The following is a 72,089-nucleotide window of genomic DNA, read 5'->3' as shown; positions in this document are numbered from 1 at the left end:
TCTGCATGGTGCAACTTTGATTGAATTATTAATAAATTATGTGCAAGAAGTCTTTATTTCATGTTGTGCAACACTGTAGTCCTCTGTTCTCTGAGTGCAATCAGCAGATACGTTTGAGTCGCTTTATATTCTTAAAACTGAGTAAAACAAGATCACGACTGCAATTTTGTCCCAATTTTTTGCGAGACAGATGCATCGGAGTGATGGCGCGTCACAATCGTCATGAACGCTGCGATCGTTCGTTGTATTTGCGGCGTGCAGATTTCCCACAGCTGTCCTCCACACGCTCACTCGGTCGCCGCTGAACTCACTTCACGCTTTGAGTTTCCAAGTTAAACAGTAAATCACAGCATTGTTTTGCAGATCGCACTAATAAAAAACTGTGATTAGCTTACTCGGGAGGAGAGACACACCAGTGGACTGAATACAGGGTGCAGCGACAGGTTTTGCCTCGTGCTGCAGGAATATGCAGCCAGAGCAGATAATATGCCAGACCAGAGAGAGGAAGGTGCGACACTGAGCTGTTGTATAACATCAGAAAAAAAAAAAAAAAAAAGAATCTGCAGCCTCTTGAGTTTGGAGAGTTAATCTCTGAATATCAGTGATGACTATACCGTGTCCATGTTCATTATAAGCTGTGCTTTGCTCTGCGCCGTGTCTATCAATAACTCTGCTCTCGCCTCCCGTCCCCCGTCACCTCAGCTCATAACACAAAGTCAACACAGCCGGCCCGGCACATGACTCAGTCCTCCTCTGGACTCCCGCCGGCGGCCGCTGACCGGCCCACTTTCCACCAGAGCCGCTCTGAAACCGTCGGCTCGGCTTTCGCTGTCTCCGGCATCGCTGTATTGAATATTCCAGGATCTAATTCTAATCTAATCTCAGCGACATGGTTCAGATTACCTGCTGATCAGAGTTTTCCACTGTGTGAACTCTGGAAACACTTCCCCTTTAATTTTTTACCTTATTTAAGTAAATTGCAAGAGGCTCAACAGCATCTGTGGATAGCAGTCACCGGTCAGTGTTTTAAAGGTGTATTACGCAAAATCCGGGGCCAAATGGAGTGTGAATGGTTGAGCCAATGATGGATTCAATTTAAAAAAAATCTTACATACATCCTGGAGGTGCTGAGTTGAGCAAGAAATTGCAAAATTACCACTCACGTTTGCTCTGGTGGAGGTTTGTTTGTCTGGTGTGAACTGAGCCATACAAACAGGTGATATGTGAGTATTTTATCCTCCCTGACTTGAAATTTTGGTTTGGTTTTTAAGTTTAAAACTCCACTGGGAATCATATTGTTGAAGTGCAACTTTCGCTTCAAACACACTCCTTACACTGCGTCTTCATTGAAGTAAGACAGTATTGTAGATGCTGCGTATGCACAGTAATATGCATGCACTATTTTCTACACATAAACTGGTATTTATTAAAAAAAAAAAAAAAAAAAAAAAACAAGGTGCGGTGAGAATGTGCACACCTTCCTGCAGACGTCACACCGTGCACACACACATTGTTTTGGCTGCAGGCTGGTGGAGAAGTGGCAGAAAATAACATGAAATCTATTTTTTTTTCTTCTTTTTTCAATTATTGCTGAATTTATGAGGGAGAATATGTCTGTTGCACTGTGTCACACATGATACAGACAGGCGCATGTCTGATCAATTAGTAGCCATTATGATGAGCTATGAACAGGCTGAGCCGAGTGCAATGACAGCGATGGTGGCTTTAGTGCTATTAAAGGACCTCGCTGTTAGTTTCTAAAAAAAAAAAAATGAAGAGCAGCGGCAGTTATTTCTATGGAAATGAGATCATTAGGCGCGTGTTAACTTCCATTTACGGCTGGCCATATGAATGCATGTGCATAATCCTGGCTTTGTGCGCACACACAGTTTTAGTTTTATGCATCTGGCTCCTGGTCGGGTGTGTCACATCGTTTTGAGGCACCATACGTTGAAGTGAGGACTGTCGTGTGAACATGATGAACACTTTTTTGTGTTGCTTGGAAACACCGTCTGGAGTTTGTTGATATTTTAAATCACTGGATGTTGGAGAAATGAACAGTGATATAATAAATAAACACAGACCGGGCCACACGGCACCGTCCCAGCAACAAGGGGTGTCCATCTTCATGCACGGGACGGGACGGGTGGGAGGGGAGGAGGGGGAGCGAGAGGGACGGGTGTGGCTGTAAATTTCAAATATCAACAATTTTTCCCCAGAATCTTTAAATTGATCTCGGGAAATTTTGCATAGAGCAGCTTTAATGTCATTTTTCATTCAAACCCATCATGTTACTACACATATGTTCTGTATTTATAGCACATTTCATCTCATATTTGAGTTACATTTATGTGAGCGTGCATATGTATATACTGTATATGTATATATGTTGCCTTATTGTGAGCCAGGCACCCATCTATGTCTGCTATTGCCAGCTTTTAATGTACAATAAAGTTTTGAAGCCAGGACACGATTTATCCAACTGGCCAAATAATCCGGTCGTGCCAAATAATAAAAAAACAGAATATGCCTTATTGTCCTGTTTTCTGTGTGTTGAAACTGTCCTGTAACATGTTGATATGTTCCTGTTGTGCTTGAGTTTAAAAAAGTTAGAATTTAATTTATAAAACTGTTGGTTTAGGAAACGGAGCACCTAACTCCGCTCTTATACAACATCAAGTTATAATGCTGTGGTTTGGGCATGGATTCATTTTTTTTTACTTTTGTTTTCTTGGTGAAACTCATAATGTTTTTTATTTGTAAAATGGAAAAAAAAAAAAAAAGCGTGAAACAGCTTCTGGTCTTAACTGAGATCAAATATTAGATCAGGATTACTGCGTTTGTGCATCAGCTCGCTCGTTCTGGAAATTATTAATTGCATAAAAAAGGAGAAAAGTTTTCTCATGCCATTCCATTTTTTTTTTTAATCTTTCCTCTGGCTGATTTTTGGCAGTGAAAATATTTTGTTTTCGTGGAGCTGCACTGGATTAAAGCAGCGGTGGATCTTTCAGAGACGCAGGGAATCTATTCGGGTTAACAGGATGATAAAGGTTTTTTTTTGTTTGTTTGTTTGTTAATCATATCCTTGTTGTATTACACCCAGTTTTGGCAGTGAATTTCATTATCAAAGGGGTGTTTTTTCACACGGATATGAAACCCATTTAAAGGTGTGTTTGTGTTTTCAGCCTCATCTTCACTGCATTAAAAATGACTGAAATCATCAAATATTACAAGCAGCGGCTTGCTCTATCATCAAATAGTCATAAACCACGACTGACATTCCCACTGTGCTGCTCTGATCTTAGACATACAAACATATATAGATATTCTATTCTATTCTATTCTATTCTACTCCATGCTTGCTATTCTATTTTGAGCTCATATTTACGACTGAATTCAAGAATTTTGATTTGTTTTCTCTTCTGGCAGATAAGACCCAAGAATTTTAACAGCGTGTCAGATATTCAGACAAGACGTCAGCCAAATAAAGCATACTTTCCATGCAAGCAGATGTGAGTGTGTGTGTGTGTGTGTGTGTGTGTGTGTGTGTGAGCGTGTTTGTGTGTGTGTTGCTTGAGTGACAAGGGGTGAAAAGAAGGGGGAGGGCCTCGGGGAGCGGGTGACTGTCAGACGATACAAGACTCTGCTAAGAATCAGACTACCATGGATGTGTGTGTGTGTGTTTAAACGTGTGTGTGTGTGTGTGACCTCAGAGGAGAGGGTGAGGTGCCACGCAGGTCGGAGGTCGGCTGAAAATAAAAAAACAAAACTGCTGGTCTGTCCTTTTTCCTGTCTGTGTGTCAGTGACTCGCTGTCTGTCCGTCTATCTGCTGCCGGTCCATCTGGACACACCGAGACACAGAGAGGGCACTGGGAAAAGTGTGTGTGACAGCAGGATGTGTGTGTGTGTGTGTGTGTGTGTGTGTGTGTGTGTGTGCTCTTGGCAGCTGTAAATACGTGTGTGTACATTTCCATCGAGCTGAGAATATAATGCTGCATCAGACCCAACTGTCAGCTTTTTATTGACATTGAGAGGAGAGGAGAAAAGAGGACAGGAGGAAAGTAGACAAGGAGAGGAGGAGACAAGGGGAGAGGAGAGGAACTGAGGCCGTGGTGGGACAGCCTCTTTACCTCTGCCGGTCCCACTGGTGGATTTGTGTCCTGCACGGCTGAGCTTTGTTCAAACCCAGAATCCAAATCTCTCCAAAGATCCCAAATATTTCCCACTGAATTCCATCATAATAACACACAAGACGTCCAGATATTTTCAATTTGATGAAACGCTGCAGCCACAAAACAACGCCATCTTGACAGCAGATACAGGATGTGTGTGTGTGTGTGATGTCGGAAAATGTTTCTTCTAACTTTAAAGCACTCATTACTATTTAGCTCCTGTTTTTTAGCACTAGTTATATAGACCATATCATACCAGTTATATAGACTATATTTATGTATAATATTTATATTTATATATACCTAAACGGTCCCACAATTCCATCTCTGCTGTAATCCGGAAGCCAAGCAACGACATTTCGTTGCCAAAATCTCACTGCTGTGTTTTTTTGTGCAATGACAATAAAAGAAGTCTAAGTCTAAGTCTAAGTCTACTTGAGGGAAACTTTGAGGGAAATGAGTTCACGGGAGGTTCTCCCCAGAACATTTGAACCTTGCAGATGTTTCCTCACATTCTGCATTTCCCACCGATAGAAGATACAAAACTCTGAGTGTAAACCATTTCGCCCACTTCAGATGTGATGTGACCAAAGCAGCTCACAGTCAGTCAACCAGCCTGAAGGTTTTACAGTCCACTCTGCAGCCTGAGTCCAGTCCCAGGGGCAGTGAACTCCTTTAGGTGGATTTTTACCTTTTGTTAGAAATAACTTGCTTTGAAATCTAGACAGGTGCACTACGCAAAAAAAAAAAAAAAAAAAAATTGGAATAAGCTCATCATTTTTTTTTTTTTTTTTTGAGTCTTTTGTTAAGTCTACATGGCTCTCATTGTTGAGGACCTTTTAGACACAACTGATAAAGAAAAAAAAACATAAAATAAGCGCACAGTTTGGTGGCTGGTTCTTGGTTCTCATTATTGGTCCAACACACTGAAATTCTGTGTTTATTCAAACAGAGCTCACTTCAATGAACCCATGACGATTTTACAGAGTGCATCTTTAAGCTTGAGCTACATAACTGAAACGTGAACGACCTCAGAAACGTCGCGGTGTGTTTAACTTTCTTTTTTTTTAAAAAAATAATAATGTCTGATGTCTTGTGATGAAGGCCTTTGTCTTTTAAACGGCTGAGTTAGGAAACATTTTGGTCCAAAATTGTCTCCTTCATGTATGAGAGGGATGGATTTCCTTGTGATTATAACAGTGCGTGATATGTATGCAGCATTTTGACTCATTGAATTGATCATTATGTCCACAGTTTGAACAGCTGACATTCGTTTTCGTACATGAGCTTTACACTGTGGGCTGAGAGCCTCCTCTGTCACTCATTGCTCTGTTGTGATTGGTCCATTGTTAGTTCATTCACAATGTAATAAATTTCTGTCACTCATAAAGAGCTATTAATTAATTAAGCTATTAATTGAGCTATGATTTAAGGTTCCTAAAGATCCGCTCAGTCGTACAGGTGTTTGCTGACTCATGCTGAGGATTTTCTTCGATAAACACTTGAAGAAAGTCGGTCGAACAAACAGAATTTGTTTTTGAAACGTGGAGAAACGAGGAGAGAGGAGAGGAAACATGGAGAGGAGAGGAGAGGAGAGGAGAGGAGAGAGGAGAAGCTGAGGCATCAAGGATACACTGTCATCCCCTCCCCATGCACACACACACACACACACACACACACACACACTGTTCCTCTGTTTGCTATGCGGTGACCTGCTGCAGACAATTATGTCTTCCTCGCTTTGCCACAATCAAATTACTGCTAGAGGACAAGGCCTTTGGACCAACCCCCTGCAACACACACACACACACACACACACCCACCCACAAACACACACACACACACACACATCCCCTCTGCCTTACACACACAGTCATAAACACGCATCTTACGCACATACACCCACATTGTTGATCTCACCATTCCTATGCACTTACAGCACAAACAGAAATGCGCGCACACACACACACACACACACACACACACACACAGAGAAAGAAAGAAAGAAAGAAAGAAAGAAAGAGAGAGAGAGAGAGAGAGGGCCAGTCTAGTCTAGTGAATGCTTTATCAGGTCGGGCTGCAAAGGTTAAGAGTATAAATATTCAAAGAAACAAGGCAGAATTATAATTAAAATGCTAACAGCTACTGTTAGTGAGAGAAAAACCCTTGACTTTAAACCGTGGCGGCTGAGAGGGAGGGGAGGGGGGCGATGATGAGAGGATGAGGAGAGTTAAGAGAAGAGGAGAGAGGAAACGAAAAAGGAGAGGGGCGAAGAGAGAGGAAGAAGATGAGGAGAAAGAGAGCGAAACAGGAAAGAGAGAACAGAGGGAGATGATGAGAGACGAGAGGAAGAGACTGAGAGGAGAATAAGGCAGGGAGGGAGGGAGGGAGGGTGGGGGGATAAAGAGAAGAAATGAAATGGGATGAAGAGGAGGAGGAAGGAGGGATAAGAGGGAAGAGGGGAGATGATGTTGATGTTTGCTTGTTATTCCAGCACTAATTTTCCCCCTGGAGCTCATTAGAGTCTGGAGAGAAACAAACCACAGAACCTTAAAAACCAACAGAGTGGAGAGAGAGAGAGAGAGAGGGAAGTGGGTAAAGGACGAGAGAGAAAGGAGAGAACATAGAAAGAGAGAGAGGGTGAGCAACCATACAACATTAAAAATAAACAAATGGAGAAAGAGGAGAGGGGGGTGAAACAAACCGGAAAACCCTTAAAAATCGATTGTTGGGGGGCGGAGACGTGAAGCGGACGGATGAGCGGATGGGAGAGAGAGAGAGAGAGAAAGAGAGAGAGAGAGAGGGATGGAGAACGAAAAACAAGGAGGCGATAGAGCCGTAGGTTTAATTTGAATCGGTGCCACTTCTCCTCCAACCGCTTTCATCGACACACTCTGACAAATTTAATAAACGGTTGATCCGTTATGTCAGATTTGAGGAAAAAAGCGAAAACATGCTGATGCTGATTGGCTGATAAAGTGACCTTTCACAAATCCTGAACGTAAACCGAGGAACCGAGGAACCGCAGCCCAGCAGCCGGTGCCCAACAACAACATCTTTGTCTGTTCACTTCAGTGACGCTCCTGGAGACGTCGCCAAGGTCTTAGCCGCGCTCCGAGGCCGAGCACTGAGGAGAGGCGAGCACCGGGAGGAAACAGCATCATGGCTGTGATCTGGTGTTGCTCACTGGAACGCACTCACAGGCCTCCGGTTACGATTTGGTGGCAGCGGCATTGATTTTATCTCGAGTAAAACGCTGAAATAAAGTTGGGATTTCCATTTTTTATGCTCTGCCGAAAAGCAAAGTCCCAAGACTAAAACGTCAGGAGTAAAACATTACATCTGTTATGTGACATGTGTTCTGTTAGTGTTATATCTGTTACAGTGTTACATCTTTTATATCTGTTACTTTGTAGCCAGCAGTTAAAGCAGCCAATGAAAGCATGTAGATCCTCATTTCTTCTCCAGTTTCTTCAACTTCCTGTGCCAGTTTTCCGTGACCGGCACATGACGAGGAGTTTAATCAGTAATGTTATGACCTGCTACTTTTGCATTGTTCTTCATTTTCAGAGTCATAACCTGAACCAAAACTTATTTCTGGAAACACACAGCATCAGGCTCCTGACCAATCAGATTGCTTGGACAGAAACTTCTGTTGTGTAATTACAATTAACAGGCAATTAAGGCCGAGTCATTGTTTTGGATTTCTAACGCGCCGCGTGGGCGACCAGGTGAGAATGGGTGAAATTTCGGGGGAGTTAGGGGTTGGAGTGGGGAGTGGGCGTGGCCACATGCCTGTGGTGGGCGTGGCCTCCAGCACATTACATTCAGTGTCAACAAACAGTAACAGTAAAGCATGTGAAGGTCAAAACTCAACACTAAAATGTACTGTTATTATTGTTCATAGACATGGAGTCAACTGTCATCAGGAAAAAGAAACACAAACGGCCGTGTTGTATCAGTGTGTAAATCATTATCCATCACATAAAAATAATTTCACTTCATTCGTTTTATCAGTGGTGCCTGTCACATCTGTCAGATAGATGTTCTCTGTACTCGGCTTAAAAAAAAACTACAACACCCATAATTCATGTAGGCCGTCATCATACCTGTGGGCATCACCAAAATAAATTTAACAACGATCAGTTTTAATGTTTTATTAGGCCGTAACTGATCAAAACTTGGCTTTAGTCTAATTTTCAGGGCAGACTGGACAGAGTTTGGGATTGTCCAGATGTTTTTTTTGAACATCTGGTCACCCTACATGTCATTTTTTAATTTTTTTAATCAAACCAAGAGTTAACAGTACAGCTGGGAGGCCTTGTTCTCCGATAACACAGAGGTGAGTCAGCGTTTTTTGTGTGCTGGTGGGTAACATGACATCAGCAAAACCCAACCGACTACCGTGGCTTGTTTTAGCCGTCGCTTTAAAAAAACGGTTTGTGCAGTTTATCATGTTCAACAAAACAGGCAAACATGATCGTTTTCAAAATCGCTATAAAAAGAAATCCATTGTAAGTGTGCCGAGGGAACCCACTGGTGGCCTACAGAGCACATCAAAGCCACAGCTCCATCTCTTATTCATGCTTTAGGTGGGATTTTTCACCCACTTTCACTGCAAATTTCCATTCCATGACATACCGAAGGCCTTTTCTGGTGACTTCCCGGAGAAATGAGGTCAGTTTGTTTGCAGAAATTATCAATACGCTTTGTGTTATATCACTGGAGCCATATATCTCTGTCATGGAGAACATAAAGCTCATCCAGCCTCGCAGCGGTGACTAATGGGGGGGCGGGACTTCGCTGTCAGTCAAATGGAAAATTCACCAAATTTCAGCCCAACGCCGGTGTTGTTGTTTTGACAGGCCGCTGCGACTGAATTTTAACATCAGTTTGCTGATAAGTCATTATTTTTGCCCTTTTAGGCTGTAAGCATTGTTGGGTAGACAGAGATCACCACTGCAGCTCACATTAATATTCATGAAAGGCAAGAAAGAGAGCAAGAGAGGAGAGAGAGAGAGAGCGAGAGAGGAGAGACAGACGAAAGATAAAAAATAGAAATTACAGAGAAGTGAGCAGATGAAAACAAGAGCGAGAAACGGACCTCAAGAGTGAAAAGCACAACCTGTGTCAGAGGTAGGAGTAAAACACTCAGACACACATATCAAAACACACTCGCATGTGTTCACCCACATTTAGACACACACACATACACACACACACACACCGCCCACCATCACACACACACATCCACAGCCTCGCTGCGATGCCTCGCTCTCCCGTTGCTGTCAGAAGTTGTGCCAGCTCCGTCAAAATAAAGCGCCAGGCCAGGCTCAAAGTAGGTTTAAGAAAAATAAAAGTACCATTTAAATTTTATTGATTTCATTAGAGCAAATAAAAAAAGAAAACAGTAGATAAATTGGTTTGATTGATTAGTCAATCAAAAAAGAGTGTTGTTGTAGTCTAAATATTCACATGTATTTTACAGTCAAGTTAATAGTAATAATCATAATAATAAAATAAATAAATAAAAGTCATTTTTAGCTGTTTGTTTTTTTCTTTTTTTCTTCTGGTAAGGTATATCAGTAGTAGTTTCAGCTTTTTAGCCACAACTTGGTTTGACCCAAAACAAAAACAAGAAGCATGGTTTTAATCAGAAGAGCAGAACGGCAGCCTCAGATTTCCACACACAATCACTAGTAGGTTTCTCTTAGAATATTTTTTTCTTTTATATAACATTGAGAAATACGGAAATACAGATATTATAGTCATCAACCAGATTCAGTTTTCAGTATTAGTGTTATCATTATTATCATCATAATACCAGGAGAATAGAAATGGTGGTTCAGATTCTGATATATTTATATTTATATATCCATTTATATATATTTATATATATATATTTGTATATCTAGTTATACAACAAGAGAGTCTGCGGTTGTAAGTTGGTTTCAGCGTCAAAAAGTCCGACATTGAAGAAAAGCAAGGAAGGAAGGATCCGTGCTGGGAGGCAAACGAGTACAGCAGCAGATAAAATACGGACATGAGGGGGGAGAGGGAGGAGAGAGGGATGACCGAGGCGTAGGAAAAAAAAAACAGAAAAGAGAGAAATCTGCACTTGTGGGTAAACAGCATAGTCAGAGAGAGACAGAGGACAGAGGGAGGGAGTGATGGAGAGGAGGACCAGAGAAAGAGAAGGGGCATTTAAATAAATAAATAAATAAATATATAAAAATTTAAAAAAAAAAGAACCAGGTAAAAATAAATGTGTGCTTGTGGGTGAAACGGAGCGGCGAACTGTAAGAGAGACAGATGACAGACGGAGAGGCAAAGCGGTGGAGTGACGGAGGGAGGGATACATGGAGGAACGATGCCAACCTGGTGGGACAGCAGGTGTGGGGGGGAATATATGAAGACGGAGGTAAAAAAAAAAAAAAAAAAAAAGGGGGTGGATGAGGGAGAGATGAAGAAGGAATGACAGGAAAGTGTGCACATTTTCCCATTCAAAGAAACCCATCCAGCCATTTTTACTTATTTTATTTTTTTATGCTCGGCAGAAAGCCAAGTAGCTCCATAAGTGCAGACTGGAGGGTTTTCATTAGGCCCTCTGCGTTCCACTTTCCTCTGCATCCTGTTTCATGTTGCTGTGTTTTTGTCCACATTCCCTGGTTTCCTAATAAGGTCAGAAGGTCATTTTTACTTTGGGCTGAAGGTTTCATTCAGGTTTGCATATTATTTGGTGGACATTTCTGGCTTTCTTGACGGGCTAACGTTACAAAAACTGACTTTGATAAATGTGTGTTAGCGCTAATAATTGCGGGGGCTTAACATTGTTTATTTTTTATCGTTAGGTTGTCAGGTTGCTTTTCAAAACTTGTGCATTTTGTGCTTTTCTCCGAGTGTCCTGCATGGTCACATCAGTTGTTTTTGACACAGTTTTAGCCTACTTTTTCAACTGGTGCAAAAAAAAAAAAAAATCTAAATATCTTACTTATTGTTGTGTTAACATACATCTACACCGGTCACTAGGCGCGAAACACTATAAAACAGAAAGTCTAGTGGTTATGAGTGCCTAGTGTCTGTGCAACAGGAATCAGCAGAGAAGAACATGGTGGAAAAAAAGAGAAAGAGGGAAATAAATAAACAGGGATGTAAAGCGGAGAGAGGGAAATTCACCAAGTAGGGATTACAGAGATAAAAGGTTTAGATGGGTTGATCGCTTGTAAAGGTGAAGGCGGTGGGAGGATATAGTGAGGAGTGTGGGGGTGGGGGGGGGGGGGGGGGGGGGGGGGGGTGGGGGGGCGGTGAAGGAACAGGAGAAAGCAGGGATGACAAACGGAGAGAGGAACTGGACGGAACGAAAACATCTGAGATTTAGTGAAGCCGATCATTACTAATCAAGGTGAATTTGCCACTAGCACCTGGTTTGTGATCCGTTCAGAGAGTTTCCCTTGTAAAAAAAAAAAAATAGAATAAAATCAACAGAATAAAATCAAATAAAATTAAAAAAATCTGGTTTGGCTTTGGGGTAGAAGCTGAGCAGAAATCGGTGCACGTTCTGGGAAAAAAAAAAATAAATAAATAAAACGTAGCACAGAAACGACACACATGGCGGCGAGGAGGGCGTGTCCCGACGGTGGACGAACACGGGAGACGTGGGAAGCAGCTCTTTGATAGTTTGTCGTATAGATATAGGTAAGAGAGAGAAACATTCGTCAAAGCTTATGCCAAGAGAGAGAGGTTGGATGAAATGATGGATGGATGGTTGGGTGAATGGATGGATGGATGGATGGATGGGTGTGGGAATGGGGAAGGGGGGAGGGGGGACACTTGGCCTTTAGAACACTCCAGAACAAATAAATGATCAATCGCGTTTTTTTTTTTTTTTTTTTTTTCAGCAGAGAATAAAAAAAGTTTTGGCTGTCCAAAAGCTGCAGTCAAGCCACAGAGCGGTGGAGGAAGGGAAGGAGGGAAGGAATGATGGATGAGCGGATGGATGGAAAGAAGGAAGGGAGGGAGAGAGGAAGGGAGGGAGGGAGGGAGGTGAAGAGGCCGGCTGCTCTCGTTGACACTTCGGCTCTCGGACTAACTCTCTCTCTCGTCTTCTCCTCTCTTTCTCCTTCAGTCTCGGTCGCTCCTTTCTTCCTGACTCCCCTCGTCCCCCTCCCGTCTCTGCAGTGTCCCAAGCAGAAGTCGACATCGCCGCACGCCGCCCTCCTTTTTCTTCCTCCTCCTCCTCCTCCTCCTGCTGCTGCTCCTCCCACCGTCTTTCCCACCTCCTCTCCCTCGTCTTCCCCCATTCCCTTCCTCCGTCTCCCTTTTCTTGTATTCCTTCCGCGTCCTTTCCTCCTCCTTCTCCTTCTACATCCCCTCCTCCTCCTCCTCCTCTTCTTCCTTCGCCTCCTCTTCCTCTCCCTCCTCCTCTACATCGGGAACACCAAGAACCCGGAGAAGGTGGAGTACTTCCAGCCACCCATTAGGTTTCCTCGCTCCAGTTTGAGGTAGGCCCGGTCTCCCTTCTCCATCTGGATCAGAACGCCGTTGCTGGCCGCCTCGCGCGTCACATCCTGGTCGCCGGCGAACGCCGAGATCACCGGCCAGCCGTTGTGCATCAGGCTCACCTGGAAGAGGGAGGAAAAGGAGAGAGACAGAGTGTGTGAGAGAGAGAGAGACAGAGAGAGAGAGAGAGACAACAACGCTGGCCCACACAGAGAGGCAACATGAACCAGGTTTATGATTTGTTCACACACAAATGTGCAAATCATGTCAAAAAACACTTTTAATCCCAAGCTTGATGATGCTACACTGCAAAAACGCAAAATCTTACCAAGATTATTTGTCTTATTTCAAGTCAAAAATGTCTTATTTCTAGTTAAAATATCTCATTACACTTAAAATAAGACATGATCACCTCAGAAGTAAATTGTTTTTAGACAATTTTCACTTGTTTCAAGTGAAAATTCACTTGAAACAAGTGAAAATTTGCTTGTTTCATTGGCAAAATTTGCCAGTGGAAAAAGTGAAAATTCACTTGAAATAAAACTGAAATGAAACAAGCAAATTTTCACTTGTTTCAAGCAAATTTTCACTTGAAACAAGAGACAATTGTGTAAAAACAAGTGACTTCTGAGGTGATCATGTCTTATTTTAAGTGTAATGAGATATTTTGACTAGGAATAAGACATTTTTGACTTGAAATAAGACAAATAATCTTGGTAAGATTTTGAGTTTTTTGCAGTGTAGTTTCTTATCTGACTTGTAAGATCCTTCACTCGCTCAGTAAGAGAGAGAAAAAAAAACAAAACAAAGATATTTCACCTGCAATAATATCTGAAGGCGAGCCCGGGGTGTGACTGAGCCCTGACACTGAGCTGAACAGAGACAAGTGAATGCAAGTCGATGGGAAAATGAGAAAATCAGCTCTAAAGGGTTGAAGAATGGGAGAAAAAAAAAGGTGAAGTGAATAATACTTGATACCCACTTCCTCGTGCTCAGATGAAATGAAATCAGGAAACCATTTTAGGATCCCCGCCTCCCATCTCGTTATGCAAATTAGGTCATGATTATTCATGACCGTGTCTGAGGTTTGAAGACGGCCAGTGGACGTGGAGCAGTGATGACGGTAAGCAGCTGTGCACACTCGCATACTTCACTGTATATACTTTAAGCTCATTTTAAATGCCTTCCAACCACAGCTATAACAAAATGAATATGCAAAAACAATAAGTGTGACACAGTTCGGCTATTTGAGTAAGTTTTGAAAAACATTACACTGTTTCCATGTCCTGCTGAAGGTCATGCAGAACTGAAACCCTCACAATTTGTTTTTATTGTGATAAAGTGTGAGGCGGACGTCTTCATTTGTTAGTATTGACATTTAACATATTCTTCTTCTATATATTCTTGCATGATAGACACCTAGTCTGGTGTTACTTTTACAAGTCCAATTTGGGTTTGTTTTTCATTGCTTTATTCTGTATTATTATTTCATTTATGACTTGTTTATTTGACAGGGAGTAGTATAATAAAGTGAACACAGCTATCCAATGCCAGTATCACAGTGTTTGTAGAGGATGTTCATTTGCAACACAGATCCCTTGGAGGGCTTTTGTAAAAAATAAAGAGTTTTTTTTTTTTTTTTTTTTTTTTTTAAAAGACGAGAATGTAAACTGATTCCGGCAAGATAAAAATAAAATAAAACAAACATTAGCAGTAACATAACTGGAGGAAATCAGAAAAGGACATAGCTGTAAACAAAGGGAGAAAAAAAAAAAACAGACAAGCGTACAGGTGTGCTGCTGAATTAAACAGGATTTGGTGGCTCTCATGAAGGCAGCGTTTGAACTTCTGAAAGCAAAATCTTAATCACCGTCGATGTTGATGTCCTGCATAAATCGATGGTGCAAAACTTTAGCTGTCTGGCTATTATTATTATTATTTTTTTATTATTTTTTTTTATCTTTCCCATGTCAACAAAACAAGTTAGTCTCTACTTTAAATCTCCTGGGATAAAAGATCTGCCACTGAAGGCGCCTTCTTTTTGTCAGATTTTCTATCTAGTCCGCTGGCTTCCTAAACGAGTCTGACAGGTTGGTGTCATGAAGACGAGCAAACCGTCCCGCCTCAGAGCCGCTGCAGGTTCTCATCTGAGCGCTTTCAGGCTGGGGGGCGGATTTACACACGGCACGCTGCGGCGTTGGCGTGCACGCTGACCAGAGGGCTGGTTTTAGTGGCACATACTCATCACCAGTGTTGTGACCAATTACTCACAAAACTAATAAGTTACAATTACTAATTACTTCTGTAAAAAAGTAATTCTGATTACTACTCAATTACTGCTGCAGAAGAGTAATTCAATTACTGGGGAAAGTAATTTTTACTATTACTTTTTTTCTTTTCTTAAATCCTCTTATTAATGCACATATTTTTGCGTTGCTGTTGCAGTGTGGACATTGCTGTCAAATTTCATCTATCATTGTCAGTGTTGGGCACCTTACTTTGAAAAAGTAATTCATTACAGTTTAAAGTAGTGATGCCAGCTTGTTCAGGTGGGGAATTGAACCCCCGCTCTTCTGTATGGCAGGTGGAGATACTATCCGCTCTGCCGTCAGGGAACACATGTGCTTCTTGTAATTTGTGCTCAGTCATTCTCCATGCATGTTGATAAGTTACGAAAAACTGCAAAGTCCAACCGGTTTGAAAATTGACACACCGCTTTTACTCCACAAGACGCACATTTTTCAAACAGGATAGTAAAATAATAATAAGTATTAGTAGTAAGTAACAACAAGTAACGGCGCATTTTATTGTCAGTAACGGTAACGGCGTTGTAACAGGGGAAACAGTAATTTCTTTGATTACTCGTTACTGATAAAAGTAACGCCGTTAGTAACGCCGTTACTTTGTACACCGCAAAAACTCAAAATCTTACCAAGATTATTTGTCTTATTTCAAGTCAAAAATGTCTCATTACACTTAAAATAAGACATGATCACCTCAGAAGTAACTTGTTTTTACACAATTGTCTCTTGTTTCAAGTGAAAATTTGCTTGTTTCATTGGCAAAATTTGTTTCTTGTTTCTAGCAAATTTTCACTTATTTCAAGTGAATTTTCACTTTTTCCACTGGCAAATTTTGCCAATGAAACAAGCAAATTTTCACTTGAAACAAGTGAAAATTGTCTAAAAACAATTTACTTCTGAGGTGATCATGGGCCCTATCTTGCGCCAGACTCCCTAAACCCGCTATTTGCGGATTTAGGATTTAGGAAGAGGCATTCCCCCGTAAAAGTTGCTATCTTGTGCACCTCCCGCTATCCGCAAAACACCTGCGCTACCCGCTATATTATGCATAGGTGTGTTTTGGGCATTACGCCAGTTAAACCAATCAGTGTGCCAGGTGCCATTGCCTTTAAGGGCAGGATGCGCTATCCTAAATCCTAAATCCTAAACCCGCGATGGAGAGAGGGAGGTAGATTTTCTCAGGGCTTCTACTGAGGCTAAAGCAAGTTGGCTTTATATATATATACATATTATATATTATATTATAGGCAAGTTAATTCGGGAGGTGGAGCCACATGTGTCCAAGTGGACGTGTCACAAGGTTGCACTGATTGAGTAAAATCCCCGGGTCACACCACACACACACAAGAGGCAGAGGTGGAACTATGTGTAAACTAATTTACTGACAAGGTAGATTGGGCAAATAAAATATTAAAATAATAATAAAAGTATAGCACAGCTGCTGGCTTATGATAAAACAATAAAACGTGCTGGCGTAAGTGTCCAATTAAAACAGTCTTTCCTCTAAACAGTCTATATGAGGAATATACTCAGTCCATTCCGGCGGCGTCCCGATATCAGTCCGACCGTGTGCGTGGCGAGGCTCCGTCGGGGCGCGCATTGAAGCCGCCTGGGCGCGCTCTCCTAACAGGCCAAACTTGGTCCTGGCCACCCGCTATCCGCTATCCCTAAAGTGTGTGCGCAAGATAGCAACTTTAGGGATAGCGCATGAAACACGCCCACGGACACACCTCCAGGCGCAAATGACGGAGTCGGCATAACGGATAGCGGGTAGCGGGTGGCGCAAGATACCGTTTAGGGATAGCGGAAGCTCCTAAATCCGCAATTTGCGGGTAGCGGGTAGTGGCAGCGGATAGCGGGTGGCACAAGATAGGGCCCCATGTCTTATTTTAAGTGTAATGAGATATTTTGACTAGGAATAAGACATTTTTGACTTGAAATAAGGCAAATAATCTTGGTAAGATTTTGCGTTTTTGCAGTGTAACGCTGTTACTCCCATCACTGCTCATCACACACTGAGAGGCAGCTGAGCGACGTGCTCCTTGACGTCCCAAGGAGGAAATGTAGTCCAGAAACGGAAAAAAAACAAATCACAATTCATACTAATTTCTGTTTCAGAAGGGCAGTGGCATGAGTCGCTATTTTTTCACTAGGAAGGTAGAAATCCTCCTGCTTTCCAGTTTGCATCCAATTGCAGTGACAAAACCGCCTCACCGTCTCAGTTTTAAGTGTTTATTAGTAAATCCCAGTGTTTGCGCCCTTCCTGTTTGACGGTGGAGACAAGCCGGCAGCGTTTTCTCGAATCCTCCCCGACAGATTATACTCTCATCCAGGCACTTAAGCCCTGCTCGGCAATCATGTTGCTAAGCTATCACTCAAACACTACACCGCCGGGTCAGAAATAACATTTACACTTCCTGCGCAAAAGTAAAACGCGTCTCTAACATTTATGTCGTTTCTGCTGATTATAATCATGTGTTAGCAGCGCTTTTATGAAAGGCGATGGGCCGCTCAAGGTGGTGATTTACTGCGATTTTCAAAACAGCTAAGAGGGTTTTCAGCGAGTTGCTTTCGCTTCCCACACACAACCACCGGCGTGTGTGTGTGTGTGTGTGTGTGCTGCAGATGGATTTATTTATTTATCCAACACCTCTACAGAGCATGCTGGGTTTTGTTTCGAGGCGCTCTGGTTCCTCGGAGCAGTTGGGCGGACATCTTGACAGACGGAGAATCACAGACTCGCCGTCTCCGACACATTATGAAACTGTTGCTCACTGATGAACACAGTCATGAACACCCCGTAATCCACAATTATACCCTCATCCTCTGCGTTCTACCTCATGGTCAGGAGTGTGTGTGTGTGTGTGTGTGTGTGTGTGTGTGTGTGTGTGTGTGATGCCAGGTTCAGGAGATTGAGAGCCTGTCAGAGCCTGTCAAGAGCTCTCTTAGCCTGCTACTGCTCTTAATAGCACTACCTCAGACAGCCTGTGTGTGTGTGTGTGTGTGTGTGTGTGTGTGTGTGTGTCTTTTGTATTTGAATGTCCATCTGTGTTTGTGTGTGTGTGTGTGTGTGTGTGTTTGTGTATGTGTGTGTGAGTGAGAGCCCATTCCTCTCAACAGTCAGCCAGTAAATGTGATGAAAACACTCAGACTACACTTAATGTTTTTTTTTTTTTTTCTTCTGTTAAAGTATCAGGATGAAAACAGAAGGCAGGATGGAGGAAAGAAAGTTTGCATTTCAAAACGCTCCAAAAATGTTTCTTTCAAATTCGTGAGGAGTTTCACTCCCAGTCTGGCTCCAGTTCAAAACAATATGCAGCATGAATACGCACATTACTGGCAATTCACTTAAAGCACTACTGATTTAGACAGTGGGATTATGGGCTTGGTTCATGTGTGTGTGTGTGTGTGTGTGTGTGTGTGTTTTGAGTCATGGACTTCGTTACAGTTCAAGATACAATTTGTTTCCCTCATTTTGATCAGACATTTTCCATGTTTTGGGCGTCTGCCTCAACTTACAAGAAGCTAGAAACACATATCATGTTTTTTATTATTCCTCATCATCGCCTACACGGTATCTTATTGAATAAAAATGGTGAATCCACATTAAATCATTTGTTACAGAGGGAAAAAAAAACACCTGGAAATGATTGTAATGGACATTTCCTGATGCAAACATGCAGAAAATTTATAGACGAAATAGTTTTCTAAAATGGATTTCGATGTCGGCATTCATGAAAATATCGTACTGGCAAAAAACGCTCTGGGAAAAAAAAAAAAAAACATGTTTTCCTTGAACCGACAACCTGTTGCCTGTTGCTGCTGGCTGCTCCTCCCTGACGCCGAGTGGCTGCCCCTGACGTGCCAGGCCTCTGGGGTGCTGGGAGGAACACTGGCACTGCCCGTTCCCTAATCCTAATCCCAAACTTAACCTGGTTTCCTGACTCAAACCTCTGACAGCGAGCACTTGACCTCACTTTTTCATATCGTTTTTTCTTACGACTGTTCATCTACAAAAGGCCGGTGAGCTCTGGCATCTTCATCAGAGCAGCCTCCTCTGATAATAATCAAAACCACTATCATCGTTTTAGATGAACATCTCGAAGTATTTTTTTTTTCTTTTCGGGATATCAACTTGGATTTTTGTCCCTTATTCATGGGTTTGGCACATCAGTCTGCAGCTGGTTCGTTCTGCTGACGTGACAAACTCAACGTGGGAATGATTTAATTAAAATGGCAGAATGAGCTGTGTCTCGTGCAGAGAAATTAGCAAACGATGTCCTCAGCAGCTCCACAGTCTGTTAGGAAGTGAGGGTCCGCAGCTTCCTCTCAGTGTTTTCCCCTGTTTGGATTTTTAATGATGACATCACTGCACCATCACCAGACACACAGCCACGGGGCTCTCCTGGATAAATAACCTCCACTACAGGTTTGCATTAGGGCCATCACTCAAAAACTGTTCCACTTTCTGTGTCTGAGAATTCACATTTCGCTGTCAGGCTTTTCTGGCACTAAAGACTACATTTCCCATGAGCCTCGCTGGCTGTTACTGTGGCGGATCCACGGCAGCGAAAGACACAAAACCTGTTCAGGTGTATATTACATCCCAGATACTGCAGCCAGGAGCGAAAGCAATGCAGCAACGTCACCAGGAGCAAAGAGAATTAGAAGCTCTGTGATTGGCTGTTTCCTGAGGCAAAGCATGATGGGACTGTACGTCGTCTTGCACCTTTGACTTTTTTTTTTTTTTATTCTGACGATTCAACCGGGAGATTTTTCATACCCATCCAAGAGTTTGAAACGCCTCAGAGATCATCATGTAACACTGGAAAACGAATGCACTGCAAAAACTCAAAATCTTACCAAGATTATTTGTCTTATTTCAAGTCAAAAATGTCTTATTCCTAGTCAAAATATCTCATTACACTTAAAATAAGACATGATCACCTCAGAAGTAACTTGTTTTAACACATTTTCACTTGTTTCAAGTGAATTTTCACTTGAAACAAGTGAAAATGTGTTTGTTTCATTGGCAAAATTTGCCAGTGGAAAAAGTGAAAATTCACTTGAAATAAGTGAAAATTAGCTAGAAACAAGAAACAAATTTTGCCAATGAAACAAGCAAATTTTCACTTGTTTCAAGCAAATTTTCACTTGAAACGAGACAATTGTCTAAAAACAAGTTACTTCTGAGGTGATCATGTCTTATTTTAAGTGTAATGAGATATTTTGACTAGTAATAAGACATTTTTGACTTGAAATAAGACAAATAATCTTGGTAAGATTTGGAGTTTTTGCAGTGGTCCAAGAAAACCCCGCCCACTTTGCACACACTTTTCTGCACGCACACACACACACACACACACATACACAAATGAGCGCTCACACACAAGTGCACGTGTGCATTTTGACATTTACAAATGCAGACCTCCACCATGTCAGCGTATTATTCTTATTTTTTTTTTTCTTTTCCTCATCACCTAAAGGAGTGCGGTCTAAAAATATCCGCTTCCTCCTCCTCCTCCGCCCAAAATGTCAAAAACGAGCCGAGCGGCCGTGAAAAAAAAAAAAAGCGTGGATGACGGACAATCGGGCTAAAAAGAAAAACGCATGCACGGAGGAGGAGGCCGAGGCGTGCGGTTAGCCTCATTAACCTTGAGAGCGTCACGGAAAACAGACAAGGAGGGGAGAGAGAGAGAGGGAAAACAAAACGTGGAAAACATGAAAAAATCATTCCATCTGCGTGAAAAAGTGAAGAGATGGAGAGAGAGGAGGAGGAAAAAAAGGAGAGGAAGAAGAAGAAGAGATGTGTCTGCTCGGCAAAGGAGCAAAAGAGAGGGAGAGAGATCAGACTGGAATGCAAGTGAATGATGGCAGATAAGAAGGAGAGTCGGAGAACGGAGAGGAGAGAGGAGGGAGTGGGCGAGAGAGGCAGGCAGACACAGAGAGAGAGAGAGAGAGAGAGAGAGAGAGAGAGAGAGATGGTCTCTGTCCAGTGTGCATGTAATGCCTGCAAACAGAGACAGAGCTGGTAGACAAAGAAGAACCAGCCGCACTACATCACTGTGTTACCCTCGGGACACACACACACACACACACACACACACACACACACACACACACACACACACACACACACACACACCATGCAGACAAAATCCACCCACTCACTGACCAAACCATTCAGCAGAGCCACTCAGATGGAACTCACACCCAAAAACAGCATTCACCACACACACACACACACACACACACGCACACACACACACACACACACACACACACACACACACACGCACACACACACACTCTGTTCTCAGTCGGTCATTTATTCAAATACATTCCGTCAGGCTCTTGCTGACTTTTTGTCTCCCTCTCTCTTTCTCTCTCTCTTTCTCTCTCTCACACACACACACACACACACACACACACACATGCACACAAAGTCTCACTCAAACACACGTACACCATACACACACACACACACGCTTTGTCAGACAGCCACACAGGGTCAGTGTGTGCTGTGTGTGCCAGTGATGTATGGCTCTAATAAAGTCGTGACAGTGGCTTTGGAGGGATGAGGCTGGTCAACACACACACACACTGACACACACACACACACACACACACACAATCCTACATTTACCAGCCATAAATATGAGACGGTAACAGGGCTGCACATCGTGTCGGCCCTCGATCGATCGCCATTAATTAATGCATAAGCACCAATTAACTGCCTGAGTAAGAGAGCGAGAGATCGACACTGAGTGAAAGAAAGAGAGAGAGAGGGAGAGAGAGAGAGAGAGGAAGAGAGAGAGGGAGTGGAGAGGGGCGGAGGGAGGATGAATGAAACAGAGGAGAGAAAACGAGAAAGATGAATAAAATGCGGCTGAAATGGCAGAAAAGAAGTTGAGGGGATAAAAGAGAGAGAGAGAGAGAGAGAGAGAGAGAATTGGTTTCCGATATTTAAATAGTGGCCGTGCGACGTCTCGGTGCAGCACTTAATGCCGCCGCCGCCGCCGCGATGACATCCTGTTATTCTATCATCATTTCCTGTCCAGCCGAGCGTCCTGACATGACAATGATACTCTTTCTGACCGTCTCGCTCTCCTCTCCCTCGTCTTCCTCTCTCCTCTTTCTGTCTCTCCATCTCTGCTCTTCTGGCTCTTTCGCCTCACTTCTGTAAGGGTTTTTTTTTTTTCCTTTTCTTTCTTTTTTTCTCCCTTGCCCCCCCGCGCTTTCCACTTCCATTTTCTCTCTCTCTCTCTCTCTCTCTCTCTCTCCCTCTCTCTCTCCCCCTCTCTCAGCCTGATGCAGATGGACGTGGTGATGGATGCATAATGGTGCGTCTGTCTGCGAGCTGTGACATCCGCTGTCTTTAAAATGGCCAAGTTTCCCCCGATAGTCAAAGTTTCCTGAAGTTTTAAGTGAAGTTAAGCCAAGGTCATTCAGTCACACACACACACACACACACACACACACACACACACACACAGAGAGAGAGAGAGAACAAGTGTGAACGTGTAAAAGAAAGAGAAGTCGGTGTTTAACTAGACTAAGACAAGACGCTCGACACCATCCTCACCTCTGCACGTCCACCGGTTCGGTTTGTGCGGGTAGCATTTCGGGTTAGCTTAGCGTAAAGACTTGAAATCTATGGGAGTCGCTAGCCTGGCTCCGTCAAAGTGGGAAAAAAAAAAATAAATAAATAAATAAACCTCGCAGCGACTCCACAGCTGTCTCATCTACACAGTGCATCATGTTTATTTGAAACACGTCTTGGAATAAAAAAAATAAATAAATAAAAAATAAAAAAAAATAAAATTCAGTATCTCTGCGATAGACGGAAGGATAAATGTGCTCCGAGGTTACAGTTTCCACCGTCTGACTTCTCCCGAAACGACTCTCATTTTTCAAAACTCCATGACTTTGCAGAAAACTCCCGTGACCCGCGGTAACCCCCGGGAGGAGAGGCAGATTAGATTTATGTACTTGTGGAGTTTTTATACGTCTGCGGCGACGACGACGACTGACAGGGCAAACTTTCTCCGCTTTCCACAGATCGTATCCTCAAAATGATGGAGTCGCGGCGGCGGGGATTTATTTATTTTCCTCCGACGGTGTATCTTACGTTTTGGGAGAAGGAGCTCTCCTCTCAGCGGCGGCTACCTCATTATGGAAATGTGGAACATCTGCGCGGGCCGGGGGACTCTATGTGGGTCTCCTGGCCGGGGCTTCAGAGGGAGCTTGGCTGCGGGACAGGCAGCACGTCTGCGCTTTCATTTGTTTGTCAGAACGAGCTCTTCCTCCTCTCCTCGGCTTCCCCCCCCCCTCGCCCGCCGCTGATCCGCCTCTTGGACGGATTCGGTGGGAACGCGCCGTGGATTTCCTCCAGAAACCCAATTACCTGCTCGCAACTCTCGAGCGTGCCACCGACTGTGTTTTGTAAGCATTTTGATTATTCAGCCTCTCTTTTTTTTTTTCTGTTGGGATAAAATGTGTAAATGGAGGATGGAGTTGAACGTGTTGCAAAAAACAAAACAATGCCTGAATATCTCAGACTTTAATGGGATGTTTGTGCCTTCTCTGCAGCGGCATAAAGCGCCGAAATTATCACCCTATTAAATTATCACCCTATTAATCGCTGCCCTCGCCGAAATCATTCAAGCTGCAATCAGCCGGAGGACGGTGGAGTAAAACTCGAGGGATTTTCACGTTATTTTCAGCTGGTTCACAGTTGCTGTGGTGCTGCGTGCAGTGTCCCAAGCTCTCTTCTACTCTGCAGCGGCGCATGTGCATGTTGCAGGCCGAGTCCCCCGATGTCTTTATCCTGCAACGGCGCTGCACAAATCACCGCAGCCGCTTCTCTGGATGTTGCACGGCAGCAGCAGCCCAGAGGGGAAAAAAAAAAAAAGAGATTTAAAAAGTATGCACACCCAAGGACCGGGGTGATATAAGATGTAAAAACTCGTCCTCCCCTGTAGCTGCTCGTCCTTCTCCTCCCTTCGTTATGGAGGGATTGAGAGGGGAAACCCTGCCAAAGCAAGCCGGTGATTTGGACTCTGCATTACTGAGTTTGACCTCAGGCCCTTTGGTGATTTATAGTTTTGTATCTTGTTTATAAGTTATGCTTTTTTTGTTTTTTTTCCCCCACCTGCTGTTTGGATCTTAGATTTAACCGTCCACTTGCACTTAATTTGCCCTGTTTTCTCATTAAGGTTTTTGTTGTAAGGCTTTCAGCCCTACTTTGTTCACACTCTGCGGTCTCTTTCCTGCCAGTTAATAAGAGCGACTTTGCTGAACCAATATGCAGGGATTTAATGGCTGTTTAGATCGCTCTCGTTTGTTTTTGTTGCTTTTTATTCTAAGGCGGTTCTATACTGTTCTGCATGCCTGATTTAGTGGTCGATTGGAGGCACCTGGTATTTAGGTTGTACAACCCTCGAGGAACATATCGCAACATATCTTGAAATGTACTGAGCTGATTGCCATGAATTTGGGGAGCACATTCATGCACATCCAGAAGAGGAACCCTGTCAACTTTGGCCTCTAGCGCCACCCTCAGGCCAGAATGTACAAACCCCATTCTCCTACTACTTGCATTCCCCTGACATGAAGCCAGCCATTTGGGCACCTTTGGTAGACGCCCATGCTCGTTTTACTGCCTGAATGAAGACACATTGCTATCATAAATAATGGAAAATAAGGAAAATATTATAATACTATGGAAGTACGAGTGTACAGCTGTTCACAAACTTTCTCAGGCAGCTGTGAATCATCACGTTATGAATAATCAAACCCTCAAACCTTCATTTAACAACCTTCATTTTAAAGCTTCACTAAGTGATTTCTGACCACTAGGGGGCGCCGAGAGCTCAGACTCTGAAACAACTCCGACGAAAGTTTTTGTTTTTGGGATGGGAATGAGCGATTCATTTCACTCTCACAAGGCTCCTGTTGGATTAACTGGGATTATTTAGTTTGAAGACGTGGTGAAGCTGCAGACTTTTAAGCTACAAGGTGACGCTGCTGTGAATGAACCTTTTCTGTGAGACCCTCACACGACCGATCTGAACTTTTGATTGGTTTATCTACAGAACGTGACGTTTCAGAGACGCTTTGACTGAAGCTGAAGAAGGGAGAGGAGGAGGAGGAGGAAGAGGAGATTATTCGGGCTGATACATAAATTTAGAAAGCTCAAACCAGGAAAATGAAATTAAATGGTGGAAAGAAGATAAACAGTGATGACTCTCACATTGAAAGGAGTCATTTTACTGTTAAAAAATGGGTTTAATGTACCTTTAAATGTATTTTTCTCCCAATTACAAGAGAATGGTCAACCAGTCGAATAACTGTTTCTACCTATTGTTACTATTTCTTTTTCTTTCACAGACATTCACATGTGACACTGTAAGTCAGCATCTTTATTTTGTGATCTTTTATTCTGTCAAAAAAAAAAAAAAAAAAAAAAAAAACTGTGGGAATCTGTGTGAAATATGCCATATTAAAGTTTCATTATTCATCTAAAAAAACTGTTATAATCCAGAAATTTTCAAGCTGACCTGAATGCTGCAGGTCTGTGTTCAACAGAAGGCACAGAGAGGTCGTGATATTTCTCTTTGCCGTTTCTCTTATTTTAATAAAAAAAAAAAGTCATTAAGCTCCGTTATTGAGAGAGCCAGGAAAGCCTACCAACACTAGAGTCTGCTTTAAAAACTGAACACACACAGACTAGTCTAATGACCACTACAAAGACAGTGGACTGACTTCAAATTCTTGTTTCAATTAAGACAGCTCTTGTGCAAACTGCGACTGTGTGTACAAAAAATAAAAAAGTTAATTTGTTAAATTTATGCTGGCATGTTTGATTTTTGTTTTTTCTGGCTCAGAAAGCAATTTGATTGTTCCCTGTTTATAAAGGGGCTTTGAAAAGATTACATCTGCAGCACCGAGTTCAAAATGAGATCTTTTATTTTTCCCTCTGTAAATGCAGCCTCAGATGTGGCCGTCGGACGCTGTGCAGCTGACGCGCTGGGAGGCGTCTGAGGGAAGAAAAGCCTCCGGGGGACAATAAAACTGGACGCAAACGGCAGGAGGAAGGATCTTTTTTTTTTCTCTGCTGTTTACATTCTTCACCTTCGACCCGTCGCATCGCTCTCAGCCACGACGTCCCCGCTCTGGTTCAAGACGGCAGGAGGAAACGGACGGGCAGCTGACGGTGAATCAGCCATCTGACGCCGAAATGTCAAACTAAGCCGAGAGCATGCGGTTTCGTTAAAAACAGTCCACTGGGGAACTTTGTGGAGACGCTGCGGTCTGACGGCGGTGCATAAATCCCCCTATTAGACATGAAGATGCAGTCACGGACTCAGACGGTCCCTCGTTCTGTGGCGATCAAGCGGTCAAGCGCTTGTGTGGTGCATGCCAGAAGAAACCCGCAGGCCTCGTGTCCCGCGGCGAAGGCTTCTGCCCGCTCTGCGACGGCGCGAGGTGGATCTTCCTGCCACGGTTCAGGGCCGCTCGGCTCCACAGAGAGCGAGGGGAACGCCAGTAAACCATATGCCACGGCTGGCCCGGTCAGCGTGGATGTTCTCGCGGCTCAGGCTCGCACTGACGGGAGTCTCTGCACACAGACCAAATGATTGACCGCCACATTTTATATCTCTACACGTCATCCTATCAGACATTTTGGGGTTGCATGTGCATAAAAAGTGCCAACACTGATTTGCAAACCTGTGCATTTCAACATGTGCAGGAGACTTTCACTTTAATATGTATATTGAGGAGCGGCCGAGCAGGAGATTATTAAAATGGATCGCTCCCATCGATTGTCCAAACTAAGTGCACATAATTGCGTGTGGTATTTGACGCCCAGAGCAGGAAAATGTAGGTTCTGGCCCTGAGGAAGTCTTGGCTGCTGTGTTATTTTGTTAAAAGTCACAACAGACAACAGTTTAGGGATTTACTTTCAAATGTCAGCGCCTGGGATGAACCCAAGTTATTCTGATTAATGCCAAGTCCTGTATATCGTCATTATTATTAACAATAATAGCAATATTGACATTATGTTAACCCTGCGTGTTAGTTTTTAAAATGTCCAGCGTTGTTGTGATGACTATGTACAATATTTCTTATTATTATTATTATATGTTCATATGAGATGTTTAAATCACATTTCTTATCTTACTTTCATTCATATCTACATTCACCACATCTATGTTGCTTATTTGAAGTTTATATTGACTTTGCATTGCATTTATTAGCAGATGACATTATTCATTTATCTGAAACTATATGATGTATGTTATATTACACTATTTAACAAATACATACTAATGCATACACATGGATCATATATAATGCACTTATTTATGTTGTATTTATGCCACATTACATGTTTAAATTAGATTATATTGTGTGTTTTTATGATGTACCTTATCACCTCTGCCAAGCAGCTATTCCACATGGAAATTAGATTATTAATTATAAATTATGATTAGATATATTATGATGTGATGATAGATGTGTGCAGATATATTTCATTATACATACAGTCTGTGCAAAAGTTCAACAGCGAAAGGTTTATAGATATTCTATAGACATTTTTTATTTTTTATGCTATCATCATATTTTTTCTGCTATCACAGACTATGCAAAGTTTTTTTTTTCTTATATTCTTTATTGAGCTGCTTTGTTTAATTTTATTATTTGTTGTGTTTATTTTTCTAAATTTATATATTTGTCTTTTCCAGTGTGTTTTGTGTGGCTTTCTGTTGTAATATCTGGAGCGGGGAATCAATCTGCTAAAATATTCCTCCATACATTTCACCTGGCAGACACACACACACACACACACGTCGAGCTTCAGGTCTTCTAATTGGACGATTGCAGCTGACTTGATTTGCATAAGTGGTGTGCGGCGCTCGTTAAGTTTTTAGGCAGGGTGATAATTGGATGAATACTACCTTTACTGCCGGTGTTGTTTTTCTTTAAGTACGGGGAATGTTTTTCCAGCGTTAATGTGTTGATTTATCAGGGAATTGTTTTGGAGTTGCCGAGCATTAATCGATGTGAAGTGACGCCTGCTGTTGTTGTGTCTCGTATGGATCCGGGCTGCGTGAATTAACTATGACGGCTGTGGAGCTGCGTAAACACCGAGAGCGGCTGGTGTTGATTTACTCTCCGAGCTCAATTATCACAATGTGCTGCTGCGCATTTACGCATTGCTATGTGCAGCGACGTAAAACACAAACCCAGGAGCACAGACCAAAAAAAAAAAAAAAAAAAAAAAAAAACTGCAACTGTGTGACAGGAACTCCAAGTAAGGAAGGAGCAAAGTTCATCTTGAGGTTTGATTTTGTGGCCTGATCCCTAAAAAACACACAAACTGGGCTCCATGGGCATCTGTACACTGCAAAAACTCAAAATCTTACCAAGATTATGTCTCTTATTTCAAGTCAAAAATGTCTTATTACTTGTCAAAATATCTCATTACACTTAAAATAAGACATGATCACCTCAGAAGTAACTTGTTTTTAGACAATTGTCTCTTGTTTCAAGTGAAAATTTGCATGAAACAAGTGAAAATTTGCTTGTTTCATTGGCAAAGTTTGTTTCTTGTTTCTAGCTAATTTTCACTTATTTCAAGTGAATTTTCACTTTTTCCACTGGCAAATTTTGCCAATGAAACAAGCAAATTTTCACTTGTTTCAAGTGAATTTTCACTTGAAACAAGAGGCAATTGTCTAAAGACAAGTTATTTCTGAGCTGATCATGTCTTATTTTAAGTGTAATGAGATATTTTGACTAGAAATACGACATTTTTGACTTGAAATAAGACAAATAATCTTGGTTTTTGCAGTGTACTTTAAAATTCACACCTGAGCCTTCCACAAACGTGACCCACTTCCTTCATTTTCTCCCCTCGAGTGTCTGGGATCAAACTTTTCAAGACCTGACGCCTCAGTTATCGACCGCGGTCTGATGGCGGAGCACACCATGCCAAAGCATCGCTCCTGATCCTCGGAGGCGCCGCGCTGGAGAGCACGAAACCCAAAGTGAAGTGCTGCTTTTAGCCCGAAATGGAGCAGTTGGCAGGGAAATAAGAACCCAGCTAATTTCTCACACTGTGACTACAATCCTAATGACTCACTCTGGTTGGGTCTTTGTGACAATATTGTTCAGGAAAAAAAAAAAAAACGAAAACAAAACAAAAATACCCGATGAATATTCAAAGAATGCACTCTCTCTTGCTCTCTTTCACACATGAGCAGAGACGAACACAATCGTCTATAGTGCTCTGCCAAAGTTAACCCAAGGAAACTGAGCAAAGGGCTAAAAATGAAACCAGGCAGCTGGCTGGCAGACAGAGTAGGCTGAGATGTATGAGTGTGTGTGTATGTGTGTGTGTGTGTGTGTGATCACATAAAGTGCAACAACAGGAGATGTGGAGATGGAAGATGAAAACCATCACTGTTATCAGAGAACCAGACAGTACACAACAAAAAGGCATTATGTGAAAGCGCATGCACACACACACACATACACACGCACGTGCACACACACACACACACACACACACACAAACCGCCACACATTGCTACACTACAGGGAAATTATCACATTAATTTACAGATTCATACACCCACAGGATTGTGAGAAAACAGTTTTAACAGGAACATTCAGTATATGTCTGTTTCTCCCCTGAGCAGTCAGCCTGTCTCACTTTGGGAAAAAATATAAAAATAAAATAAAAATCAGATACCCCAACCTCTGACATCATCTGATCTCGACTCCTCAGCCTGAACTCGGCTTGGAAAACAGCTCTGGAAAAACTTCTGTCTCCTAACAGAAGACACACAACGCCATCAAACGTGCTGTATCGTCCTGTTTGGGAGGCGGGTTGCCAGATTTGACCTTTAGAAATAAGTCTGCATCAAAAATGAGGCCAAGTGGCATCGCTGTGCATCCCTAATCCTAATCTTGCTGTCCATAAGCTCATACTGTATGGGGATGTGTGGATTAAAAAGTGCAAATTAAATTGGAGAGTCATTCATTTGACAAATTCACATCGACTCTGTCACTTGGTTAGACTGTAACACTGAGCACAGGAGGATATCTGACGTGATTCAGTGCACAAATCTGTCTAGTAGTTCAGGATTTACATTTTTTTCCTCTCATTTCATGTACTGGACTTTGAACACTGCATTCACAAAAGAAAAGTTAACAAAGGAAGCTTTTTTTTTTCTTTTTTTTTAATAAAGAAGCTACAAATCTTTTTAGTGGCGCCATTTCTTTGCTGGAATGGAAACCATTTAAAGATGTCATTACAAGGCAAATATAATATGATTTTCATGGACGGCTTGTCCATGCAATGTGATGGGATTTGCACAGCAGAGTGAAACGGAGCTATTATCACGACTCATTTTCGCACGGAGATATACTGAAGTTCGGGGTGCGTTGTTCCGTCCGCGTGCAGGATGGGTTGCCATGTCAGGGTGGCAGATCGAAACACGGGATGAAAATGCACCAAGAGTTTGGGGGAGAAGTCCAGGAGAAACGGCGAGGTCCTGAGAGCCACCTCAGCACAGCTCAGCAGAACCGCCTACGCTGCCTCGTCCTTGAAACAAGAACAGCACCAGGCAGCTGCAGTGCACGGTCTGTCTGTCTGTGAGGCCTGACAACTCCCACAATTCATTGCCTCTCAGGCCCGACTGCATGCAAACCGACTCCAGTCCTCCGCCTTTCTCTCTCTCTCTCTCTTGGTTTCGGAGTCAGGAAAACGTCGAAACACGAGGCGAGATAAAGTGTTTATTTATGTCGCTTTGACTCGCCTCTCATTTCCCTGCGTCCGCCCTGGACGAGATGAGCGCCGATATGCGGGATGAGACGGCGGCAGGAGACGAGTGTATTTCTATTATTTATCAACTCATAGCTTATTTCATGTTCCGCGTTCTGTACAGAATGGCGTCCTCGCGCTGTAATGAAGCAGAGCACCGCTGGCCCGGTCGGCTTCACCGCGTCTCAGACTCGCGCAGCCGCTGCACTTCACATTCATAAGGTTGAGTAAAACCATCTCGCCGCGCCGTCTGTGAGCTCCTTTACAGAGCGGCCCGGTCCGTGACACACTTTTGTAAATCCTTTGTAAGTTGTTACGCCTCTGCATCAGCGTCGCCACGCAGACAAATTCCATTAAAATTCCACTTCTTGGCAATTAGCCTGACTCTGATTGTGATTACGGTGATGAGAGCAGGCTATATTTAGGCTGGAGACGCAGATATTTCCTCTGTGTGTGTGAAAGATCACCAAACACGGCATTGTTTGATGGGTGGCAGATGACGCTCGCACACTCAAAGCCCTCGGCATGTCTGTGTGAGCGGTGCAGATGGCTCGCTTTTCTCTCAGTCACGTGACATCATGATGTATCTTTTAGGAGGGAATAAAAGAGGATCTTTGAATTTTAACAGCAAATGATTTAATAAAATGTAAGGATGTTATTTTTTTCCCCCTTAGCTTTAGCTTGGGTTGTATAGAGACTAAAAGTTCACAGTAAATAGGAAAACTTATGCAGATTATCTCTTCATATTGACTGTTTCCTCACTGTAGAGCCTTGTAAAGTCATGCAGAAGATCTACACACCACAGGCTGGATTTATCCCCAGCAGAACTTGAATGAGCATTAATTTCCAGGATTTTGGGGTCACTGGCCACCCAAACCCTCCAGCTCCATCCCTAATAATGTTAGTTATATCCTGAGACACACAGAGTTAACCCTTAGGCGTCCATTTAAAAATATTCAGTCAAAATATTCAGTCAAAAATATTGTATGACACCGTCTTTGTCTATAAAGTTTCATATTCCCCGTGTCCCAAAAGCATACCACCTTCAAATATTAAATAGTGTATACTGTGCACTGGTCTTCATAGTGTACAGTTTTGGCAGGCGGTGTGACGTTTTTTCACACACCCTACACGTGACGTCATGATGTGACCTACGTCTGGACGTCTTCTGCCACAAATTTGAAAATTAGCTGGTGAGCAAAGACAAAAAAAACTTCTACTTTTACTGTTTTCTGAGATGCAGAGCCACTCCTGCTGACAAAAATCTGATGCATTTATATCAAATTTTCAAGCTGCGAGTGGCTCCTCCCCTTTCTGCTGCACGCTGCATTGTAGGACAGTGATGATCTAATGAAATAATGAAACACTGAGCATGTATATTGATTTTTTTGACCAGATTGCATTTTATACAGTAGTTTTTTTGTTTTTTTTTTACCAAGTGAACTCACTCCACAGTGAAAACTTGGTCAGCATGAGTATGCAGTGTGTTTCTGGGACAGGGCTGTTGTCAGCTTTGGATGAAAGCGTCCATAGTAAAACATATTCAAAAACGAGCATCCTTCTCGCTCGCAGTATTTCCACGTTTCACCTCAGGATCTCCTCGGTCAGGGATGAAGATGAAACCGCTTCCCTGGGAGGCCGGGGCGTCAACGCAGTGTCAATGAATGCGCTTCCAAAATTAAAAAAGCGAGTTCTGTTGAGTTTCTAACCAGTGAGCAGCCGTTGCCCAGTCATCTCCTAATAATATGAATATAAATAACCTGTTCAAAGATTTTTGCAGTGTTTGAATTTTGAATAAAGTTTTTGTTTTAAAAAATAATGAAGACGGAGATAAGCAGCTCCAGTATTAGGCATGACTATTTAAGCAGGAAAAAAAAAAACGTGGTGTGTGCATGTGTGTGTGTGTGTGTGTGTGTGTGTGCCTACATTATGCCTGCTTGGTGCAGTGACCATATTTGTATTTAGCCAGCGTCTGACAGTCTGAAGGCTGTAGTGGAATGCAGCGCAGGCAATCAGACTACATTAAAGGAGCTGTGTTTGATGATATTTAAGGATGGCTGGAGGGGGAGCAGCTTTAATGAAACTTCATCTCACTGGTGCTTTATATCAATCTTTAAACATACATGTCTTTAAAAGAGAATTTGCCAGTGCTCTGCTTGAAGCGCTGCTCACAAACCATTACAAGTCACAGCAAGCACATGAGTGCACTTTTTAATCCAAACAGTAACCTCACATGACACAAACCCACCATATTCAAAATGCACTACAATGGGTGATACAGGGAAAAGAGGGTACGTGCACATGTAAAAATGCTTATAAAGCACCTTTGATGCCTCAGAATGCACTTCAAAGGCCAAATTAACCCACATTTGCTTGATGATTGGCACTAATTGCAAGCCCCGCAGATTCCACAATCGCTTTGAAAAACTGTTATCTGTGCTCCGTTTATCAATATTTTACGAGTACACACCAGTCTATCCTCAGACTGATTACTGCCTGGCAAGCAAAGCCTTTAGATCGCTAATAGCAGAGGAACTAATATTCCACACTGTATTCTTTGATGTCAGTAAACACATTGTAAGAGTAGGTGTGTTTTTTTGTCTTGTTTTTTTTTTCAGTATCTGGCCTTGAAATGAATCTTTCAACACACTCTCTCACTCGCCTAAACTCCCACTGTGTCCCTATTGATCAGCAGTCTATTTCACTTCAGCTAATTTAAATTGTACCAGGTAATTTTCTCTCCAGGATAAAGTACACTGGAAATGTGAGGACTGATAACTATCTTCCTTAACTACAGTAAAAAAAAAAAAAAATACTGCAGAGTAGCAGCATAAAAAATAACCTACATGCAGTGCAACAAGTGATGGTAAAATCCCCCCCCCAAAATAAGCTATGAAAATAAAATATCATCACAAAGCAAACTGGAGCAGCTTGATGTTATTGACATTGTGCATGATACAGTTTACAGTGCTGTTAAAATGGACAGTGCTCACTGTGACTCACAGTGTTTGGACGCAGGGCATGTTTGCTGTTTCCCAGCGGTGAAATGTCTCATTACAACCCAGAAGGACCTCAGTGACCCGGGCCGCACAGGAAAATCTGTCTGCTATTTGTGTATTTGAAGCCAAAATACACACACTGCCGCCACGGAGGGAGCTGAAAGGATTCTGCCGGGCTGCACACAGATGCATCTACTCTGTGTCACATTTTAAAAGCCCAAGTTCAAACAACCCAAGAGTGGCAGATAACAACGGCAACAAACAAAAAAAACTCTGTTACGATAAGGGCAGTGCTATAAACGGCTTGGGGTAATGCCTCCAGGATTTCTTCTCTCAATGGGCGAGCGATGGAAACGTTAAAGTCCGTTTTTAGGATCGCTCTTAGCACACGGCTCTCAGTCCTGCTGCAGGGCCAGGAGCTGCAAAGCATCACAGCAAACAGCCGCATGACACTTCATGGGCGCCATAACTCAATGCCAGCTATCGTGCAACGTCATAAACAAAATAAAAAATCAAGTTTAATGATAATAAAGTATGACTGTGGAGGGTTATGATCATGTCTGAGCCACAGATCTCTTAAGACAGAATGAAAACGGTTTAAAATTTGTGTTTTTACAAAGTGAACAGTTTCAGCGGAGAGCTCGTGAAACTGTGATGGGCCAACGGTTTCATTTGTGATTTTACTAACAGCAAAACCAAATGTGGCTAACATCATGATTCATTTTTCTATCCCACAATACAAAATATCAGATTTTTTTTGTGTGATAGATTTCATTTTGATATCTTGTTCCATCCTTTAAAACTTTAATTTATTATATGTCTCTAGGCTAAGGCAGAAATCTATATTTTTTTTTATTTTTTTTTTAGATTTTTTATTTATTTATTTAATTGTGCTTGCTTTAATGAAAATTACTCACAAAAATAAAACAAAAAATAAGTTTTGGAGCTTTAATTTTGAACATTTTTGGACGACACCAACAGATGGGTTTTTTGTAGTTTGTTTGTTTGTTTTTTGCACAGATTTCTGTTGAATTTGCCGAGCCACTTTCTGACTCAGTGCAGGTTTGCCCCTGTGCGCCGCCCGAAAAATGTTTCCAGCCCATTCCAGCCTCTGAAATCTCAGTTAAGCCTCTCTTGTGAAACATCGACGGATGAAACGGCTCTCATTGGCGGCTTAAAAACCCACCAGAGTCTCCACAGAGTGCCTCGCGTTGCCGAGTATCGACTGTCACAACACCACCTCGTCTGTTTGTTTTTCTGATCTGTGAGCTCTCTGTTCCAAGCCGCAGGTACAACATGTTCCCCAAACGAGATGTGAATTTATTTATTTCTGTCTGAACCCGCGCTGGGAGAAATAGCTTCCGGTAATGTAAATGGCTGCAACTGTAATGGTAATAACCTGCTCGCCGTTACTGGCGGTATTAAAACTTTATAGATATCCATTAGTTTGACAGGTAGTGCTGAGAGGAATCCTGTAGGTTCAATAAAAAATATGCCTTGCGCCGTGTTTGAGGCTTGAATGAGGCAGGAAGGAAAGGGAGATGTGCCCACATCACACCTCTCATTGATAGATTTGTGCAGAGCAGCATTGATGAGAGACAGAACAACCTGTTTATCCGGCCCCGTTTTACATCTACACAGAAGCCGCTAATCGATATTCACCTCCGTATTGTCTGGCTTTCATCCTGCCTCTCTCTCTCTCTCTCTGTGTGCACCTTTCCCTCCTGTCCTGGCCACCCTTTTCCTCTCTTTCCTTTCTCTCTCGCCTGCCTCTCCTTTCCCACTTTCCCTCAAGTTACCCTCTCCCTCGTCCCTTCTTCTTCCCCTCCCCTTCTCCTTGATGCCTCACTCTCTTTACCTCCCCCTCATCCCTCCCTCTCCTCTCCCTTTCCGTGTCATCCCTCCCTCTCTCTTTTCCTTCCCCTCCGTCCCCACCGCGCTCTCTCTTTTTCCCCCGCTGTCTCCCGTCCCCTCCACCCGCTGCAGTGGCTGCCTCTAAGGCAATCAAACAGTGGGAGTTTTCAACACAACAGATGCGCGGGATGGATGGGAGGATGAATAGAAAGGGGTGGAGGGTAAACAGCACACAGTCTGGCCGCTTGGAGGAGAGACGGGAACCTACACCTGTTTGTTTCATGTCAGGAAACATGTCACGGCAAATATATATTTTTCCTAGCAGCATGCAAGGAGTGCGCTTTCAAAAAAAAAATCAGTTATTTGAATGCATAATGCTGATTTTTTCAGTTTTCTGCCACTAATACTCTGGAATTGGAGCATCAGAGCCAGTTTAATGTTATATTGCAATGGCTTCATTTTGTGTGATCTAACCAGGCTGCCTGGCTGTGTGTGCTGCACTCCAAGACCAACAAACCCAGTCAGTCAGCCTGATATCAAACATAGTCCAAACAGATTGAAAATAGCTTTGTTCTTCGTCTTTTAAAGCCATTTTTGTCTCTTCTTTACTGCTCAACGCCAACACAATCGATTTCTATTAACTTCTTTAATGGAAAAACAGCAAAATTAATGAAAACAGCTCTAATACTAGTGAGGTGACAGACATTATCACCATTGCGTTCTATGACATACAACAGACTTAATTGTCTGAATGCCACAAGTCAAGTGTTTGCCATCCACCGTCTATTAGCAGTGACACACAGACGACTGGGCCTCCACACAGCTTCTCCCCTCACATGTCGCCCGGCCTCCTCATTCTTGTTGTTGTTGTAGTTGTTGCTGTTGTTGTTGTTGTTGCTGACACGCTAATTAATTCAAGACTCCCATAATAAAGTATAAGTAGCATAACATAATGCCAAAGCCCCAGGGAGCCAACAGCATAATTACACAACAGTTTAATTAGCAAAAGATACACTGTAATTAACGCCGCGTGGCCTTTTAAAGTGTCGTTGCGCGCATGCTAATCGTTGCTTAAAACGGGGGTGAGGGCTAATCAAGTGTTTTCTATCATTTGATGCATCAAAAGCGTGAGGAGATCGAGTCTGAGGCGCTGGGAAAATGAGCCGTTTGTAAGATGAAAGGAGAGTTAGCATGAAGAACGCTGTAGGCACTGTGTGTGTGTGTGTGTGAGAGAGAGAGAGAGAGAGAGTGTGAGTGTGTGACAAACAAAAGAAAAAAGTTATTGTTTTATGCCTACATTAGAATATTAACTGTGTGTGTCTGTGTGTGTGTATGTGTAGGCATGAGCATATGTGTGTGTGGGAGAGAGAGAGAGAGAGAGAGAAAAAAAAAACATTATTGTTTCATTCCTGGATATAAATGAAGGTTTGCTTGTGTGTGAATAATAATAAAAAAAAACATGTTTGTAAAATGTTAGAAAGAGAGAGAGAGAGAGAGAGAGAGAGAGGGGGAGAGAGAGAGAGAGAGAGGGAGGAGATAGTGTATGTTCACTCACCAGCAGTTCAGCAGGTGGAGCGACATAGACACAGAACAGAGAGAGAGAGAGAGAGTCGCTGTCCGTGGTGCTGAACGGAAAGCTCCCTCCCTAAGCAGAGCTGCTGCCCCCCCCCCCCCCCCCTGTTCCCGCCAGCTGCACGCGCTCCGTTTGGGCTCTTTGCACATGTTGATTAATTATGATGGGGCCGGCGGGCGGTGGGCGGCTGCCTTTCATCTGTTAACGCCTCCCACCGCCGCCATCTCCCGGGAAAAACATCTCAAACATCTACAAAATGACTTCCGGTCCTGACGATATTCAACTTTAATGAGGGGTGTGGGGTGTTAGGGGGCGGGGGGCAGCATCAGGGAGTGGGTGGGGAAGGAGGGGGGCTGCAGTTTGGAGCACGCACACACACACACACACACACACACACACACAGGTACACATATAGTCACTGACCTGTATGGTTTGGCGGTTGTAGACTTTGACCACATGGAAGTTAAAACTGTAAATCCCTTTGCGCGGCGCGATGAAATTACTCCTCTCCTCGTCAAAATTCCTTCCCACGTTTACTAAGATCTGGAGGAAAGACAGGACAGAGGGAGAGAGAGAGAGTGAGAGAGAGAGAGAGAGAGAGAGAGAGAGAGAGAGAGAGAGAAGAGATCACAGAATTTCTCATTGTCGCGTCGTACACGCTTCATCAGTCTTTCACCGAGCTGCTCACACTCTGAAGTGAAGCCACTCGGGCACATGAACGTTTCATCCCGGGCGGCCTGACAAGCCCGACGAACAAGCAGGAGTTTAGCGTGAGCCTGGAACCTGCGCTCTCAGACGGCTTCACGCCGTGGAGCCGCGCAGCAGCCGCGGTCCTCCTCTGACTCGCTTCACTCCCACACACCAGAGGCTGTTCGGCATTGTTGGTTTAATCCTGCTGCTCACGCTTACACATAATGTGCTTGTTTGCATTTCTAGTGGCAGTGAAATTAAACACCCCTTATTTTGTGGCTGCATGACTCCAACAAAATTTTTTAAAAAAGGCCCCTGTGGGGACCCCGGACCCCACATCAGGATCCACGGCTGCAGCGAAATAACCTTCTACTTCCACCCAGGACTTTTCCCCCGGTCACAACTCCTAAACTTTATGGGGAATGAGCAGGAACTCAATCAATCTTCCAAATGAAATATTCAATAATTATGCATTTCTGCAGCCAAATGTCTGGTTTTATGGGCGGAGGCGAACTACGGCTTGTAATTGAACGGCAGTTTGAAGGGGAATTAACCTTTAACGGCACGCGGGTAGGACCTCGCCCTCGCGACCTGCCGTTACTAAATTATTTGGCGAGATGTCAGTTCCCATATGCCGTATTGTCAGCTCAAAAAGTTGAAATATTCAAACGTCGTTCCTATCGGGCTTATCATCCTCCCCCTCCGCCACTTTGGGGATGTATTATCTATAAAAAGAAGCGCTCCCAAGAAACAGATAAAGTGCATTCATTTCCGTTCCGTTTTTAGCATCCGGGATGGAGCATCTCTCCCTCGCCCGTGAGACCGTCACCGGAGGCGCACGAGACGCTGCCTCGCGCACTTGTCAGCCACCGCAGCGCGTGAAGTCAACGCCTAGTTTAACGCAACTTCAGGTTTTACACTGCTTTTTTTCTTTAATAATGTTTACAGATACTGTTGAGAATGAGCCAAGCATGAGATTTATATAAATAACCAAATGCATTCATTTGCTCCAATTAAGCACCGAGAGCATGAATTTGATTTTCCAGTTGTTTTATCATCACAGTTGAGAGCAAAGATCAAGCGAAACAGTAGTAAAATATCTAGGACACTGTTTGCAAGCAATATCGTAAAAAATCAGCATATCTCGCCCCTGTATTTCCATGTAACAGCTTCCTTCTTTAGAAATGTACAGCACAAAAGGCAGTTTGGCAAATAAATAAATTAATAAACAGCTTATCAAATCTGACCCCCTGTGCTTTTTCATCACATTGCCTTTTTTTTTTTTTTTACTTTTAGCCCACAGTTCATGGGGAGAAATTAAAATAAGTGGAGTTTCCCAGCGTAAGACAGCATTGACGACAAGGCTACACCCGTGCCACACACACACACACACACACACACACACACACACGATCTTAAACTATAGATTATATGTGCAATCAGGTATTCCTTAGAAATAAAGGACATTTTGGACAGAGCTGTCGATGCCAAACAGGAAAGCATCCGGTTACATTTCCTACCAAAGTTCATTCACTTTCTTGCATGTCTTTCTTCCACCCGCTCCAAAACAGAATAGAATAGAAACGGGAATAGAAACAGAACAGATTTTCTTTGCCGTCCTACCTGGTCGAAGTAGATCACCATGGTCCGGTTGCTCATCTCGGACGGCTCGTGGTTGGTGTTACGCACGGCGGAAAACGCCACCTTGGCGCTGCCCGAGCGCACCGAGATCCCGAGCGCCGTGCCCGTGGGGTCCGAGGTCGGGTTGGAGTCGCACACCACCAGGCACTTCCCCTCGAGCACGATCGGCTCCGTCTCGTTCTGAGCGCGGGCCGGGCTCGCCGCGAGCCACATGGCACTCAGCAGGCAAAACGTCAGCATAACGGACTTCCCTCGGTCGGCTTCACACTTCACACCGTGGCTCTAATTCCCGATAAAGCCCAAAAGAAAGTAAGGCAGGAAGAGTTTCCCGGTGTTTCCCCCCCGGTGAACCTTGAAAATGTTGGATAAAGGTGTAAGCAGGTGCCGCTCCGTTTGGCTGAGGCTCAGTGGAAAAGCAAGCCGCTTGTCCCTCGCCGGATCTCCGTGTGAAGGCAAACCAGACTGCCTTGTTTTACTCTCCTTGTCCTTTTTTTTTTTTATTTTATTGTATTTTTGGAAAATCTGTAACCCCGTGTTATCTCCGGTCGCCTCCCCGGTTCTCACTCTTTCTTCTCCTCTCTCAAGTCGCACTTCTCGGCGGCTTCCCGTGTCACTTGGAGACAGAGTGTGCGGGAGTTGCGCGCGGTGCGGTGGGGCCCTGGTCGAGTCGCGAGGCAGCAGAACTCATAGCGCGCGCGGGGGAGCTCCGTCTGCTCTCTCTCTCGCGCGCTTGAATTATTGATATGTGAGATATGAGAGTTTCAAACACAAAAGGCTCGGGAGGGACGGACGAGGCGCGCGGGCGCACGATGCTCCCGCCCTGCTCGTTCTTTTTTTTTTTTTTTTTTTTTTCCAACAGACCCCTCCCTCCTGTTCTCCCTCCCTCCCTCCGGTAACGGAGACCCATCACCGGATTAGCGCGAGCATCTTCGATATTTTCCAATCACCGTGCGCCGCCCCCTCCTCCCTCCCTCTCCACCTCTCTCTCTCTCTCTCTCTCTCTCTCTCTCTCTCCTCCTTCTCATACACATACACTTTTATTCTCTATCTATCTATCTATCTATTCTCTCACACATTCTCTCTCCATCTGTTTCTCTCATCTTTATCTCCCTTTCTCTGTCACAAATACACCTCTTTGTCCCTCTCTCTCTTTTCTCTTTCTTCTGTCTCTCTCTCTCTCACACACACACACACACACACACACACACACATACACACACACTGCTCTCAGTATCTGGCAGCAGTTTACAGGTGGACTTGGCAACGCGGCAGCAGCCAGTGTGGAGGAGCGGCCATGTTCTTGTCGTTCGCACTGCTCGGCAGATGTGCACACACACACACACACACACACACACACACACACACACATACACGCATACAGCCTGTGCAACACACTAATGAGAAGTCCATCATCATCATCACCACCATCACCATCATCATCATGGGTTTGGGGCTAAGGAGAGTCCCTCATGCATGTAGCAGCATCCACTGAAACCTGCATCCTGCTTTTTATTGGCTGAGTTTCAGGGGAGACGGCCCACAAATCACAGCAGCCTCCAGTTTCTCCATTTTCATTTTGAGAGACGCTCCACTTTTCCTGCAACACGTTTCACAGCGAAAAAGCACTTTTTTTTAATCGCACTTCATTTATCTGATGGCTGGAGTTTCTAGTAACTTTTCAGGAGAGGCTTTTCCAAGCAAAGGACATGGAGTCAGTCAGAGCTGCAGCATTAACCTCAGTCCTGCACACACACACACACACACACACACACACACACACACACACACACACACACACACACACACACACACAGATGCTTCACTCTGTCAAATTCTTCATGACTTTGCCCATCAAATGGCCTCATATTGCTGTTTTCTGTTTTTCTTTTAAGTCGTGCTTTAAAAAAATATATACAATGCATTGGGGTCAGAGGGTCACAGTCAAAAGCATCAAATTCTGTTTATGCAGTTTTAATAGATGGGACTATTTAGTGACTTCATGTTTGCCTTGGGTCCTAATTTAGTCATTAAGACACTAATTTAGTCAGTCATGTTGAAGGACACACACACACAGAGAGAGAGAGAAGACACAGATTTCTTCATGTGCTATAACTGCCTGTGGTGTTTGTAATTCTGTGTAATTAACATTTATTTTACATTATGATCTAACTGGAAAGTCTTGATTTGAATTACATTTATTCAGCCTTGTTTTGACAGGTCTATCTGCTTTTGTGCTGAAAGACAAATAAAATGAACCAGTGTTGAAGTTTGAATGACTGTGGGTTTATATCAGTTAATTTATATCGGGGTCAAAATAACACAAACAATGTTTTCCTGAAATTACTGAAAACTAAATGATACCAGAATCAAATGATGGTAATTAAGCTTTTACAATAAGTAGTAATGAGGATTATACTTGGGATAAAAGCTGAAATTTATATTACAAAAAAGAACATATTTGCATTTTAGATACCATGCAAATAGACTATCACTTTACTAAAAAGTAATGTTTATTTTATTTTATTTTTTATAATTTTATATTATTTGGATTATTTATTTAATTCTTTTCTTATTTCATTTTATTTTATTTTTTATTATTTTATTTTATTTTATTTTATTTTATTTTATTTTATTTTATTGGAATGTGGTGGCAACAACTCAATATATATATATTTTTTTATTATTAAATTACAGAAAGAGAAAGCAGTGATATGAAGTCGCTGGGAACAAATTTATTGACAAACACATGAAAACGTGGGACAACAGAAAAAGGCACCTGTGAAATCTAACAGAAAGATGAGAGGATGAGAGAGGATGAGGGTTAAAGAAAAAGAAAAAAACAAAAAAAAAAGAAAAAGAAAGTGAGGCTGTGCCAGGCAAAGAGAGAGGAGAGGGGAAACCTGCTGCAATTATTATCACCATCAGTCATTTTTACACGTTATATGACACAACGTCATCACCATCAGCCTCACTCGCATCATCATCACCATCATCATCATCATCATCATCATCATCACCATCATCATCATCATCATCATCATCATCATCATCACGGTGCTGTGTGGTAGCACTAATGTATTTTTAATTTATGTTCCTGGGAGTTTTTTCACACCCTGGTTGGTTTACTCTTTCTCTCTGTGTTTTATCCGCAGCATCTTCCTTCGTCTTATCTCTCTGCTCATCCCTCGCTCTCTCCTCCCTCCCTCTCTCTCTCTCTCTCTCTTCCCTCCCTGGCTTTGTCACTCCCTATCTCATTTTTCTCTCCCTCCCCTTTCTTTGTCCTCCTCTCTCCCTTTGTCACTGTCTTTCTCCCCATCGTTTGTTGTCTCTCTCTCTCTTTCTTTTTCGTTTTTCTCTCTCTCTCTCTCTCTCTCTCTCACACACACACACACACCCCTTCCCCTCTCTCCCAGGGGTTCCCGTCAGCCTCTAATACAAGCTGACGCTGAATGACAGGCCGAAAGGACTTTTCTCAGATGCAGCACGCAGGGGACGAGCCACATACCCTCCCTCTCTCTCTCTCTCTCTTGTCATACACTCAAATATACACACTGTCATGCACTCAAATCTGCCTTTTCCTCTCTCTCTGTCTCTCTCTCTCTTACACAAACACACAGTCACTTTCTTGCCCACCCCGTGTGTGTGTGTGTGTGTGTGTGTGTGTGTGTGTGTGAGCTGTCTGTTAGTGTCACAGTCACACAGGAGGAACAGAGCTCATTGTTTCCAGGCTGACTCCGGCCTGACTGCAGTTTAACTGGACTGACAGACAGGAGCAAGCTGTCACCACACATCCCACTGCCCCAGGTGTGTGTGTGTGTGTGTGTGTGTGTGTGTGTGTGTGTGTGTGTTCTGGTGGGGACTTCAGAGTTCTCTCTTCTCCCTCTCTCTCAGCCTTGTGTTTGTGTTGTTTTCCTGAGGATCTATTGGATACTGTAGTCATGTGGATCTCAAACTTTTTTCAGTAATGAACCCCTTTGAAATATTTTTTCAGCCGAGCCCCCTCCTGACCAGAGCACAAAACATGGTAGAAAAAAAAAAAATGCCTGTATAAAGAGGTCCAATCCAGCGCCAGCATCCTGATACCACAGGAGGAGGAGATTTTGTTGTCTTTGCTTCTTTTTCTCTTCTTCCTCCTTGTTTTCAGCTCTATCGCTGCTACGTTTCAAGCACTAATACTGAATACAACACACGGTTTAACAAACATGCACCTAGATATTTCATTGAACCTATTACAGCACAGGCTAATTATCTTAGGAATTATGCATGACTGATATCTTTTAAATTAACAATTAAAAAAAAAAAAATCTTACATGCCCCCTGCAGTACTCCAAAGTGCCTCTAGAGGTACACGCACCTCCACTGAGTCAGCACTTGTGAACTATTAGGCCCGTCTGTCTGTCAATTTGAAATTAAATGAGTTTAAAGAAGAAAAAATGTGTTGCCAAAGGAAAAGTATTAAAACATCTGTAAAAAAAAAAAAAAAAAAAAATACATACAAAACATATAAAGATGGGAAAAATACATTAGCTTCTCCAAGTCTCTGGAGGTCTACTGGAAGGATGGAGAAACATATTTGGGGGCGCCCCCTGGTGGCTCACCTGGTCGAGCACGTACCAGGTATCAAACCTGCGTCCTAGGCTGGGATTCAGGTTCGAGCCGAACCTTTCCTGCTGCATGCCACCTCCTCTCTCTTCTCCTCGTATATTCACTTTCTATGACTATCAAATAATAATGCAGAAATGCAAAAAAAAAAAAATCTTTAAAAAACGATATTCCCTCATTTGGTTGTTTGTTTTGGTTATCTACTTATTAACGGTGGTTGTGGAGAGCACTGGCTAACACACCTGGCCCAAAATCTACAAAAGGCATGCCACTGGGCTGAGACGTGGTGACTGTAAAGGCTGCAGCATCGTGATTTTCATCATCTTCATCTTCATCAACACGCTCAGTGAGCCCTCCTGCTCTGTGGATGCAGGCGTTGATGCACTTTGTATCTCCTTCTCATTTATTCTTTGTTTTCCTTTAATTTAGCCTACGACATCAAATATAATGAAATCGCACATAATCAAAAACTATACTGTATCTGTGTAGGCTCTATAAGGACTTATTTATAATAATAATAATAATAATAATAATAATAATAATAATAAAACTTTATTTGTATAGCACCTTTCATACAAGAATTGCAGCTCAAAGTGCTTCACAATAAAAAGAAGAACATTTGAAAACATTAAAATAAAACATTAAAAACACCACAGGGTGGAATTAAAAAGAAAAGGCTAAAACGAGAGCATTTGAAATTATTTGAAATGTCTGTCTGCCTGTCTGTCTGTCTGTCTGTCTGTCTGCCTGTCTGTCTGCGATGCCGTCTCGCCTCAGACTCTGATGCAGCCCAGAGCCGCCGTGACATTTAGGGAAGCAAGATCACCACGTCCCTCCTCCTTGGAGGGCAAAGAAGGACAGACACAAACTAAACCGAGAGCTGCTGTGACTGAAAGATATAATCCTCCGATCTGAATTATGAAGGTGGCATTAGGAATGCAGCACTACCTCGAGCCGGTGTCACATCAGGAGAAATGAGATCCTAGCTGGTAAGCACATCGCCTTTTAAAACAGCCCCTGTATCGCTGAAATGGGCCGCTGTGAAGCCGAGTAGCTGTGAAGTGTGTCGCTCATTTCTTTGTGGATGCAGTGTAGTTTGTCTTATGAGTTGCAGGCGACACATGACTTAACATATCTTCCTCCTGCTTTTCCAATTTTGTCCTATTCAACAGGTGTTTAGTGCCGTCACTACTTCAGCGTATCAATATTAGTGAATAAAAATTTGATAGCATGGCGTATGGCCTTTTGCTCTAGTGCCACCCGCAGGCCAAAATGGGAAATTTGTGATTTGAGAACTCACTAAATGTAATTAGGGACTGGACGTTGATTAGATTGAGGGAATGCAGGAGGATTTTAGAGTGACTCTCTCTCTGATCGCAACATATTTTTCCTTGACTCACCCCAAGTGACTGGAAAAATTAACAGAGCCTCCCCTAACAAATGTTCAGTGATGGGAGTAACAGCGTTACAAAGAAACGGTGTTACTAATGGCGTTACTTTTATCAGTAACAAGTAATCAAAGAAATGACTGTTTCCCCGTTACAACGCCGTTACTGACAATAAAATGCGCCGTTACTTGCCGTTACTTACTACTAATAATTATTATTATTTTATTATCCTATTCAAAAAAATGTGCGTCTTGTGGAGAAAAAGCGGTGTGTCAATTTTCAAACCGGTCGGACTTTGCAGTTTTTCATAACTTATCAACATGCATGGAGAATGACTCAGCACAAATTACAAAAAGAGTATGAGTTCCCCGATGGCAGAGTGGATAGTATCTCTGCCTGCCATACAGAAGACCAGCGGTTCAATTCCCCACCTGGACAAGCTGGCATCACGACTTTAAACTATAATGAATTACTTTTTCAAAGTAACGTGCCCAACACTGACAATGATAGATGAAATTTGACAGCAATGTCCACACTGCAACAGCAACGCAAAAATATGTGCATTAATAAGAGGATTTAAGAAAAGAAAAAAAAGTAATCATAAAAATTACTTTCCCCAGTAATTGAATTACTCTTCTGCAGCAGTAATTGAGTAGTAATCAAAATTACTTTTTTACAGAAGTAATTAGTAATTGTAACTTATTAGTTTGGTGAGTAATTGGTCCCAACACTGCAAATGTTACACTAATTATCTCTGGTGAAGCAGTGTTCTTTGTATAGTCAATCAAAGATTTTTCTTCTTTTTCTTCATCCTCAACTCAGTGAAGGAAAATGTTCTCCACTGCTGCTGTCCCATCGTTGAGTTTACTGAACTGTTTTCCTGATTTGCTGCTGTAGATTGAAAAAAGAACGCCGGCACCAAGTTTCACAGGCAATCCCGAAACCATTCAATCTGAATCTGTTGTTGCTCAAAATAAGAACAAAAGCGACTCAAATGCAAAGTTAACGTCCAGCCGTCCGCGCGGTTCGTGGCCCTCCGTCTGCCGTCCTCCCTTTTCTTGGAGTAGCTTTCGATTTTAATAAGACGATCTTCAGCGGAGGGAGACGGCGGGGAAACCCTGGCGAACCCTTGCATTTTAGTGGAGGGTGCCTCTCCTTATTGTGCGACGCCACGTCTTTTATTATTTATTCTACATGCTGGAGATCTGATTGGCCGGGTACTGAGCAAAAAATTGGATCTCTTCCATGAACTAAAGTTAAAAAAAAAGCTTGACCCTTCCCTGTTTGTGTCCAGTGTCCCCCTCCCATTAATTTTAAAAGGTCCCTTAGTGTATTGCTGTGATTTTTGAGGATTTCATTCACAAAAAAGGAAAAATCTCAATTGATTTTGATGATTCAACCACCCGTCCTCTAGCATCCGCCAAATTTCTGCAGCACTAATGTCTTACTGAACAAATTGTACAACTGTGAGCGTCCCTAAAGTTAATGATAATGCACATGCCAAAGTGTTAGTGCATGGGTGGGGTTTTGCATATTGTTGGTTGTGATCCTAAAAAGGCTCCGGTTATGCAAACAATTCCTTTGCTTTCCCTCATTCGTTCCTTCCAGCCAACTGTGTTATCTGCAGCGATAGAGGTAGATTTTAATCCCGTCTGCCAAGCCACATCTCTGCTGCAGGTAATCGCCCGTCTCCGCGGCCTCACCGAGCGTTTCCCCGTGTAAAAATCACCTTCATCTCAGAAGTTCTGCGTTATCAATAGACGGCAACGGGCCCGCAAAGTTGAAAGTGTTAAATTCTCACCCAGAGATATTCAGCGTGCTAAGATCTGCAGTGGACTTTCATTTCCCACTTAGAGGATGTGAAACTAGGTAGATACAGACAGGGTGTGGAGAGGATGTGTGAACAAAATGCAGTGGATAGTAAAAATAAATATATCACTTACACACACACACACACACACACACAAACTGTGATTTTTCATCAGCCAAAAAGGACATCTCACTGGAGAAATCTCCAGTCCCACTGTTTCCTGCAAAACAACACGCCCACGCACACTCACTCACACACACACACACACACACACACACACATACACACACTGGGGCTTGTGCAGAGATACAGGCAGTCTTCCAGATCAGGAATGCACTCACACACACATACGCGCGTGCAGCCACACACACACACAGGGGCAGGTAAACACAGAGGGAGCGGGGTTAACCGAGCATCAGTGGGGATGTACTGTTTGGTGACAGGCTGCCTCCCTCCCAGGGCCCCGTATACGTGTGTGCACGTGTGTGTGTGTGTGTGTATGTGTATGTATGCCTGCATGTGTGTGTATGTGTGTGTTCTCATTGCATCATACCACTGCCTTGGGTACAACATGTTTCTTTGCTCGGTATCACAGAGAAATGGAAGAAGCTCCCTCCTCCTCTCGGCTGGCAGCTTGATCTCTTATTCGGCGCTCTCCGTCCGCCTGGACGTCATGTGTCTCCGAGATGTGAGCGGCCGCAGGGGGACCAAAGTAAAGAGGCGTTAGCCACCGGCACACGGCGCAGCAAGCTTTTCCGGGAGCCCCTGACAGATCAGCCATGAAAGCGGCCCGGAGTTTAGATGGCGAACCGGTGTCTGATCAACATGACTCCCTCTCTCTCTTCATTTGTGCGCACCAGCCCTGGTTTTAATTCTCAGCGTGATCCGGCCAATCAAAGCGCCGGTTCTGATAGCTGGGTGAGGCAGCAGGGAGCTGGGAAATCACAAATGCTTGAATTTTTTTTAAATGTTCAAATTTTTCTGATGGAGTGTCCATGCCTGTTATTTTGGTAAACATTTGATTTTCCAGCTCAAAACCATGTTTGAACACAAGCAGCCAGAGGGGTGTTGAAGGTATGAGGTTGACTTTCCAGTGCAGCCCAGTATCCTTATAAGCAAACCATGAATATAAAAAATATTTAGAGTGCAGAAAACCCTCAATTCAAATGTTTAAGTTTAAATATAATCAGACATCCAACCAACTGTAGTCACAACTAAAATGTAATAACTTATATTGCTTCTTGTTTAGTGCAATCAACCTTTTCCTCAATTCTTCATTATATCAAGTTATCAAAAATGTGTTAATTTTTGTTATTTTTATTGCATTTTTTTGTTTGTTTGTTTGATTTTCAAGTTTTTTTTTTCTGTGTTTGTCGGATGCTTCGCTTTTCTTCCTCAGTTTAAATTCTTGTCAGTATGGTCCTATTTTTTGTCAGCGTGGCTGTTCCTGAATCGTCCGCTGATAAAAGGCTGAAATGCTGGATGAGCTGAGCTGAAGTCAAAACATCATCACATGTGTAAAAGTTGCTGTATACAGAGGGAAGCTAACATTACGGGTTTATTCTTAATCTGAAACAAACAAGAGAATAGAAGAACGCACATGTACGAACAGAAATACAACACTTGGTTTGTCAGTTAAATGTTACAACGTTTCAAACAGTGCAACACTCGTGTAACACCGAACATTTTGTGTTGATTGTGGCGGCCCCTGTGGACAAGAGCGGTAGTGTCTGGCCTTGTTTTGAAAGCGCGTGAAAGACAGACGTCAGCATGGTGTGTGACAAGAGACACTTGAATGTTTGACTTAGCTTCGCAAAAAAAAAAAAAAAAAAACGACAAGGGACAATATTTCATACAAGGGAGGTGTTGGGATGGCCCTGTAGCGGTTGGACAATGGACATATGAGGCTTGAGACAGAGGTCAGGTGCAGACCAACCAGGTGTTTATTTCACCCAAAAAGACACAAAATAAAAAAGAAAGACATTCTCCCACAGAACTGTGGACCACGGGCAGCATCTGGTCTAAAGAGGCAGCCTTATATACCCTGCCACTGACAATGAGCCAAGCCCTAACCACAGCACAGGAAGGAACAACAGACACGTTAAAATATATCTTACATCAACAAAATCAATGAATCTAAATGATCTGTGCTTGTGCTACACCTTACACTACATCAAATCCAAAAGCAAAGAATTAATCAAAACTCCAAACACCCCTACACTAATCATGACATGGTCTCTCCTGGAACCTTTAAACTGGTGCTCAGACCTTGGGGGACTCTTTTGGCCTGAACACCCTGTAGAGGAGAACAAAGGTGCGTGAATGCACAACCAAACAATGAGCACATGGCATTACTCAAAGTATCCACACTAAATGTATGTTTCTTTGTTTTACAGGTTGGCCTTCCATCATTGACCAAAAATCTAAACACCATAACAAACAGAAATTCAATAAAAATAATTCAATGCTTGGTGTTTGTGTCGTATTTCATTTACCACTTACTCCAGGAAATGTACTATAGAATAGACAACACGAAGTAATGAAGAGAGCCTTCATTACAGGAGGGAGCAGGAAAAAAAGCAGTGTCCTTTTTGGATCGGGGGCACGTGCAGCGCTACCCAGCAGCCAGCGGGGTGACGGCTCGGACGGCGGGCGGAGGAGCTAAACATGGCGGCCGAGGGAAGCGACAGCAAAGACGGGGAGGGCAAGACGTGGAGCCGGGGGCAGAGCGAGGGGAAGTCGGGTTGACTGTGAAGCAGATCTGACAGTTAACACGAGCCGCCGGGGAGCCGCGGAGCGAGGAACAATACATTTCAGTATGTTAACATGAGGCCAACCCACAGCTTTACCAACTATATTAACTTTAAATAAGGTTGCATAATTAATAGAGAGCCCCGGAGTCAGATCAGAGTCCCAACACGGCCAAACAAGTTCATGACTGAAGCTTGTTGGTCAGAAGATAAACCCATAGCCCATTCTATACACACACACACACACACAAACACACACACGTATTTACTTACTTGGTCCTCTTTTCTACTCTTAATTTACCTGTATTTTAATTTTTCTCTTTTACTAATTAACGTCTTTTGTTTTCAGTTGTATATGTTCATACACTTCTTTTCTCCTTATTTTGTGTTCATATATATCCCAATGTCTAGGATTCCTTGTGTTCAAGTAAGGGGCAGACAAAAAATAAGAATTATATTCTTCTCTCTGCTCCTTTCTAATCATGGAAAGCATCAATTTGAAATATCTGTTGTGATATTTTTTTTTTGTACTAATTTAATTATTGTGCATTTTCATGAAAAGAATAAATAAAAATGAATTAATGTCTTTCTAAAAGTCAATGAAATGTCAAAAAAAAAAAAAAAAAACACGGCCTGGGAAGATGTAGACATGGATTCTTCTGTTCTGTGAAGATAATAGTTTTGTCGAAGGCTTTTGCAGTAGCTGTATAGAAATAACCGATCTTCTCGCTGATGGTCTCATTTGCTAACAGAAGTCATGTGGAGGCATCGGTACTGTAGCTGCTTTAAATCCTCCAGAGACGAAAAAGGGGCGAAACTGGAGATCGCCTCAGTTTAAAAAAGCAGAACTGCTCCCGGGTTAGTTTATGTGAAAAGAGGATAAATGATGTCAGCGGTTTTGAAAAGGTTTTAAGATTTGCAGTCGCGTTTGTCGTCCATTCTCGCAAAATGCAAATCACGATGAAGCCGATACGGTGCAGCTACTCACCTGGATACCTGGCCAAGCTGCTGATCTGAGCCCCCGAAATGTCCGCATCCCTTCACATGTCAAGCCCTGTTCCTCTGAGAGCTTCTTGTGTGTCATCCCTGGAAAAACACCAGGGTTACAGGGGGAATTTGGGCTCAGTTGTGTCAGCAGGCTGGAAAGCACAGACGTGGGAGGCTGAGGGTTTATTGGGTGTGTGACGTTTAGATCCTGATGGCCGTAAACACACACAGCAGTGATGAAATGATGCGGTGAGACAGATGAACACCACTTATTGTAAGACTGTATTAATGCACCTAATCCGGGAGTGGATGGCAAACCACAAATCTCTAAAACTGAAAGTCAGTCTCCAACATGTGCATGGTGTTATGACCTTTGGGAGTGTTTGCACTTTATCACTCTGCTGCATCAAAAAGTCACGCTTGTGTTTACCTTCAGAAAGCAGGATGGATTCTGGTCACTTCTGATGGGATTTCGTGCCCAGTCTTTCCGTGACAGTGGCCGAAAATGTTCGTTTCTTTAACTGCATGAGGCCCAAAACTGTTTTTATAGCAATAAAGCAGCCTGCGGTTTAACTTTGAGACTCTTCTGCAGCCAAACACCTGTGCCTAACCTCTTTTAAAAAAAAAAAAACTACACCACTGCTTTTTTTTTTTTTTTTTAACTGAGGTATCAGAGTTGTGGCAGCCTCACACGGCAGGATGATACAAATCTAATAGGCTATTTAATATACAGTTGTCCTGGCATTAAGATTAATTAACACACACTCTGGTTATTTATAGACATGTTTTTGGAGAGGTGCTGAAATTAACCGAATTATCTTCTATCACCGCATCCAGCACTTCTGTCACAATAATCAAATCAGATATGTAAAGTGCTGCCTATAATGTCATTTTCTAAATCGGATTACGTCGTGTTGACAGGACCTTGGTGTGTCTGATGGTTGCTGAGTGTGACACTGTAGTTCGCTGCAAGGTTATCCCGCGCTGTGGAGGCAGCAGACTGGATGTTTACCTAGTCCTTCGAGTGCTGAGTAATTTTCAGCAGCCGCAGAATGAGCCGAGGCTGTCGGCATTGTTGCATAACCCAAAAAAAACAAGAATACAAGTCCTTATGAATGAGGCTATTTCAGTCCTAAACAGCTGACCTTTAGAGATACAGAAGGGGTGGATGCACCAACAGAAATAGGGGAACAGTAGTATCCCAAAGTACCTTTTTCAGAGCCAATAAGGTACATATATGTTCCCATGCAGTAAAAGGTACACTTGTGTACCATTACCTCTAAATGTGGAGGTACAGTATCAGGAGACAGCATTTGTTTGGCCAAATACAGTGAATAAATACCTAAATAAATAAGAGATTTAATACACATAGAAATACACTCAGTGTCCAACAACAGCTCTGCCACAAATTCCACCTTTTAACAAAGTTTATAATGTTCAGTTTTGGTTGGAGAATGTGTAAAATGAATTCCATGTTTATTACTGAGGTTGTAGTTTGCAGAGCTCTTGTCCTGGACTACATTATATTCAGAGGTGTTTCTGATTTTTTGTCCCTCCCTATTTATGTATGCAAAAGAGGGACAGAATAGTGGAAACAGTTGTCAATAAAATGCAGTCCAGTCCAACAGCAGCACTAACTATGAGCTCACTACCAAACATAGAAGTGAATGAGCACCTCTATTACTGTGACAACAAGACAAGCTGAGCATTTTAGGCAGCAGGAGAGGAAACTTTATGGCACAACAGTTGGATTAGATTAGATTAGATTGTACAGGTGGAGCTGATAAAGTGGCCACCGAGAGCAAACACCTAAATAAATACATACATAAAAAAGGCAAAATTTTAATTTAAGGTAGATTTTAACTTGTAGGCTATAGTTTAGTAGCCTTGAAGTGAAATAAGTTTAGTAGATGTGTGGATTTGACAAATAGGCAATACAATTGTACATTCAACAATGGAACAAGACCACTCTCTACAAGGTAAAATCCACAAGGGTGCAGATAAGGACCCAGGGTCAAGGGTTCAGAAGCTGCACATACAACTGAGCGCACTGGGTGACGTTTTTGAAATATGATGGAAAAAAACGGACAGGTATTCTATTTTTGATAGCACTGCTTTACATCTCACATACGCCTGCATAATTTACCTCCGCTGCTCGGTGTCTTACGTCATGCAGGTCCAAAGGCATCCGGTCTGCCACAAGACAGACTCCACGGCAGGAGGTCTAATGTGCACATCTGCTCCATATTTCATGCAGTAGTTAGTAGGCATGAACATGTATACAGGCCACAGAAAACACTGACTGAAAGCACAAGGATCAAGTATGAGGAGGATTCAAACGAGAAGGCAATCCCAACTTAACCGGAGCTTTAAAATTAAAGAGAATCTGGCAATGATCCTTTGGGTGCAGCGAGATGTTCTCCAAATAATTCTAATGATTTGGTGACGGAAAATGAAAATTGGAAATTAAAAAGTGCAGTTGCTTTCTCAAGAGCAGCAGCCAGATACGCGCAACATGGTTTGGAGTCACGTTGAAACAAATCCAAGGAATAATATCATTTTGTCCCTCATTAGATTTTTTTTTTTTTACCAGTTTGCATTTAAATGATGTTTTGTTATCACCCACCTCTTGATCCTTATTAAGGGATTCCAGTATCTGCTCTCATTATTTCACTGTTTTTTTTTTTTTTAATCTCTTTTTCTGCACGTTCTCTCCAGGTCACAGTTCAGCTGCCGTGGGTCGGCGGCGGGATATCTGAGGTCGTGTAAAAAGGTTTTCGCAAAACGCCGTGCTATTTTGAAAGTAAATCACAGTGCAGCGTTAACTACCTCGGCTGGGGGCTAGTTTTCAGAGATTTTCTGTTTTATGAAAAAGCAACAGCAGCTTTCGTGAAATCTCCTTTTTTATTTTATTTTTTTAACCAGTGATTTTTACTCACACCTGAACTCCCTTGTCCATTTACAAGGAGATGAAAGTGCGTCCTTTCATGCATGTTGTTTTATCTGCAGATCTGTGCTGAGTGAGTGATATAAGAGCCTTGTAGATATCACAGGGATGCTGGAAGAAATGATGCTGGGAACAGAAGGACCCCAAAAAAAAAAAAAAAAAAAAAAAAAAAAAAAGTTGACCACTGTGCACAGCTTTTGTTTTTTTTTTTTGCGATGTATGGTGTGTCAGTGGTTTCCCCGAGGTGTTGTGGTTTTAGTCATTAAGTCTACAGAACAGGTAATCTATGAAGTTAGATTTATCGTTCGATGTTTTGTTTGTTGTGCTGCAGCTGGCGTTTCTTTTTGCAGCGGAGAGAGAGAGAGAGAGAGAGAGAGAGAGAGAGAGAGAGAGAGAGCACTCAACAGAAACAAGCAGCAAACTCTCTTGGAAATCCGCCATCAATATTAAATGAAACCCATCTACTATCAAAGACAAAGTAAGCCACTCAGGAGCCGGCACACTTCGTATCTGTAGCTGTGCCCTCCACGTGTGTGTGTGTGTGTGTGTGTGTGTGCGTGCATTTCCTCCCCATGTTAAGACACTAAAAGTCTAACCCCAGTCACAAAGACGAGCCTGAAAATCCAATCACAGACTCGTCCTCCGTCACATTTCCGCCTGTTTTTGACGGACGGACGTTTCGAGCCATCTGTTTCGCCGAGCGGAGGCGACGCTCGCACGTTTTGCTTTGGGAGAAACGGCAGCGAACACGGAGACGAACACGGTGTACAGCCGTCGAGCTGTCGCGTGAGCCGCTATCAAAGGATGACAAAAACAAAATGGAGACAAGGCGGCGCAGCGGTGGGATGACGCGCGGCTTTCTAGGTCGCTTTCTCACGAGCTGTTAAAGAGCCGCGTGCCGCTGGTTTGTCGGAGGCAAACGATGAAGCGGCCCCAAAGGGACGCGAGGTGTTGCAATATGCACACCCAAAGATACGGCGGCGTCAGACTAGGTGATATCTCTGATAAAGTAAAGTGAAGTATATTTCATCTGCAGTTGTTTACCTTGTATCATGAAAAAATGTCTGTTTAGGGGATATTTCCTAATTTTATTGTCCTACTTGTACCAACACAAACGTATTAGACATGTGAGCTCGTTCTTCGATAGTCGATGTCGCCTAATCGCTGGAAGTCAAGCTCCTCTACAGAGTAAAAGTGCAGTTTAAGGAAGGTTCCTGGTTCGATCCCCGGCTCGTCCAGAGTGTGTCAAAGTGTCCTTGAGCAAGACGCTGACCCCCTCACCGCTCCTGATGCTCTGCGGCCTCTGCCGTCGGTGTGTGACGCTGTAAAGCACCTCGAGTCGAAAAACACTCAAGAAATGCAGTTTATTTACCAAATAATGAATATAAACTGTTGAATATAACCGTCATACATCATATTTCAGCCACTCTCACACAGCATGATGGAGAATGAATTGCCCGTGGGTGTGAGCGCTACAATTACCGCTTTTACTTGTTCAGTTTTCAGATTATGGAACAAGCCGATGCTCCGGTGCACCGAGCTGCGTCGCTCGTCTTCATTCGGCGCGACAGTGACACGGGCAAAGTGTTGGCAGCCTTTAGGCGGCAGCGGCTCTCCAAGAACGAGCTCACACACGCCAGAGCGCCTTTTAAAACGATGAAATTAGGAAACACCCTCTGAACTGGGATTGTTGATTATAAAACGTGAACAACCGCAGATGAATTATACTTCATCCAGGGATTATTTCTGTCTGTCTCTGCGCTCTCCATTTCAGATGACATATACTGCAAAAACTCAAAATCTTACCAAGATTATTTGCCTTATTTCAAGTCAAAATGTCTTATTTCTAGTCAAAATATCTCATTACACTTAAAATAAGACATGATCACCTAAGAAATAACTTGTTTTTAGACATTTTCCACATGTTTCAAGCTAATTTCACTTGTTTCAAGTGATTTTTCATTTGTTCCACTGGCAAATTTTGCCGATGAATCAAACAAATTTTCTAAAAAAAAATTGTCTAAAATGGTCTAAAAACAAGTTATTTCTGAGGTGATCCTGTCTTATTTTAAGTGTAATGAGATATTTTGACCAGAAATAAGACGTTTTGACTTGAAATAAGACAAATGTTCTTGGTAAGATTTTGAGTTTTTGCAGTGTAAAGTCCAGCCCAATCTTAACTGGTCACCTGTTTGACCCCGACCAATCAGCACACGCCGTAAAAAAACTCAGGCAGGCGTAAAAACTAAAAACAACACTAAAGTTTGTGGCAGCGTGGGCCGTTTGGAGCACAGGTTTCACCTCACCATCAAGCACCAGCTGGAAATTTATCAGCCACAACGAATTCTCAAAACTCAAAATCGGGCTGGATTCATGTAATCTGAGCCTGGGATTACAGAAACAGTTACGACATATCCAGGCCACCAAAATAAAAGCACACACACACACACACACGGCGCACATGACACATCTGGACTATTTCTATCCATAATTCACAAAGTGCGCTCTCTATGTCCATTAACTTAATGGTACACATTCCAGTCTGGGCTCCTCCAGTAAGAAATAGCACTACTTGTATTATGTATGCATTATAACAAAGGGTACATATATACTCATGTGAGACAGTGTTCCTAATACAGTATATATAAACCCTGAGAGCACACTGTACATTATAGACAATGCAATGGAAATAGGGAGAAAAAAACATTTAATTATCATGCTGTCAAAACCCCCATATTTTAAAATATTTCCTCTCTCAGAGTCACCAACCATTTTTTTCAAATATTGTCACATTCATAGGTGATTGTGAGTGATTTAAGCAGAGCACTCATATTTCCATAGTATAACTCTTCTTTCAGTGTATGAAAGGCTTCTTATTAAAGCGCCGGGTTCACTATCTGAGTGTAAATTAATCCCTTGTATCATAAAAATCAAGCATTTCCAGTATTAAATTTATAGTTTCTTTACCAAAGTGTCTGAATCCATTTTGCTAAAAAAAAAAAAAAAGTTTCAAGGACAGAGTTTCAGGATGACTTGCAGCGATAAAAACATTTCCATCACTCCGACTGAGGCGAGGAGCACCTGTGCTCTCTGCACGACGGGACCTGCAAAAACATCCAAAATGATGTTTTGGGTTTGATCTCAGAGCCATTTTTGGAATTCAGTCAATCACATTAACAAATGCTGAATAAACAGCGGAGGAACTGCAGCCACTTCCTCCAGTTCACTGTTCATGGTTTTGATATTACTACTGCTTACCTAATTACTTAATTAATAATTACATAACAATTACTACATTGTTTTTTTGTGGATTGTCTACAACTCTGATAAAGAGACGTTTCTCCTCCATTTAAGTCATAAATCAATGGCAGCAAGTAAATGTAGCTCACTGTAGGTGCAATGCAATTTAATTTATACATTTTATTTAAAGTCATTCATTGCAAACTTGTTCTGAACATTTAATCTGAGTATAACTGAGAGCATCATTATTAAGGTGGCTTTATGGCTGTAATGTTTGTTTTTTGCTGACTGGTTCGACGCCTGCTGCCCACCTGTCTGGTCAGGAACGGGCTCTCCTCTCTCTGAGCTCCTTCTCAACATTTCTTCTGTTTTTCCCTGCTGGGAGTTTTTTTCTTTTGCCGCTGTGAGGATTAAATCAGGAGGCGTCGTCCCGTTTGGTGTAAACATGTGGGCATGGAAACTCCTGTGAGACTGAACTGGTCTCTAAATAAACTGGAACATGACTGGTGAAGGAAACGGTTTATTATAAGTGCAAAAATATGAACGTCGCTTGTCAGACGCGTGGAAACGTGTGTGAAATGTGCAGCCTCTACCCCGGTTACCAGGCGAACCGTGGATGCAGGTTCTTACTGGGGAAGAGGCCAACTGGTGGAGGTTAACTGATGTGTTTACATGTGCATACGCAATTTGCTCATTCTGAATTTTGCTATATTTAATGTATAATATTTCTAATGGTTTCCACGTTTTAAAATGGTATCTGATTTGTTTAGCCAACATGAAAAGCGCGAGATTGACTGATCGACTCCTTAATTTTCCTTTTCATTTGAATTTGACTTTGAGGAGGAACAATCGTTGCAGCAGCAGCGACCACCACCAGGAAAATGAAATTCGGCATGGCCACATTTTCATACAACGGGACGCAGAATAATCTCACACACACACCACAGGGAACGAGGTCTGCGGATTCCTCTGGTGAGAAATATTTGAAATGATGTTCGGACCGTCACAGAGAAGGTTTGGCAGCTCTTGTTGCTCACCAGTAAATAGATCACTCTGGTAAAAATGGCTTCTCAGATCAGTTTATTACATTAGGAAATAACAGCACGTACCATGGTGTAAATATTGCAACCTGAATGTAAGAGCAGCTGAAAGCATGTGTTGCTAGAGTACTTCTTTAACCCTTTATAGGGCACTCATTGAAATACTTTGAAATTAAAAAAAAACAACCCTAGACTGTTATTAGAGAATATGACAGGACTTTATTACTTCAATAAAATTTTTCTAAAATTTTCATTTTGTAATAGAAAATCAAAGCCATTGAGATTGGTCAAATGCCACAATCATGTGACCTGGGATGTAGAGCGATCTTTGCTGATTGGCTGGGTGAAGACCAAATGATTATTGAACTAACTGAGACAGGGGATGGGCCTGATATGTAAAATTTCTGAAATTACCAAAAATAGTCACTTGCCCTATAAAGGGTTAAGAACACTAGTATGCCATTAATAATGATATTTCTCCAAAAAATAAAATTAAATTAAATTAAATAAAAAAAAATACAACAAAATATTCATAATGCATACAAAACATGCAGATTTGGACGAGAAAATAATCACTTCAAAAACAAAAAAACAAAATGTGCAGAAGGAACCAAAAAAGAAAATGAAACTACGAGGTAAAAGCTAATACAAACAAATACATGAAAAAAAAAAACTAAGGAAAAACATAATAACTAAGGTGTTAACGCCGTCTTTACAGAGTCAAAAATGTCAGCCGAGGTCCACAGAGACGGTCTCTATTTAAATCCTATATCCAGACGAATAAAATAAATGTATTATTGGAAAAAGTCCTGCGCTCCAGCTTTACAGCCATGAGGAAATGTTATTTTGACGGTGGGCTTTGGCTTATTTGTGGCTCAGGTGGGATGTAACGCAGCGAGGGACTGTCACAGGTCAACGGCATTTGCATTTACTGGTGAAATAGGCGGAAATGATGATATGAAGAACGTGCAAACGAGGTGGGAAAAAGAGAGACGTGGAGACGACAGGGAGAGGAAAATCTGAGGAGGAAGTGCGGCGGCTGACCTTTCCCACCGTCCCTCATTCACACTCGGGGCCCCTGGTGGCTACAAGAACTCAATTTCCCACAGTTCCCAGGGTGCGGCGCCCCCCTCTCGCCGTCACGATAATACGACGGAGATAAGCGGATTTTAGCGGCGTCGGCGTCGTAAGAGAAACGTTCACCTTGACTCTCCTCGGTCGCACCTCTCTGATTAGCTGTCAGCACCTCTTTCTCTTTCTCTGTCTTCATTTCTCTTTTCCCTCACTGTGAGCAGACGCCGCCCGCCCTCCCTCCCTCCCTCTCTTTCTCGGTATCGGTGTGTGTTACAATATGGAGCTCGAAGTTGCGGCGAGAAATGAGGCAGAGGAGGAGGAGGAAGATGAATAAAGAGGGGATGGAGGGGAGGGAGAGGGAGAATAATAATTTAGAGCGCTCACACAAGCGATCTTCAGAGGGGCTTTTATTTTTACTGGCTGATGCACACTGCTCTCCGGTGTGTGCTTGCATGTGTGTGTGTGTGCGTGTGTGTATATATGTCTCTGGTGTACACACTCAGCCTTGTGAACAATAATAAACCTCTGCAAACTAACAGCCAAAGAATTAAACCTTCACCTCATAGCTTCCCCTGCGGCCTCCACTATTAACATGCACACACACACACACACACACACACACACACACACACACACACACACAATGCAAAAGTGCTCATACAGACAAGGTACAATGAGCATGCTGAAGCCTACACACGCCCACACACCCACACACACAAACACACACATTTAGCGATATTAAACAGAATGCAGACCGGGCACACACACACACACATACACACACACACACACACACACAGCTAAGTGATGTCATCTCCTGCTTCCATGGCAGGCTGTAAGGTTCATATGTACATTTTCCTCTTGTTTTGTTCAGACTTTTGTTTCGGCTTGACATTTCCAAAAATGTGGGCGACCGTCTGAATTTGACGAAATGCGAAAAGAGGACCTTGAGACGGACGGACGGACTATTCAGAGAGTCAAACAGGATTCAGAGAGGCGATAAAAGCTAAAAACCATCAATTCAACACCGGATTAATAAAGGGCCACCCACCTGTGCTCCCTTTTTTTTTTTGTTTTTTCAAAGTGAAACAACACTAGGTCAGTGAATAGCGTTTTTCAATTCTGATTATTTATCCTGGTTAATAGCACTGTTTTTTTTTTTTTTTTTTCCCTCTGTTAATATGAAATAAACCATTTTCTTCATTAAAAAAAAAAAATCAGTTTTCAGTGCAGATGAAAATTGAAATACTGTCTGTTGAAACAGGTCAGAATAAGGCAGATGTGCTCACTCATACCAAGAAAAAAATAAAACCTGGAAACAAGTTGAGTAGCATTTGAAACAAGTGGAATTACCTCATTGAACTGGAAGATTATGATTTTGAAGCTGAATATCAGTCTTTTCCAAAAACTAAAAAAATCAAAGTCAACCGCAATGAACAGCAACCACAAACTAACCCAGGCTAATGTCCCAGCATGCACTTCACCATGACTCTGTAGCGTCAGTCAGGAGCTGCACGTCCGCTGCACGTGTCAGCTCAGCGTCTGGACGTCCAAAGTGGGTCACCGGCATGTCTCGTTTCTCCCTCGACGCTAATGAAATCTAAATTATGACTTCAACCTGCCAGTTGTGTTAATATGCTGATGATGACGTGGTGTTAGTCGGTCTAATGCAGGTGGGGGTGAGCTCCCTGAGAGGTGTGGAGACAGCGGTCCTCCTTATTAACGAAACTCAGACTAACGAGCTGGTTATTAGGAGCCAACGAGACGTTATTTCCCACCTGTTCTGATTAGCGCTCAGCCTGTTGAAGCAGCAGAGGAGTTCATTATGGAATATTTAGGGACATTTTTTTGATGGCACTTTGAGTTTTACATCTCATGCAGAATACATTTTTAAAGAGGCAATGCAGCTCTTCTAGCAGGAATAATAGTATAGTCAGGAAACTGGATTCATACAATATCAGCGAGGAAATTTTTACAGAAGTCTTGTTCAAAGTGTTTTAATTTGTTATTTAATTAAATTCGTGGACATGATGTGGACACCTCGGCTTTGAGATTGAAAACAGGCTGAAATTATTGGAAAAGAGCAGCGATAACTCGGATGTATACGTGCAATGCAGGTGAAACAAAAAGATGGAAATATTGTGTGCGACCCCGTTCATCGCCTGTTTGAAGAATTCATCGAACTGTCCAGAGGGGGGCGCTATAGAGCCGCTGCGGCAACCAAGAACATTTACAAAAAGTCTTTCACACCGAACGCAATAACTCTGATAAACTGGGAAAGACCATTCACGCTGGAACCAAGTCTGTTACTGTTGTCTTTTTTATTATTTATACATTTTTCTGATTTATTATGACATGTTTCAACCAACTTGTGAAGCCGAAGGAAATTTTCCACATCTATGGACAATAAAGAGATTATCTTGCACTGAATTAAACAGAAAGAAAGCCAAAGATACACATTTTCCGTACACATAAAACTGCAAAATCATGTATACAAACAGCAGTAAAATACTGTAGTAATCTATAAAATTTATAATCCACATTAGAGTATAATCACAATACCGGTATTCTCCTGTTCTGCCAATATTGCTACAAAAAAAAAAAATCGTCAATAAAAAACAAACAAAAAATAATCCCAATACTGAATTTCCCAGTTTGGGATCAATAAAGTAAATCTATCTATCTATCTATCTATCAGAAAGAAAACCAAAGGTAAAAAATATTCCAAATACATATAATATTGCACCAATCCACACAATGTACAGTCTGTGTCAATAAGTGATCCAAATACCATCAAAGTATTTTTCAAGAAGCCACTTCTGTAATTCTAAAACGAGGTGGATTCGTTTTTCAAGGCCTTTGACTGAACGTCGTGTTAAATCTGGTCTTTGCTCTGTAATTCTGCTTTTTGCGGACATGAGAGGTGAAAAAAACTACGATTACATGGTAGTTTGGAGTCGTGTTGTTAATTAGCTCCAGCTGAGCGGCTCTGCTTTCCACTAGAAACCAATTACACTTTTTCCTTCTCCAAAACGCTCCTGGGAACGTAACCCCTCGAACCGATCATCTGAAGTCATTTTGTGATATCTGTAATTTTTTTTTTTTTTGTCCATCTTTTCAGCATTTCAGCACCCAGGAACTCCAAGCATAATCCAAACGACAACGCATCAAAATTGATGCTGAAATTTCCAGATAATCCTGCAATTAAAAGTGTCTGTGTGGCTAAAAATGTAATACTTTCATGGTTTGAAGTAATATAATCATCAGCCATAACTATACAAAAATACAGAATCATCGGCATAAATTCGGCATTTGACCCTCATATTACTGATATATAACACACACACACACCTACAGCTACACCTCTGGTCTCTCGCAGCACACACACTCCGCCTCGATTCAGTTTTCACGCCGCCCGGCCTGCAGGAAAAAAATTGTCGGCGTTTTGCATTTTTGCAAACCGAGGATACGTCAAGATGTCGCCTGCTCAAGGTTACCAAACTCTGTGTGAGTGTGAGTGTGTGTGTGTGTGTTTGTGTGATTTATGTGACATTGAAGTCTGTATTCTTGTGTCGTGTCTTTCTGAATTACATATGTAATTTGTGGAGGGTGTGTGTCTGTACCTTCCCATGTTTCGTGTGTGAGCTGTGTTTGAGACGACGTCCTGCGTTTTGAGTGTATTTTGTGCAGCTCATACGTCGTGCCTGTGCCTGTATGTGTGTGTGTGTGTGTGTGTGTGTGTGTGTGTGTGTGTGCGGTCTGTGTAAGGTGTATGTAATAAAGGTTTTCATTTGGTTACGGGGCTTCAGAAGGGCCATCCTGAGAAGCTTTAGATTGGATCTGCTGTGTGTCCGAGGAGAACGGGAAATAACATCAGCCGTCAGGAGAGGAGAGGTGAAAAATAACCTGTCATCACTTCTCTCTCTCCCTCTCTCTCTCTCTCTCTCTCTCTCTCTCCTTCTTGTATCTTCCCCTCTTTCATTTTTACTCTCTCAAGTTACTTATCGCTCTCGGTTTCTCTCCCTCCCTTCCTCCCAGATTTCTTTTTCTCTACTTCTTTTGATGCACAATGCTCTGCCTATCCTTTCTTTTTCTTCTCTCTCTCTTTTGTTCTCCATCTCTGTCACGTCTTCCTTGCCTTTTACTCCCCTTATTCCTCACACTCACGTCGGAGCAGGTTCGCCAGGAGCAAAAAGGGACCTCGGCGAATTTGTTTCTAAGTGCGTTTGTAACAGAAAAAAAAAAAAAAATTGAGAGAGACAAATAAAAGACAGACAAGACCGTAGACAAAAGCCAGGGTGCGAGAAAAAAAAAACAGAGTGTAAGAAAGAATGAAAGATGGTGATAAAACGAGAGGGTGAAGCAGAGAACACTGTGCGTCTGTTAGCACGAAGGTGGGAAGGCAGAGGAAGCCGTGTGTGAGGGTGAGGAAGAGGGAGGGTGGTAAATTGAAAGAAAATGTGTGGGAGAGGTGAGAAACACCAAGACAGATATAGTTTCAAGGCGGGCACTGCTTTGATGAGGGCTAACTGATGTTCACGTGGCGGAAGGGAGCGTTCCCCCGCGACCAAACGTGAGCGACCGTCTGAATTTGACGAAATGCGAAAAGAGGACCTTGAGACGGACGGACGGACTATTCAGAGAGTCAAACAGGATTCAGAGAGACGATGAAAGCTAAAAACCATCAATTCAATAAAGGGCCACCCACCTGTGCTCCCATTTTTTTTTTCTTTTTTCAAAGTGAAACAACACCAGGTCAGTGAATAGCGCTTTCAAACTCTGATCATTTATCCTGGTTAATAGCACCGATTTTTTTTTTGTCTCTGTTAATATGAAATAAACCATTTTCTTCATTTAAAAAAAAAAAAAAAAAAAAACAGTTTTCAGTGCAGCTGAAAGTTGAAATACTGTCTGTTGAAACAGATCAGAATAAGGCAGATGTGCTCACTCATACCAAGAAAAAAATAAATAAATCCTGGAAACAAGTTGAGTTGCATTTGAAACAAGTGGAATTACCTCATCAAACTGGAAGATTTTAAAAGATTTTGACGCTGAATATCAGTCTAAAGGGATTGGTAAAACAGGGTGAGGACATTTTTGTTCTTTTTATGAGGCTGCTATCAGTCTGGAGAAGCATATGCACTCTCAGATTAACACCGGGGCCGCTCTCGTTTATCGTCATCGACTATTTTTGTTGATCAGCTCGCTTTGGCTAAATGCATCTTGGTGGGCCGGCGCTGAGAAAACAGCCGGAGCGAAATGAGAGCGGCCGCAGAGCCGAGCGTCTCCGGCAGGCGGGAGCGGGAGGTGTCGAGTGGGAAACAGCCACGGTGGTGTTCTGCCGGAGGAAGCCAGACATGTTGGGGAACATTTGGTGCACGGCACACCTGCCGCCACGTCCTGGTGCCCGGAACATGGCAGCGGATGCAATTTTTTTTCTTTTTCTTTTTTTCCATCAGGTTGAGCAGGAACTCGCCCCCAGTGGCAGCAGGTGATGTGTTCAGGTCTGTCAAGGTGGCTGGGACACGGGACTGTTTTGTGTCTGTGATATTACCACACACAAATATGCACAATTCATATTATTGTGTGTGTGTGTGTGTTCACCTTACTTTCCCTTTTTATGGATGTATTAGTATGTGTTCATCTGTATTTGTGTGTAAATATCACAGAAGCATGAGGAGTTGTGTTGACTCGATCGATGGTTGGTCTCCCAGGAAGAGGAAAGGGCTGACACTGACACTCAACCTGTGTGTGTGTGTGTGTGTGTGTGTGTGTGTGTGAGCGCGTGCGTGCTACACACATGCATGTCCACACATACCAGTTTCCAGTAAAATCCGACTGAAACCCGCAGTCGAGTCAGTTTTCTTACCCTCCGGGTCCGTGACACTTGTTAAAACAGCTATTGCATAATGACTTTAATTCCTTTTCTTCTTTAGGCATGTGCTTAATTACCATCTATCTCTAGTACACACACACACACACACTACTGTGATTTCCATTTTCACTTTATCTCACAATATCCAAACTTAATACTGACAAACTCCTCGTCTCGCGTCTTCCACGGTCCCAATTTGTCTCCAGCAAGGTGTTACTACGCCAGCTTTGGACCATCTGTTTGTTTTAAGTGCACTCTTGATCCTCTCTGAAGCGTGTGCCTCCCCGCTTCCTTTGCTGTCGCTGGTTTGGAGGCACACAGTTTCTAACGGTTACAGTCTTGTTAATTTGGCTCCGAAACACTAATGATCCTATTGAATAACAGCGTGGGAAAACAGATGTTGGTCTTATCTGTGTCCCTGTCACTGATGGGTGAAAGGTTACCATCTGAAATATCGACTTTAAGATGCCTTAGAGAGTAAATCTTCCTAAATTTCAAAGGGTGTCGGCAAATTAACCTCTACAGGAGCATATGATCCTTGAGTTAAATTGTTAAAATTGTTAAAATTGTGGGTTTGGAGAGTTTCACAGTGGTGGTTTTCATTGTTTTCAATCTTTTGTTTGCTGCCCAAATGTGAAATCCCTCATCCAAAACCACATTACATAAACACCTACTGACGTAAAAGATAAAATTCATTTCGTTCATTTCTCGTTTATTTTGGTATTTTGCAACACTTTTATTTTGGTATTTTGCAGCACTTTTAACAGCCAAATGCTGTCCTGTGTGAGGCTGGAAGGCATCCTCACTTTCCCAACAGGCAACAAGTGAATCTCACCCAGTTTTTCTCTTTTCCCTAAAAACAAACCAAAAAAAAAAAAAGTTTGTAGAGTGCACTGCAATGAAGCCATTTTAGTTGGTGTACTTTTAGGTGTAGGTGTAGTCTGACACTCATAAAATTAGTGTCTCAACACACTAATTAACACACCCAGTCTGTGTGTGCACGTATGTGTGTGTGTGTGTTAAATGTACCGAAATGCACTGTGAAGCCGAAAACTTCACTTTGCTTCTCTTGCCGCCAATTAATTTAAATATATTCAGCCCATTCGCTTCAGCTACACGCGGCGGGATATGGAGATAAGAAGACGGATAAACGGAGGGATGAAGGAGAGGTGGATGGAGAGGCAGGAAGACAGAGACGCTGAATCTCATTTGTGAGTTTTTTTTTTTTTTTTCCTGACGCTCCCCGCTCGCTCTGCACTCGGGGGAATCCCCCCCCCCCTCCCGGCAACAACCCAGACGCCTTAACACCCTCTTTTTCAAGCGTTGGCCCGTTTCATTTTTTCCTCCGAATAGAGTTCAAACCAGTCTCTCCCTCCGCCTCCATCCTCCTTCCTCCGAGTGCTTCTGCTCGGCCTCTGCATTTGGATTTCCAGCAAAACTCTTTGCAACTTGAAGGTTTGAAACAGCCCGAAATGTGCCGTGCTTTTTAATGGAGGGCGAAAATATGTGCAGACACTGGTTATTTTAGCCTTTACTCTTATTTGCTGCAGTCGCCAACATCTACAAACACAGACTGACAGATACCAGAAATACCTCTATAGTGTTCTCCATGGCAACAGAGGATAATGGCGAGGCTGTGATGCTGCGATACATTCCTGTTGTTTTTTTGGTTTTTTTGTTTGTTTTTTTTATCTTTCCACTCTTCCTCCTCCTCCTCCTCTGTGTTCACCTACCCTCTTGACAAATGTCCCTCCACATGGCAGACAGTATTACATAACATATTACCTTATTAACTTCAGTAATGTCCTGCTGTAGAGGAAAACACAGAGTTGAACCACAAAATCGATAAAAACGACGATAAAAACAGACACAAAAATCATGTTTACTGGTTCCAGCGCTTCACTGTGAACACTTAAAGGGTTAGTTTGGGTGTTTTATATCAGGTTACATACATGGAGTACAACACAGGACTGCAGTAATTCAATGTCTCTTAGTCTCTTAAACAGTGACATCATCCTGCACCAGTGAGTGTAAATGAAAATTTTAAACCACTAAAACCTTCACAAAGCTTTAAACATCCACCGTATCCCTTCAAATAAAACTGTTTCCCTCCCAAACTGAGATCCTGTTGGTTTGCTCTTGTGAGTGATCCTTCCCTGCACCACGTCCCGCCCAAACTTCCTCTTTCAACTGGAAATACATCAAATCAAGAAAGTAGGAGGATTACTGAAGGCAGTGCCAAGTAAAGTAGCGATGTCACAAGAACTGATACCAGTTTTTCTATGGCACTGTAGGTGTAGATTTATTTAGATATAGCCTTCAGCAGGCTGTAACATATTCTTCTGAAACTGACGGGGGCAGTATACATATGATTTACACTCGTTCAAGTGTGAGCCGAAGAAGAGGCAAACACACGAGAAAATGGAAGGATTTAGTGTCCGAGGCGGATGATAAATAAATGAATAAATTCACACATGAAACCTATAAAATAAACTCCACCTGTGCCTGCTCTTTGGCTGAAAAATCTACCAGGATAATACCAGGCTAATTTTTTCACTTGTTTGGAAAAAAAAGCAAGATTTTAATATAACAAAGAGACAAAATGACTCGTTAAGACAGAGATTAGTGCAACATGGAACAGAAAAAGCCTATGCTGTCATATGGTGCAGCAATATAAGCAAGTAATATGTTGTACTAAATGAAAAAAGGGGGGAAAAAAACAATAGAAAGAGGAAATTGTCCTTTGCTGCATCGGTCAGAAAGAAGCGTCAGTATTTCCTGGTACTTTTTATCGATTCTCCCCTCAGTTAATGGGAAGGATGAGGCGAAAAGAAAGCATTTACATAAGCACGGTCTTCAGAGAGGGAGCGATAGAGGCTGTGTGCAAACATTCAGCCCTTTTCCTCACAGATTTATACCTTCTCAGGGTCATAGAGGTGCTGGAGCGGATCCCAGCATACCTCAGGTGGAGGGCAGGGAAACAGCCCGGACAGCGAACACAGATAATCATGCAGAGTCACAGCCACGGGCGCTTTACAGTCTCTGACTCTGGGAAGAAAGCCAAACCATGAGAGCAGAGTCGAGGCTGCACGTTATAAACTCTGTGTGCACACCTTCATCAAGGAAAAACACAATGTGAGTCACGGTCGGGTCAAATGGTACAGCGTGTTCTTACGGTCGGAGGTTACCTGACACGTTCAAGTCAAAACCCAGCCAACATCTGATTTACAAAATGATTTTTATCTCAGCTTAACCATCGAAGGGAAAAAAGAAAAAAAACATATACCAAAAGTAGATGAAAATGACAGTCAAACTAGGATAAAACTGATTTCGTTTTTAAGTGATTCAGTCGACCACGCCTGTTCTGACCAGGTGCTGCTTGTTAAAAAAAAACACAACCAGCCACACACTCAGTCGGGATTTATTTTTCCAATATTGACCGGCTGGCTACATATTATCCCACATATTACACAGCCACTGAATATAAGTTTTGAAATGATTGTATCAGCCTTCAAGACTTCACTACAACAAACAGTCCACAGGTCCTATTTTTATCTCAAACAAATTGACCGGAGAGGCCGGACACGTCAGCGCCTCAACTAGCCTTGTGCATTAATCTATCAGACATTATTTGTGTAGCACTTTTCATAAATAAAAACAAATGTAATACAAGTCCCTTCATACAATATAACGGAACACAAAAAACAGAGGAGACTGTAATAAATAATTCAATATAACAGCAACGGAGGAAATGCAATAATAAATCTCAACAATTTGAACTGAGGAAACACTACAGGCAAGATGAAGACCAGTGAGAAATGGATGAAAACTTCAGGTAGCAAAATAAATAAAATAGTTATACAAATGATGAGGTATGAAAAATAAAAACTGTAAAAAGTAAAACAGAAAGGTTTAATAATACATAAAAGGTAAATAAGCCTGATAAAATAAAGATAAAAAAAAGAGGAGCAGTATAGAAGAGAGTAAAACCTGAAATAAAAGGTAAATGTATAAAAAAACAATAAAATACAGAACATTAAAGGATGGACCACACAGTAAAACTGACTAAAATGAATGAATAGATTAAAGAATGAATTAATTAATAACTTCTAAATAAAGACAGACTAAAAGGCTGCTCTTGATTTTCTCTATAGAGTTGTGCTTTAGTGTTTCTGTGTTGGCTTAAGCTAGAAATTATTGTGCTCTTATTAAGGTGATAAAATGCATTCCTAGTTATATTTCAAAGTAAGGTTCAAAAATAAGATCTGATTTTTTTTTTTTTTTTTTAACTTGTTTTAGAAGGTTTAAATGCCAGGGCTTACGAGTAAGTAAAACCTCATTTTTGTCCTGACTGAGCAGAAATTTCACAGAAATTTCAAAACTTAATATCTAAAATACAGTTGAAAAGGACTTCAGTTGGCCCTCAGTGCCCTTCAGTGTCATCAAGAGACATGACAATGTAACTCTGTGTGTCATAAGAAAGTTGATGCCGTGCCTCCTGATGACTTCTCCGAGTGGCAGCATGTAAAAGTTAAAAAACAATAGGACCTAAAATTGAGCCTTGAGGAACGCCACAGGTTATTTATTCAGGTCATTTTCCAACCATGAATCAAAAGTCTCATGTTCCTGAAATAAATGAAAAGTGATGTCTTTGTTGTAATGACTTTTTGGCCTCAGGGGGTGTCGATGTTAGTGAGCTTGAATAACAGCAGCACAGAGTGGACTCAACGTGTGGAGTGATAGCAAACCTGCTTGAAGTGACTGTGGTAGAGAGCAAATCAGGCCGCATATTTTTGTGCGAGCTAGAGATTTTCCTGGTCCTCCATCGCTAGGTTACATTTACCACCTGAAATAGCCTACGAGTTGCCTTCAGCGTCGGAAGTATCCCAGAACAGACAGCAGGTCCATCATTTTTCACTAACATAAGGCTGATGCGACCAAGCCTGAGCCGAACCCGAACATAATTTCTAAATTTTAGTCCGAACCCGGCCCGACGGGTCCCAACAGGGGTCAGGTATCCACACTGTAGACTGTACCTAACAATGCTCAGCTATTCATAACAACAGTCATTATTCAGAAATATCAAGCCACATTACACAGCGGTTGACCAATCAGAATTGCGTATTCCACAGAGCGATGTAATAAATATATTTGAAGGAGAACATGCATACCATTTGACTTCACTAAGATCAATATTGATCAGTATTGTGTTTTTCCTGACTAAAGGTGTTCTACATTCGCCCAGCTCAGCTCCTCTGGTTTGTATAACCATCAGCTTTACCTGGAAAGCCACACTGACATCTGGACAACATGCAAGCTCCACAGAGAGAGTGCCACAGCTGGTCGATCAAGGCAGCATGCAAACACACACACACACACACACATGTCGAGAGGTGAGGGGAGCTGCAAAGGAAGAAGAAAGGAAAAGGGGGGAGAGAGACAGCCAAGAGCTAAGAGGACAGATAGCAGAGAAAAGCAGAGCTATTTTAAAATGCAGCGGAGAGAGGAGAGGGCCGGTTCAACCAGCACTTAACTATAGGTCACATATTCTTAATGGAAGGGATGGATGGAGGGAAGGAAAGAGGGATGGAGATGATGAGCAGAGGAGGAAATGGGCCAGGGGGTCAAGTGGACGGGGAGGTATGGCTGCTTCGAATCGCAGCTGAGGAGCCAGAGAGAAAAACATCAACTGGGATGGGGTGGCAGGAAGTGACAATTAGAAAGAAAGAGAGAAAGAGAGAGAGACACACTGATCATGAGGTCATCACAGCGTGCGACGGCTTACATCATCAACAGGAGACTCCCTCAGTTTCACTTTTGCACGGCGTTTTGCAATCGAGCACTTGCACACTTTTGTGACGCGTGTTTCTCTGTTTATCGAGCAGCGCCCGGGGTCACGGACAGGTAGACGTCTGCAAAAATCCTGACAACAACAGTACCATTACAGACCTAACCTGACCTAAATTACAGAATATGTTTGATATTTTTAGACCAGGCCTTAATAAAAAGTTAATTTCCATAGCACATGCTGTAGCACAACCTCACTTCTGGCTTTTGTGAGAAACTCACCATTCTGCTGCAGCTTCTCGTTAGCTTTCAGAAACCATTATATGTGTGTTTTTCCCTTTCTGTTGTTTGTTTGTGCTCTCAAGGTCATTGAAAATGAGCTCACAACCTCAATAAGCAGAAAGAATAAATGGATTTAAAGGACTGAATGAATGACTGAATGAATAAAAAAATCATAAACAGAAATCTCACAGCACAGTCAAATACTTTTGCCCATTTACCCGCAGAAAAAGTTGACCACCATGCTCTCTGGCAGGTTTTATTTAGCATTATATTGATATTCCCTCAACAGTATGGTCTTACTTTTGGTGAATTAACAGATATGTACAATCTGACTTGAAGAAACAGCAGACATCTATCTGTACTACTAACTTTACAAATGCTAATGCTTGTTTTTCTCCTTTTCATATATAACATTTACACTTTGGTGGTGGTTTTGTGTCACACTAATGAGGCAATTTGAAGGCAGACATTGCCATTTTAACATTTTATACATTGAAATAATTAATACACTATTCACAAAAATAATCAATAGATTAATCGTCAGCCTTATTGAATTGCTGTCCAGCACGTTCCAGATTAATTAGGATAAACAGCGAGAGAAACTCAAAAATCAAACACTTTATCACGACGTTGTCCCTGAACTGACATTTGAGCGTCACCAAAATCCGAGCCTGAGCACTGAAACCGGGTTCAGAGTCCCAGCGGCGCCGCGCTCACAGCCTCGCCTCGCTCGTCCC

General features: G+C 42.5%; 1 protein-coding gene across 1 annotated transcript; it reads right to left on the bottom strand.

Annotated features, from left to right (window-relative positions):
• Positions 1-12,596: 12,596 nt before the first annotated feature.
• Positions 12,597-39,810, bottom strand: cbln1 (cerebellin 1 precursor). The gene is made up of 3 exons (XM_030054028.1): positions 39,553-39,810; positions 37,663-37,782; positions 12,597-12,794 (listed from the first exon to the last, which is right to left on the bottom strand). The coding sequence occupies exons 1-3, from the start codon at positions 39,808-39,810 to the stop codon at positions 12,597-12,599; spliced, it is 576 nt and encodes a 191-aa protein (XP_029909888.1).
• Positions 39,811-72,089: the final 32,279 nt, after the last annotated feature.

The sequence above is a fragment of the Myripristis murdjan genome, chromosome 6 (assembly GCF_902150065.1).
Source record: "Myripristis murdjan chromosome 6, fMyrMur1.1, whole genome shotgun sequence".
NCBI lineage: Eukaryota > Metazoa > Chordata > Actinopteri > Holocentriformes > Holocentridae > Myripristis > Myripristis murdjan.
Note: the sequence above shows the minus strand (reverse complement) of the source record. Positions and strands in the feature narration are given on the sequence as shown.

What these genes read in the sequence shown, in the direction of transcription:
- cbln1 (XM_030054028.1), bottom strand. Translation starts at nt 39,810, where the DNA reads ATGCTGACGTTTTGCCTGCTGAGTGCCATGTGGCTCGCGGCGAGCCCG. An exon ending in TGGTGATCTACTTCGACCAG is followed by an intron (nt 37,783 to 39,552) that starts GTAGGACGGCAA and finishes TCTTTCCTCCAG; the next exon opens with ATCTTAGTAAACGTGGGAAG. An exon ending in ACAACCGCCAAACCATACAG is followed by an intron (nt 12,795 to 37,662) that starts GTCAGTGACTAT and finishes TCCCTCTTCCAG; the next exon opens with GTGAGCCTGATGCACAACGG.